At 36.4% G+C, this 60,948-nt stretch overlaps 3 protein-coding genes and 1 long non-coding RNA gene across 8 annotated transcripts in view; all 4 read right to left on the minus strand.

The window, feature by feature from the left end:
• Nucleotides 1–3,222, minus strand: part of LOC125271849 — a 5,500-nt gene extending 2,278 nt beyond the window's left edge. The window contains exon 1 of the long non-coding RNA XR_007185728.1: nt 2,680–3,222. This is a non-coding gene — a long non-coding RNA (uncharacterized LOC125271849). The remainder of the gene's footprint in view (nt 1–2,679) is intronic.
• A 3,141-nt stretch (nt 3,223–6,363) lies between these two features.
• Nucleotides 6,364–8,908, minus strand: LOC125273129. Its single transcript, XM_048198395.1, has 2 exons — nt 8,452–8,908; nt 6,364–6,795 (listed from the first exon to the last, which is right to left on the minus strand). The coding sequence occupies exons 1-2, from the start codon at nt 8,906–8,908 to the stop codon at nt 6,638–6,640; spliced, it is 615 nt and encodes a 204-aa protein (XP_048054352.1). The 3' UTR covers nt 6,364–6,637.
• A 20,802-nt stretch (nt 8,909–29,710) lies between these two features.
• Nucleotides 29,711–33,037, minus strand: LOC125271850. The gene is made up of 2 exons (XM_048196121.1): nt 32,555–33,037; nt 29,711–31,197 (listed from the first exon to the last, which is right to left on the minus strand). The coding sequence occupies exon 2, from the start codon at nt 31,186–31,188 to the stop codon at nt 30,583–30,585; it is 606 nt and encodes a 201-aa protein (XP_048052078.1). The 5' UTR covers nt 31,189–31,197; nt 32,555–33,037; the 3' UTR covers nt 29,711–30,582.
• A 1,855-nt stretch (nt 33,038–34,892) lies between these two features.
• Nucleotides 34,893–59,353, minus strand: LOC125271851 (oxysterol binding protein). Of its 5 annotated transcripts, none has more exons than XM_048196123.1 (21): nt 59,197–59,353; nt 58,074–58,244; nt 53,094–53,302; nt 52,803–52,959; nt 52,463–52,574; nt 52,126–52,324; nt 50,382–50,496; nt 50,145–50,208; nt 48,697–48,864; nt 48,369–48,614; nt 48,153–48,273; nt 46,537–46,640; nt 46,115–46,210; nt 45,745–45,932; nt 43,207–43,436; nt 43,038–43,076; nt 42,241–42,288; nt 42,110–42,148; nt 40,235–40,273; nt 39,790–39,819; nt 34,893–37,200 (listed from the first exon to the last, which is right to left on the minus strand). In XM_048196123.1, the coding sequence occupies exons 2-21, from the start codon at nt 58,205–58,207 to the stop codon at nt 37,058–37,060; spliced, it is 2,481 nt and encodes an 826-aa protein (XP_048052080.1). In that variant the 5' UTR covers nt 58,208–58,244; nt 59,197–59,353; the 3' UTR covers nt 34,893–37,057. The 5 variants fall into 5 exon arrangements, with proteins under 5 accessions (XP_048052080.1, XP_048052079.1, XP_048052081.1 ...); XM_048196122.1 differs by having other exon boundaries at nt 43,186–43,436; XM_048196124.1 differs by lacking the exon at nt 43,038–43,076 and having other exon boundaries at nt 43,186–43,436; nt 50,145–50,205.
• Between the last annotated feature and the right edge of the window lie 1,595 nt (nt 59,354–60,948).

Consider the following 60,948-nt stretch of genomic DNA (forward strand, 5'->3'; position numbering starts at 1 on the left):
GGCTGGTCCCACCCCAGACAGCAACATGTGTGGCCCAGATCCGGCCCACATCTGGTACATGTGGATTACACGCAGACCAGATGTGGGCCGGGTCTGAGCCAACACTATGTTGCTGTCTGGAACTTTATGGAACATCCTTCCAAACCACACTAGGGTTACTTCTGCCTTATCTGCATTCAAATCTAGTCTTAAAGGTGCCCTAGAATCAGAATTTGAATTTACCGTGGCATAGTTGAATAACAAGAGTTCAGTACATGGAAAAGACATACATTGAGTTTCAAACCCCATTGTTTCCTCCTTCTTATGTAAATCTCATTTGTTTAAAAGACTTCCGGAAAACACTCGGATCTCAACATAACACCGACTGTTACATAACAGTCGGGATCATTAATATGTATGACCCCAATGTTTGCATATGCCAGCCCATTCGACACATTAGACAAGGAAAGGCAGTATTAACGGCTGGATCTGTGCACAGACAAGGTAAGCAAGAACAACAGCGAAAAATGGCAGATGGAGCAATAATAACTGACATGATCCATGATAACATGATATTTTTAGTGATATTTGTAAATTGTCTTTCTAAATGTTTCGTTAGCATGTTGCTAATATACTGTTAAATGTGGTTAAAGTTACCATCGTTTCTTACTGTATTCACGGAGACGAGAGTCGTTGCTATTTTCATTTTTAAACACTTGCAGTCTGAATAATGCATAAACACAACTTCATTCTTTATAAATCTCTCCAACAGTGTGTAATGTTAGCTTTAGCCACAGAGCATAGCCTCAAACTCACACAGAATCAAACGTAACCATCTAAATAAATACTTTACTCACATAATTCAAAGCATGCATACAGCATGCATGACAAACATCTTGTAAAGATCCATTTGAGGGTTATATTAGCTGTGTGAACTTTGTTTATGCGATGTATATATAGTCGAGAGCTCGTGGGGCAGAGGGAGGGCATCTCTTAAAGGGGCCGTGCTGAAAAAATCAGTGCATAGTTAATGATGCCCCAAAATAGGCAGCTAAAAAAAATTAATTAAAAATAATCTATAGGGTATTTTGAGCTGAAACTTCACAGACACATTCAGGGGACACCTAGGACTTATATTACATCTTGTAAAAAAACAATCTAGGGCACCTTTAAAACAAATCTCTTTTCATTTGCTTTTAATACATTGTAATGTCTTGTTTTGTTCTTCTCTGCGTCCTTTTATCTGTTATATGGTTATATGCCTTTTTTTAAATGTGCTTTAGAAATAAACTAAACTGAACTGAAACTGAATCTGCCTTCCTTCCTCCTCATACAAATCAAGCTGTTTAGTTCAAATTTTCTGAAGAGATTCGATTACTTTATACGACAAACAGATTTAATTTAGACTTTTACTCGCATGTAAACACTGATCAACGAACATAAACAGAGGCTCAACCTAACATGAATGATGCACAAAAACCTTCCAGAAGCTCAAACGGTAACCAATGAGGTTCATTTTCGTATATGATATGCAGCTTCATGTTCGGTTGAGCTTCTACTTTTGTTCGCTGAAGATGAACGAAAGTCTATTGCTGCGTCCCAATTCGCCTACTTATACTACGCCCTAAAAGTATGTACTCTTTCTGTGAAGAAAAAGTACTTACTTTTGAGTGTGTAGCAAAAGAGTAGACAAGCTTTGGGACATACTATCACGTCATACAATTGCGTCTTTGCTCTCTGTCGCATCCTGTCGCCGTAAACATGTCCTGTCAATCATCTTACATCCTCCACATTTCATTTAGTTAATTTCCTGCCATATCGGAGAGAAATGCAGCATGTTGATCTGCAGTCGCGGGTCTTTTATGTGGAGAACTCTCCTCATATTAATGCATAATGATGCATTTAAACGTTAATGGCCAATCGGATCTTTATAGAAATCCACATTGGTATTTGTAGATGAAAAATCACACAGATAACATTAAATAAATATTTTCTATTAGGCTGAATTGATTATTAGTCAGTCAAACCTCTCAGCGTCGTTCACGCTTATCCGCCATGTTTTGTAGTTTTTAACACTTTTTACCCGTGTTTGTGGTTCTGAACTGAATCCTCGTCCAACGCGCAATGGGTTGTGGGCAATATTAGCCTTTATAGTGTACACGGATCCACACTTCGCAAATCTGTCGGAAATAGTAGACCATCCGGGAACTTTTGGCATACTCTTTTTTAACATGCTATGCTTTGGGACACACTTATTTTAATCTCACATACTATTTAGGATGGATAGTATGGACATTGGGACGCAGGGTTTGAGTTTCTCACGGTGAGGCGTTTCCCTTAGTGTCTTGTCAGATGCAGTGCAAATTCCCCTTCTCAGGGAACCATGGTTACATTTGTAACCTGAGACATTTTTTAATATAAAGTGTACAGTTACTCATCATTAGTTAAGTCTGCAGAACTGAAACACCTGTTCTTCATAAAGTTCTGTAAATTACCTGATATTTACATGTTCATTTATTAAATATTTAGGCTAATGGTGATGGTGTTTTCAGCTACCAGTAACAGTATAGTTATCTCAGCTCTATATATTTAACAAATTTCAATCTATTCAGCTGATTTTCTCTCAAAAGCAGCACATCAAAACCAAACAGCAGCCCCAAGAGAGACTGGCTACAACATTTACAGATACTGATTACTTACAAAACACTGAGAAAAACTGATCCTCCAAAATTATTGCAGTGAGATGAAGGGTTAATCTGTAGTGCACCGATCTATATCTGTAAAAACATAAACAATTCAAAATCAATAAAAAATATGTACAGTATTTAAAGTATATAAAAACACATTTAAAAAATGATACGTCTTACCTTGTAGTGAAATACCTTACTTAGATCTTTGGCACTGACTGCCTCATTTATATGACATGAAAACACTGCATATTTGCTGATGTCACTGAATAGTGACAGGAACTACTCTATAGTAAGTAACAAACATTAGTTGTCCCACAGGTTTTACATGCGTTTCTGTTTTGATGAACAGAAACTCATCATGGGGAAAGCGAAACTTATGTAGAAACACATTAGGAACTGTTCATGAGGGGATTTACTTACTTTAGATTCAACTACTCATTTTCAGATTTCATATCATATATTCATTTTATTATACATTATTCATAACTTTTATCAATTTTTATTTTATATTTTTATTTATCATGCACTGTTAGCCCGGATAAGTTGAATTTACTTAAAAAATTTGAGGAAACTGGTTGCCCTAAAAAAATTAAGTAATGATTAAGTAATGTGAACTTAATAATTCGAGTTCATTTAACTTAAAATGTTTTGTAATATTAATTACTTTGTAGTTATTACAACTAGTATATTTAAGTTCAATGTACTAAGCAAGTTAACTTGCCACCAATCAAAATTCATCCATGCCTCCCATCATGCATTGCTGCATGAATAAATTATGAGCTGAATTGTCTTAGTAATTTTCTTTATTCTCACTATTTAAATTTTGCTGTTTTTCTGTGACTTTTTAGTAGCTTGTTTTCTAATGTTCAGAGTTGATCTGTTTATCAGAACATGCTGCTTGTCACCGTCGTTGAGATTCACAGGCTGATTCTTGATGTCTGTGTGTGCCTAAAATATATATATATATTTTTTTTTGTGATAAGGACAACTTAAAAAAAAAAAAATTGTATTGTAGAAGTTGATCCTCCGCTGTAGAATCACAGTGCTGCTGTAATCAATAATGTAAATCTAACTCAGAGATTGGGCTCTAAATGAGTTTAGTGATTCAGATGAAATAATGATTATGTGAAAACATAACCAACATCACCTGATCATCTTTTAACTTTGCTTGTCTGGTTGGTTTTAATACAGTTAAAACTGCCCAAACAAAATCTAATATTAAAAAGTCAAGGGTCAAGAGCTCAACTAAAACAAACACTGACCCTCGATGATGGTAACTTAAAAATTGTGATTTTCTCCTTTGGTGAAAAACTATAAGGTAAATGTTAGGAAAAAATGTCTGTAGAACAGCCAAAACAAATGTTCCAACTGCTCATCAACAGCTCCTTGAATTCATACACACCGCGACAAAATGGCGTCATTACCTGCCGCAAACCAGTGTGAAGGAGGCGTGGCCAGGAGAAAAACTTAATAATTTAAGTGCATTTAACTTACATTTATTAACACATTCAAATACACCCACAAATTAGTAGAATATACTTATATTTTATAAGTAATGCAACCAAACTTAAATATTTTAAGTATATTGTAATTATATTTTTTAAGTAAATATAAAATCCGGGCTAAGAGTGTGATATATTAAACAGCCTAAGCACTTTTTTTTTCTTTTTTTTAATGATAGAGTGTTGAAATTTTACCTTGTCTCCCTCAAGCTGAAAGAATTACATCATTATAATTATAAACTACAGTACATCATTATAATAAATCATTAAAAGAATCAAGTGATAAACATGGAAAACTCAACATCATATCTTACATTTATAGAATTGATGAGCATGTAATTATATTTAAACATACTTATCATAGATTATATTCATTTGGCATCCAAATAAGCCATTTGTCCAAATAGAGACAAGCTGCAATACAACTGAAAACAAACAAAACAAACAGCGTGACAGCTATATTTGAATTATTAAAAGCGGCAAAATATGAACAAAGTAAAAACAAAGAAGTCCTGATCGGCTGTGCTATTAGAGCTAAGTTGATTCAGATTCATTATTTATGTTTTTTAAATAAATAAAGTCTCTCAACAGGGAATGTTCTCACCGTGTCTCTGATAATAATCCAGCTGTTCCTTACATCTAGCAGTTTCAGTGGCTCGTGTGACGCTAATTAGACGCTCCTGTTTTGTAACTGTAAAGCAATAATAATCAGCTACATGAACACATAAAATGAATCTACCTTATAACCTGCAGAAGTGACGGGAGTGTTCATACTCTGATAATGGCTGTTTAAGGTGGAGCAAAGATCTGCAAACAGAAACTGATGCTGCTCCATGCCACATATTTGCATGAGCAGAAGAACAGGCAAATGTGAGTTAACTGGAATTAGTTTGGTATACAATTTGCATTTTAATATTTTCTGTTTGTTGCTTCCCTTTTAAAACTAAAATCATATTGTTTGATAAATCAGAAATAGTCAATAAAGAATGAAAATTCTGTCAATCAGCCCCAGTCTCCCTCAAATGTAGGTATAGCACCTGTTTTCAAGGGCATCTGATATTACTGAAAAAGATGCATTTACACAAAAACAAAAAAAGAACAGTACAAAGTACACTCAAAAAAATAACTCTTTGAACGAACATAAACAAATCATGGAAAGGATTTCCACATGATTAAGTTGCTTTATTTCAGCATTATGCAATTCTGTTATTCCAATTTAATGAACTTAATTTATTAAGGTTGATTCAACTTATTTACTATGGTTGGGCACAGCTTAATTTAATAGTGTCAGCCCAACTAATTTGCAATGTTTTGGAAAATAAATAAAAAGCAACAAATAAATAAATAAATAAATATAAACTGTTTTCATATACATTGATTTTTACAATGAATTCTTCTTGTTTAATTTCGTGATTTATATAACTTGTGATGTTCTGTGTTAGAAATCTAGATGTGATACTGGATTCATCATAAATTGCCTTAACCAATAGCATTGTAAAGCCTAAATTGATCATAAGTCCATTGGTGGCAATGGTTTTACAATCAACATAGGCTTACAATGCTTTTGGGAAATGCAACCCAGAGCACTACCACAGTGATTACTTTCTTATTAAAGTAATTTGAAAGTTTTTTAGCAGGTCCTCAACCCAAGCACAAGTGCAACAATTCACCACAATGGTAACCCTAAAACTATTAATTAACAGAAACTTTTAAATACCAACATAATAGAACAGTAAACATGAAAAAGTTTTTCCATTTTCTCATCTTCCTAAAAACTGCTTAAAATAACACTTTATTTCAACATTTACACTCCTAGTTCAGCCCCTTTGCAAAGCATGATGGGAAGTGAAAATCCTGTTTGATTGAGTCCTGGTTGGGTTTACTTGATTGAAACATGTTATTCCAATATGAAAACATCAAGTTAAGTCAAAGAGTAATCGTTTCAAGTCAATTTAACATAAATCAATCACATTTAAACTAGAAACCTGATACAATGGTGTTGAATCAAAATAAATTGTTTAAATAAACTGAACAGCATCAAAAAATCTTTTTTTTTGGTGTATGAGCTTCCAAAGTCATTTTATTTCAAACCTAGCCAGAGAAATTACACAATGAATAGAAATGAAATGAAATCAGCAAATGAATAAAAATTTGTGATTATAACAGAAGACATAACATGAATAATAGTGACAGGAGAAGTGAGGCTTTTTGAAACTTCAATTCAACTGAACCAACTGCTTCACAAAACGAATCTTTGAGCGTTCGAAACTCTGCACGCTAACAACATCTGTCATGTAAATGCACTTAATTTATAAAAATGACTCGAGATCACTTACAATCACAGGTTTAATACATTTAATACCACCCCATCCTCACACCACTGACATTTTAAAACAGTAACAAAGCCTCGTTTTCTGAAATCACGTGGCTTGGGCACGTCGATTCACTCACTCGAAAGAATCAGGTTCAAGGTATAATATTATAAAAATATTTATATAGGCTAATAATCATGAATAATGACACACTCCTGGCACACCAGGAGTTGTTGTTAGACGGCGTCTCATAATGACTCTGTAGTCTGACATGTTGTTCTTGAGTGTTGGAGACCACAGAGAGAGACTCGTGTTCGTTTCGGGTCGCTGTGTTCAGTCAAATACACCCTGTTGAACCTGCCATCTGCATCCAGACGCACAATAATGCGATCCTCGTTACTGTCGGGAATATTGTGGCTGTAATTTGCCCTCACATAATTTGGGAGCTTGTCTGATATGAAATATTTTATTTATCCTATAGAAAACAATTGTAGAATTAGTTTAAATGCCATTAAAGCCAAAGGTGTTGGCCTACGTGACTGTGAATGTCAAATGTATCTGAAAAGTCAGCTTGGCCACTGAGCACATTTTTTGCTTAGTCAGGGGTTTTTCTAGTTAACCACAGGTGGCTGTGTCACGTGGAGGCTTCTTGCCTCTGAGAAAGAGTTGAGTGTCCTTGGAGAATGATGTATTTTGCCTTTGATAAGTTTACATTGTTAAATAAAAAAACCTAAATCACACAAACACAAGTCAATGGTTTTTGGAGTTTTGTATATGAATAAGCACAACAAATATGAAACGAAATTAAATCAAGGCATAACCACTGATGTTTGTTGATTGAGACATTGATTGGAGTGTGGCACCCAATATTCAGATTAATATCAATATTAAAGGTCCCGTTTTTCATGTTTTTTTGAAGCTTTGATTGTGTTTATAGTGTGCAATATAACATGTGTTCATGTTTCGCGTGTAAAAAAACACAGTATTTTTCACATAATTTACTTATCTGTATACCGCTGTTTCCACTGTCATAAAAACGGGCTGATGACTTCCTTGTTCTATGAAGTCCCTCCTTCAGAAATACGTAACGAGTTCTGATTGTGCCAGCGGTTCCTGTGTTGTGATTCGACAGCAGCTTAGCGCATCTTGCCCGGAAAGGTCACGCCTCTTACCATAACGTTTAGATGCACGCGCTCAGTGTTATTGTAAACATGTCTTTAATTTTACCCTATCAATTTGAGCCGGAATCAGACCCGGTGATTGGACTGCGGGATGAAAATAACAGCGTTTCGACGACATGGCGACAAACACACTCTACAAACGCAACTCTTGTGTATTCCTGTGGGCGGAGGTTAGTCAAAGAACTGTTTTAGTGACGTCATTAAAGAAGGAAGTAGAGGGATGTAGTCCAAACTGGCCGTTCGATGTAGGCGACTTCTGTTAAATAAAATATCTCGCTTGGCATTGAACTTTGAGCTTTAAAATTTTACAGATTTTATTTATACTCTAACAACAACATTACACACTAACTAAAGTTTGAAACATGGGATCACGAAGAACGGGACCTTTAATATTGATTCTGATAGTTTGGCCCTTCTAAATATGAAACATTAAAAAGAATGCAGTGATAAACATGCAATGCTCAACGCTGTATTTTATTCTATATATTAATAAACACGTAAATGTATTGAATTCCTTTCATTCCAGTAAGACCAAAAGGAAGCAAACTGCAACACGCAGCTTCAAAATGAGCTAGAATAGCAAACGGCATGGCTAGAATAGCTAACAGCGTGGATCAAAACTGTTTCATTTTTCGAAATGAAAAGTAAACAATAGCAGCAATAATGAGCAACAGTACAATGACACAAATCAGCACACAGCAGCATTTCTTATTCAGGCAGCTGGATTCACTCTGCGCTGGCATGTATATACATACAGAAGAATTCATGGGTTCTCTGAGGAAATCCTCACGCCCCAAATTTTTTATGTTTTTCATGAGATCATAGCTAATGCAGTAAGTGTGATTCTTGTCAAATCTCACAAGATCTGAGTGCTGTGTCACATACATTTTGTCAAATATTTTTAACTCTGAGTTAAAGGAAACAATGATGCGATCTTTGTTGCTGTTGTCTGAATGTCTTGTATATTTCTCAGTGACATAAGGTGGCAGTGAGTCAGTGATGTGCAGGTTGCCCACTTCATAGTATAGGAGGTTAGAGTGAGGAAGAATTCTCTCCTTATTATAGAATCGGTGGAAGCCAAAAGCTCCATTTTCAGGGTCACACTGAGCAATCATACGACCATTGGAGTCGATCTGAACACATTCATGAGCAAACCACCACAGCAAGATCAGACCGTGTCTGGGAGGTGGCCGGCCAAACCCAGTCTCTCTCAGATCAGACAAATCATACAGGGTTCTTGTCATGTTCATGATAATTCTGTTGGAAATATTATGTTTTTTTTAATATAAAATATCAATAAATTAAATAAAAATAAAAAAACATAAATCAGTTTGACTTCATTTAAATCAGTTATTTTCATCATTGAGTCTGCAGAACTGGAACGCCTGTTCTTCATAAAGTTCTGTAAATCCCCTGCTGTTTACATGTTCATTTATTAAATATTTGGGCTTATGGTGATGGTGTTTTCAGCTACCAATAACAGTGTAGTTCTCTCAGCTCTATATATTTAAAACATTTGAATCTATTCAGCAGATTTTCTCAAAAAAGCAGCACATCAAAGTCTGTTTTGACCAAAACCAAACAGCAGCCCCAAGAGAGACTAACTACAACACATTTACAGATACTGATTACTTACAAAACACTGAGAAAAACTGATCCTCCAAAATGAGTGCAGTGAGATGAAGGGTTAATCTGTAGTGCACTGATCTATATCTGTAAAAACATAAACACTGTTCAAAATCAATAAAAAGCATGTGTGTGTGTGTGTACTGTATATATATATATATACAGTACAGTCCAAAAGTTTGAACCACTAAGATTTTTAATGTTTTTAAAAGAAGTTTCGTCTGCTCACCAAGGCTACATTTATTTAATTAAAAATACAGTAAAAAACAGTAATATTGTGAAATATTATTACAATTTAAAATAACTGTGTACTATTTAAATATATTTGACAAAGTAATTTATTCCTGTGATGCAAAGCTGAATTTTCAGCATCGTTACTCCAGTCTTCAGTGTCACATGATCCTTCAGAAATCATTCTAATATGCTGATTTGCTGCTCAATAAACATTTATGATTATTTTCAATGTTGAAAACAGTTGTGTACTTTTTTTTCAGGATTCCTTGATGAATAGAAAGTTCAAAAGAACAGCATTTATCTGAAATACAAAGCTTCTGTAGCATTATACACTACCGGTCAGTAAGAATTTTTATTTTTATTTTTTTGAAAAGAAATTAAAGAAATGAATACTTTTATTCAGCAAGGATGCATTAAATCAATCAAAAGTGGCAGTAAAGACATTTATAATGTTACAAAAGATTAGATTTCAGATAAACACTGTTCTTTTGAACTTTCTATTCATCAAATAATCCTGAAAAAAAATATTGTACACAAATATTTTGTACAATTGTACACATTAAATGTTTCTTGAGCAGCAGATCAGCATATTAGAATGATTTCTGAAGGATCATGTGACACTGAAGACTGGAGTAATGATGCTGAAAATTCAGCTTTGCCATCACAGGAATAAATTACTTTGTGAAATATATTCAAATAGAAAACAGTTATTTTAAATTGTAATAATATTTCTCAATATTACTGTTTTTACTGTATTTTTAATTAAATAAATGTAGCCTTGGTGAGCAGAAGAAACTTCTTTTAAAAACATTAAAAATCTTAGTGGTTCCAAACTTTTGGACTGTACTATATATATATATATATATATATATATATATATATATATATATATATATATATATATATATATATACTAATGATACATCTAAAATGATAAAAATGATACGTCTTACCTTCTAGTGAAACACCTTATTTAGATCTTTGGCACTGACTGCCTCATTTATATGACATGAAAACACTGCATATTTGCTGATGTCACTGAATAGTGACAGGAACTACTCTATAGCAAGTAACAAACATTAGTTGTCCCACAGGTTTTACATGCGTTTCTGTTTTGATGAACAGAAACTCATAATTCGGAAAGCAAAATTTATGCAGAAACACATTAGGAACTGTTCATGACTGTTTATTACTGTGTCTCCCTCAAGCTGAAATATTTATCTACATCATTGTAATAAATCAAGTGATAAACATGCAAAGCTCAATAACACCATATCTTAATGTTGGGGAAAGAACAGTTTTAGGACCCTTGACCAGATATGTTGAATGAAAGACCAGAAGTCAGAGATGCAATCAATTGAAGAAATTTTACTGAAGAACAGTTTGCAGTTTCATCAGCAAAAGCCAGCTTCAGGTCTCACAAGGAGTTCGTAGGCCGCTCTGCGTACATTCACATTTCCACACCAATTATACTCTAACAGAGTCAACTAACTATGTCATTACTAAGGTAAAAAGGATTCTGATTGGTTAAGAGAATATAGACAAGATTAGAAGTTTTCCACACATGGTCAGATAGTAAGAAGCGTATCTCCAGGCGTCAGGAATCTGACGAGGGACCCCTAGATTTAGGGACTGGATGTTCCTTTAGGGTCGTGAGGTGGCGTATCTCTGTCTCCAGCTTGAACTGCCAATTGTCCGGACCTGCACAGATTATTAGCACACATACACAGATACACAGCTTCACAGATTCTCCAAGGTTGAAGTCAACCCAGGCTCCAACTGTAAACAGGAAAGTTTCTCAAAACATAAGATAACATGTTCTAGTTCTGTGGAGAATTACGTATAATATTCATCTTTATTCTTTAGAGAAGTACATAGAGACAGGATAACACTGTGAAATGAGGAAAAAGTCACGTAGTACAGCTACTAGGGTGACCTTTGTGACCTAGCTGTCCAGCGTGTTAGAGAAACATGGATCTATGGCTGGACATATGGTGAGAGTGTATATGTATATATATGTATATATAGTGAAGAGGCAAGGGAATTTTGATTATCTCCCTTCATTAAATTTATAGAATTTGAGCATATATTTATAATTATATTTAAACATACTTATCATAGATCATTCATTTAGCATCCAAATAAGCCATTTGTCCAAATAGTGACAGGCTGCAATACAACTGAAAACAAACAAAACAAAGAGTGTGAACACTATATTTTAATTATTAAATGCAAAGAAGAAAACAGCAAAAAAGAGCAATAATGTACAAAACAGCACAGTGCAGAACTTTATCACAGTCGCAGTGGATGAATGTGAGCTTTGACTCTGATAGTGTTCACTCTCCACTGATTGAGCTGGAAATGGAAACTGAGCATCTGCAGTTCTGTTCTACAGTAATATGATAAGAATCATTCATACTTTCTCTGAGGAATTTTTCCTGGTTTCACTCTTTAAAGGTGATAGAGAGGATTTTTTCGTCGACTGAAAATCCAAAGACTGTTACTGAGTTTTTGAAATGAGCGCATGCGTAAGAACAACCCCCCTCCTTCACAGCTCATTTCAAAGGAACGCTTCCCAAAACTCGTGCACGAGTATTGTGTTTACCACCGGCATTCGCTGTGTCGTGTTTTTTGGATTCATTATGTCGGACTCACCGCAGGTAACTCATAATCTGCAGTTGTTACTCCTGTCTCCTGACAAAAACATTGCATGCGGCGCCTGTAGAGAGTGGAAAGTTACTGGAGCGCGCAGCCGCGCTCGTCTCTCACAAGGAACGTCATGGCAGTGATTGACAAGCCAGAGGGCCAATCGTTTACGCGATCATCGCTGATGTTTTTAAGGCCCTACCTCGTGCACAGATGATGTATATTAATATTATTCCTTTCAGTGCACCTAATAAATAGTCTTTTATCAGTTAGTAAAGACAGTTTCAAGTAATATTGCAAAAATGTATAAAACAAAACATCCTCTTTAATGTCTTTCATGAGATCAGAGCTAATGCAGTAAGTGTGATTCCAGGCAAAGTTCACTGGATCTGAGTGCTGTGTCACATAAATCCTGTCAAATCGTGGAGTGGACCAGCTTGATTTAAAGAAAACAATGATGGGATCAGTGTTGCCGTCGTCTAAATATCCTGTGTAATCCTCAGTGACATATTTAGTGAGTCAGTGGTGTTCAGGTTTACCACCTCATAGTATGGTAGTTTAGTGTCAAGAAGAGGTCCATTCATATTATGGAATCGATTAAAGTCAAAAGCTACACTTGCAGCAGGGTCGCATTGTGCGATCATATTGTCAGACTTTATTGATCAGAGGCACGAACACAGGAGACAACAGTAAATGAGGTGAGTAGAGATGTATGTAAGCACGTAGTAAAGTCACTTAGCTGGAGAGTAATAGAGTGCGTCCTTGATAGGTGATCGGTTGGAGAACATGGAGAACAGGAGACAGAGAGGAGACAGCGGGATGACACAGGTAAGTAGCAGGTAAGGAGTCCAGGTTTGTATCAACGAGACCAGTGATCAATACCAAAGACTATAGAATAACACAAGACATGTCACTCGTATTGTTTTGAATGGGAGAAAGTGTAACGCGCAGTATGGCGGAATAAGTCCCGCCTTCTAAATAAGAGCCAATCGCCGACTGGTAAAGTCATCGCGTCACTTCAGCGGCCGTTAGAATCACCGGTTTCTATAGAAACAGTCAGACGCGAGCCTCCGAAGAGACGCGCATTTAGGTCTGCGCATGCGCATTAGCTTGATCCAGCCTGAAAAATAGTTTTTTTTTTTTTTTTTTTTTTCATGATTCGAACGTTTAGAAACTACATTTATGAGACGGTTGTTGTTAGATTTCATTGGTGATTTCAAATATTAAATTTAATCATAAGGTTGGCGAACAGTTGGAGAATTTGATGTTTCCCCATTCAAAGAGATTGCATGATGCTCAGGATGCCCGAGAGGCGTTTCAAAGATGGCCGCCGAGTGAAATGACTTGTCTTAAAGGGACATTAGGTGCGTTCCATTCGACCGTAAGTGGACTGCGAAGTGGACTTCACAGGGTATTTCGCCATCGAGATTCCATTCCGAAGGGAGCGAACATGTTCAGTTTGAAGGGCATAGGGAATAAGGGAACATCGATACATCACTTCACAGGAAGTAGAGAGGTAAAATTACCCAACTGTCATTGCGCACCACCTCACCAGTCAGAACTACGATGAAGCAGAGCCGTTGAAAGAGTTTAACGGCTCTCTGGTTTTGAGTATTCATACATTTTATACGAACGAAAGTATGAATGGTTATGGCGATGAGTGTTATATTTGTATATTTTATTGTATGAATAGGCATGACAAAGTAAAAGTGTTGAAAAGCAGCTAAGGCTCTATAATTTATTTTATTTTATTTTATTTAACGTTACCTCAGGGGTGTTTATGCGGCTGCGCGTGGAAAAGAAAGCGCACGAGACCATGGATTAAGAATACATTTATACCAAATGAGAATTTATTTTCATATGGCATGACAGTTACAGCTTCAAATCTGTTGAGAGTCAATTTTAAATTCGAAAGTAAATTAAAATATCTATCTATTTATTTATTTATTTATTTATGTTATCAATCTGCACGACACTGTCGTTGACTTTCTTTGATGAAGTTTGCAGGGTGTTACAAATGAACGATTATTGTCAGCGAAGTCCACTTCAACTGATATACCGTGCTCAGGGAGTAGGGAGCAGTGAACACTGCGTAGGGACCCTGTCGAATGGAACGCAGCTTTTGTCAATACTCAGGAGCAAGGGAACAAGTGGGCGGAGCGTGGGGATCTGGTGACGACACGTTGGTGTTGGTGGGCGTTGGCTGTGTCTCCGTGACACATATGTCCATTAAAGTCAGTCAGAACACATTCATGAGCAAACCACCACATCAAGATCAGACCATGTCTGGGAGATGGCTGACCAAACCTGGATTCTCTCAGATCAGACAATTCATTTAGGGTTCTCATCATATTCCTGGTAATTCTCTTGTAAAAATGTAAAGAACACGACAGGTTTTACTCTAACAATGGTGTACTTGTAATGAAAAGAAGTATATTTTTTATTATCAAACTTACAGAAAAACTGCAAAAAGCAATCAAATTTTAAGTAAAAACAAAGAATTCCAGATTGTCTATTACAGCTCATTTGATTCAAATTCATAATTTATGTTTTTAAATAAATAAAAACTGTCCCTGTCAAAAGGGGCTATTTAATACTCTCACCATGTCTCTGACAATTCTGCATTTGAAAAAGGTTGTTGTATCCAGAAGTTCCTGAATGCAGTTCCTGAAGCAGTTCCAGTAACATAATGTCGGCCCAGATCTGGCCCACATCTGGCCCACGTGTAATCCACATATACCAGAAGTGGGCCGGATCTGGCCCACACTATGTTGCTGTCTGGGGTGCTTCGATTCACTCAATCGATTCATAAAGGCTCGATTTCCCGCACATCACTAATGAATATTTTAATCAGTTATGAATGAAGATGTCTGAATGTAGCAGCTTCAGTGTCTCGTGTGATGTCAAAGACACTATATAGACACTCTTAATCTGGTTTTATAACTGTAAATAATAACAATATTATACAGGTGCTGGTCATATAATTAGAATATCATCAAAAAGTTGATTTATTTCACTAATTCCATTCAAAAAGTGAAACTTGTATATTATATTCATTCATTACACACAGACTGATATATTTCAAATGTTTATTTCTTTTAATTTTGATGATTATAATTGATGATTATATGGCCAACTGAAAGTATGAACATGAAAAGTATGAGCATGTACAGCACTCAATACTTAGTTGGGGCTCTTTTTGCCTGAATTACTGCAGCAATGCGGCGTGGCATGGAGTCGATCAGTCTGTGGCACTGCTCAGGTGTTATGAGAGCCCAGGTTGCTCTGATAGTGGCCTTCAGCTCTTCTGCATTGTTGGGTCTGGCATATCGCATCTTCCTCTTCACAATACCCCATAGATTTTCTAAGGGGTTAAGGTCAGGCGAGTTTGCTGGCCAATTAAGAACAGGGATACCATGGTCCTTAAACCAGGTACTGGTAGCTTTGGCACTGTAAATGAAATCTGCATCTCCATAAAGTTGGTCAGTAGCAGGAAGCATGAAGTGCTCTAAAACTTCCTGGTATACGGCTGCGTTGACCTTGGACCTCAGAAAACACAGTGGACCAACACCAGCATATGACATGGCACCCCAAACCATCACTGACTGTGGAAACTTTACACTGGACCTCAAGCAACGTGGATTGTGTCCCTCTCCTCTCTTCCTCCAGACTCTGGGACCCTGATTTCCAAAGGAAATGCAAAATTTACTTTCATCAGAGAACATAACTTTGGACCACTCAGCAGCAGATGCTTCTGATGCTGTCTGTTGTTCAAGAGTGGCTTGACACAAGGAATGCGGCAGCTGAAACCCATGTCTTGCATACGTCTGTGCGTAGTGGTTCTTGAAGCACTGACTCCAGCTGCAGTCCACTCTTTGTGAATCTCCCCCACATATTTAAATGGGTTTTGTTTCACAATCCTCTCCAGGGTGCGGTTATCCCTATTGCTTGTACACTTTTTTTCTACCAAATCTTTTCCTTCCCTTCACCTCTCTATTAATGTGTTTGGACACAGAGCTCTGTGAACAGCCAGCCTCTTTTGCAATGACCTTTTGTGTCTTGCCCTCCTTGTGCACGGTGTCAATGGTCGTCTTTTGGACAACTGTCAAGTCAGCAGTCTTCCCCATGATTGTGTAGCCTACAGAACTAAACTGAGAGACCATTTAAAGGCCTTTGCAGGTGTTTTGAGTTAATTAGCTGATCAGAGTGTGGCACCAGGTGTCTTCAATATTGAACCTTTTCACAATATTCTAATTTTCCGAGATACTGAATTTGGGATTTTCTTTAGTTGTCAGTTATAATCATCAAAATTAAAAGAAATAAACATTTGAAATATATCAGTCTGTGTGTAATGAATGAATATAATATACAAGTTTCACTTTTTGAATGGAATTAGTGAAATAAATCAACTTTTTGATGATATTCTAATTATATGACCAGCACCTGTATGACAGGAAAATGTGAGTTGCGGAATTAGTTTAGTATAACATTTCATTTAAATCTTTTCTGATTGTTGCTTCCCTTTTAACACTAAAATCATATTGTTTGATAAATCAGAAATACTCAATAAAGAATGAAAATTCTGTCAATCAGCCCCAGTCTCCCTCAAATGTAGGCATAGCACCTGTTTTCAAGAGCATCTGATATTACTGAATGAGATGCATTTACACAAACAAAAAAGAACAGTTTGAAGTATGAGTTTCCAAAGTCATTTTATTTTAAACCAAGCCAGAGAAATCACATATTGAATAGAAATGAAAGGAAATCAGCAGATGAATAAAAATGTGTGATTATAACAGGAGACATAACATGGAATAGTACAATAGTGGCGAGAGAAATGAGGCTTCGATTCAACTGAACCAACTGAACTGAACCAAATGAATCTTCGAGCGCTCGAATCTCTGCGCACTGATGACATCTGCAGGTTAAAGTCATGTAAATCCATCCTAATCAACTTTTAAAAACTTAAATGATAAAAATGACTTGAGATTCACTTACAATCACACATTTAATACATTTAATACCACCCATCCTACCAGCCACATTTCAAAACAGTAGGATATAACAAAGACTCGTTTGCCAAAATCACGTGACTTGGACAGGCGTCCCTGACAGCAACATCAGATCTGGCCCACGTGTAATCCACATATACCAGAGGTGGGCCGGATCTGGCCCACACTATGTTGCTATCTGCAGTGCTTCGATTCACTCAATCGATTCATAAAGGCACGATTTCCCGCACATCACTAATGAATATTTGAATCAGTTCAATGTAAAATTATATATATATAAAAAATATTTATATAATAATCATGAATAAAATGAGAGTAGATTAATGGCAGGCTCTTTATATTTAAAGAATGGCACACCAGGAGTCATTGTTAGACGCCGGTGTCACATGACTCTGTAGTCTGACATATTGTTCTTGAGTGTTGGAGACCTCGGTGAGATACTTCTCTCGACTCATGTTCTTGATGATCAGGAGGAGGCCATAACTCACACGGAAGGTTTTGTTCCTGTCGAATCGTTTCGGGTCACTGTGTTCAGTCACATACACCCTGTTGAGTCTGCCATTGGCATCAAGTCGCACTATAATGCGATCCTTGTTACCGTCAGGAATATTGCGGTCACTTCCCCTAACATAATTTGGGAGATCGCCTGCTCCTTCAAAATTCAGGTTGCCAACCTCATAGTATGGGAAATTCTGAGTGGGTGTGGGCACGATGTTGTGTTCATCTTCTTCAATTCTGTTATGGTACTTGTGAAAGCCAAACTCTCCATTCTGAGGCTTGAACCTGAGGAAAATTTCACCATTGCTGAAGTCTATATAGTCATGAGCGAACCAGTACAACAGGTTCAGGCCATGTCTCGGCGGCCGTGGCTGACCGAAGCCTGACTCTCTCAGCTTGGGCAGTTCATTTAGGGTGCTCACCATGATGGACAACTGTGTAAGAGAGAGAGAGCCAATGATGAAATATTTAAAGAATTAAAATGATAGTAAAACACAAGGAGCCAGTAATTTAAAACAAACAAAACAATCAGTCCTTAAACAGAAAAAGACTTGGAAATTATTTTTTCCGTCAAGTTAAAATAAAATCTGAAGTGCATTTCAGATGCTGTGACTGATCACAATTTTTATTTTCCAGAATTTCCACCATTTAATTAATTTCACTTTTTTATATCAGTGGTTTTGTTATGACCACTGTTGGGTGTAATGCATAAGTAATTTTGTAATTAGCCTACTTTTACCTTAAAAGAAAAACAAGGGATTTTTTTTTTTCTGCAATTTAATCAGTTATCTGATGTTATCTAATTGTTTTAAATACTGTAGAGAACAAGTCTATATTAAAATATTAAAATGTAGGCCTATATGTTTTAAAATGTAACCCTCTTCCTTGAAATACTTTTTTTCAAGAATAATTTGTGTAATTGCAAATAATTGAAAGAATTAAAAGAGCCATTTAATGTTGTATTGTTTAACTAGTCAAGGTTGGTATGGGATTGAGAAAATAATTAGTAATACGTAATGCAATACTTTTTAGAGAGAGAAATTAGTAATCTAATTACACAGTGGAATTAAGTTTAATCATTTCATAGCATTAAAGCTAAAGGTTATCATTGAACTTTAAGTCCTTGTTTTTTATACATACAGTAAATTTAAAATTGTTGAAAACTAAACATCACACACCATAGGAAGAATTTAAAAAAATTCTAGAACTTTAAAGAAAATTTCAAGTAATTATTCATTCAATAAATCATACAAGAGTCATCTCAAGAATAAAAACAAAATGCCAGATGATTAACATTTGCCTTCTACAGAATTCCATATTTTTTCTGAGACATGTTGAGAATGTTGAAAATACTCATTCTCTATCATGAAATTCTTGATTTAATTTATATTTTTTTCAACAAAGGACAGTGAAAGCATGATGTCAACTACCCGTCCCATATGTTAACCGCAACAGAAAATGTGAAAAGAGAAAAGGTGTTTTTGCGGTTGCAGAGCTACTTCTCAAAGTATCTCCTTAAAGCAGTGGAAGAGAAGCATGTTGGCTTTAAGCATCACAAGCATTTAAAATACTGTCTTTATGGACAACACAAATATCTTAACATGTATACCTTGTGTGGTGAAGACTGATCCTCCAAGTTTCTTGCACTTATCCAGATATTGATCTCTAGTGAGTGAAGTTCACCGTCTCACTGAACAGCAGATGAAGGTGCTGCAGCTCATTTTAAAATGATTCCTTCAGGACACGCCCCCTTTGAAAAGCTCAGAGCTGGGAAATAGAAACTTACCCTGTGCACTAGTTTTCAGATTGCTGAATAATGCACAGTATGTGGAGCAATACTAATGTGCTATAATGTTGTCACATGACAAGACCCCCTCTGTATTGTATGTGTAATGCAATGAGTGGGATCTTAAAAATTAAAAGTTATTTAGCTTTTTTTACATGTATATTTTCACTACAGACATATTAAGAGTATGCCATTGCAAACATATGTCCTTTTTGTTAACTAAACCAAACTATTAAAACACATTTACATTAATTGACAAAATATGGTAACTGAAATAATTAGTCTATATAAAAACATTCTAAATATATATTATAAATATATAAGTTAATTGCCAATGCAACATTTCTAAAGTGATTTGATTACAAATACTACAAATTACTAAAACTAAACATATTTAAAAGAAAAAAAATAAAAACAACAAAAATAACAAATTTACTAACATGAAAATGGAAAAACTAATGGAAAAACAAATATGTGATTTACGTTTAAGCTTGTTCCAAAAAAGATTTTTTTAAAAAAGTTCAAATCTAATTCAAAATATATTATTGGAACTAAAGTAATAATAACTTGTGTGCATTGAGTTATATGTTACAAACTTTTTGTCAGTTAGTAGGTATTATGACTTAAAACATTTACACAAAGAAATGAGTCAAATTTAACAGGGTAAATGTGCGATACATGATTAAAAGAAGAGAATCATATCCATCAATTTAAGCATTTTACCATGACACATTTCACTGACTGTGATGGGCAAGTGTATTTACTCATTTTCTGCTCTCAACAGATTAAAAATGTATTTTACACTAATGAGGAGTTTCAGAGTTAAATTCAAAAACATTTAACACACGTTGACCAATGAATTTCAAAGACTTTTCCAGACTTTCACAATGAATTAAAATTCATTTTATAGAGAATATGGGTGGTTTGTATGGCCTAGCAGTTTTACATATGGTACTAATCCTTGAAATTAACTGATTTAAATGATACTTCTTAGTGAACACATTTCTCAAGAAAGAAAAAAACCAAGCAATATTTTGCCAATGAAACACTTGAGCAAAAAAAAAAAAAAAAAAATTCCAGGAATACAAGTCACATGAGAAGCCTGCTTCTTGAGAAGGAAAAAAAAAGTGTTTTTCTGTAAAAAGGGCAGCGGTCCTCCAGAGCAGAAAGCAGGAAACCGAAACTTACCCACCAACTGCAATCCCATTCATGATCTCTAAGAAAAATATGTAAAGTGTGACACTTCTAATCTCAGAAAAACATAACCAACACCACATGATCATTCTTTTTTTCTTTGCTTGTCTAGCTGTGTTGACTCAGTTAAAGCAGCCAATCAAAATCTAATATTAAAAAGTCAAGAGTCAATAGTTCATCTAAATCAAACCCTCATCTCCATGATGGTGGCTTAAAAATTGTGATTTTCTCCTTTGGTGATTTTGCTTGTTATCATCAGGTGTCTTCAATAATGGTCAATCATCACAAAATTTATCACTTCATTATCTCATTAACCCCTTAACTGTCACGATCCCGTTGGCGGGACACCTCCCAGCCAGCACACCCTTATAGGACCCACATGGTTTATCCCAGATGAAATGAACATTGTTCAGAGTGCACACTACAGGCTGTTAAATGTAACACTGAATCAGTGTTGGAGTTAATGAGATAATTAAGTAATTAATTAAGTGATGATTGAGAATTATTGAAGCTGCTGTTAACAAGCAGAATGAACGAAGGAAAAAGAAACACAAGAACAGAAAAACAAAAACATTAGAGCTAATACTGACTTCAGCAACAGCCTTAGATAAAAGAAGACATTAAATCTCTCCAGATCTCAGTAGAGGAGGATTAAACAACTCCATATACAGAAGAGAGAGTTTTTTTGTTGTTGATGTTTTATTGAAATTTGTTTGAGGGTTTTTATGTTACCATCATAGTGATCAGTGTTTTCTTTAGTTGTGTAGTTTGACTTGTCTTTGTAATGTTAGAGTTTCTCTGGCTGCTGTAACTGAATTAGTTATAGCAAGAAAAGCAAGAGAAAACACAATCTGATGCTGTGACCGCTTCATGATAAGAATGTAATCATTGTGTAGTGGCTTAATTCACTGATCTTATGATTGAATTTAATATGAGCAATATCTTATGAACTTTGTTTTATTGTTATTTACTTTTAATCAGAAAAGCTGCAGTTTTAAAACACATTGTACACTAAACACTTTAAAACACCAGCAGAACTTCCTCACACACAGACATCAAGAATCAGCGTATGAATCTCAACAACGGTAACATGCTTCATGCCACAGTGCTGCTTTTTTTTTCATGATGCACCCAGAATGCATTGTGGCATGAAGCATGTCACCGTTGTTGAGATTCATACGCTGATTCTTGATGTCTGTGTGTGTCAGAGATTTTTTATCCTAAACATTTAAAAAAGTAAAATATGGACAAACTAATATGGACAGTGAAAAACAAAAGAATATTAAGTAAGCACTTATGATCAGAAATGTATTTTTTGAAACTTCTTTTAAGATGGTAATTATATCACCTGGTCACTTTTTGGTTACTGCTTCTTTTCCAACCAGTTATATGTTTAGACAAACACATGGTTAAAAAGGCCACAAGTGTATAAATCCCCAGAGTCAGGAGCCCAACTAAAGCAAACACTACAATGGTGAGTAAAAACCAAACTATTATTAATACAATCCTATGTAGACGTGTGGCAGAAATAAAGTCAGTCTGGGGTGCGTTTCCCGAAAACATTGTTAGCCAACTATGGTTGTAAGTCCCATTGAACTCTATTGGTAACAATGGAACTTGCAACCATAGTTCGCTTTGGGAAACGCACCCTGGTTAGTAATAAGTGAAGCTGGTAATGCTGTTTGTGGAGATGTTTAATAAGATCTTCAGAGATTTAATGTCTTTTATCTTCAGTTGATTTCATCGAAGGCTGTGGCTGAAGAAAGTTGTAGTTCTTGTGTTTCTCTTTCCTTCAGTATTTCTGCTCATTATCATCAAGTGTCTTCAATAATGCTCAATCATCACTTAATTAATCACTTAATTACCTCATTAACTTCAACACTGCTCCAGTGTTACTTATAACACCCTGTAGTGTGGACATAAACTCTGAGCAGTGTTAATTTAACACTGGGAAATTTGTTGTGCATAACACAATGATCAGAGGCCAAGGACAACACGAACAGGACAAACGATAATGAAAACCAGCGGTAGTGAGGAAAAACTTGAGATATGACAGTCAAAGAAAATAAATCAATTGATAACAGTTGTACAAATAAAAAGAGACTGCAAACAAAGAAAACTGTAATATTATAAACAGCAGTATAACTGAATTCATGGATGTTTTAACGGAATACGACAATGATGGGATAGATGTACACTGTTAGACCTTGCTGTAGAAAAACTGCCAAATTCTGACAGTAACAAACCATTTTCCATTAAAACAGTAATATACTGTAGAAACAATGCATTCTGGGTAATATTTGTTATTTTCGAGAAAGTAGCCTACAGGGATATACTGTGAGTTAACATCGCTCAAAGTCGACACTCTGAGAGTGAATTCAGACACTTTATGAACACTTGATAAGCAGAATCACTGAAGGACAGAGAAACAAGAACAGAAAAAAAGAGGAGACGAGCAGAAACACAAGAACTACAGCTGACTTCAGCCACACTGAGTGTGAAACCAGTTTACAAACCAGTTTGACATTATTTCTTTCATACATGTACAGAAGTTCTTGTTGAGAATTAACAGATATGGATGTTGATGTTTTATTGAAAATAAAAATTTATTGAAGTTTACAGTCACCATCGTAGTGACCAGTGTTTATAAAACACATTTGATATGGCAAGAAAAAGCCAACATAAAAGTTTTTTGGCTGTTGTGATCATTTTGGACTTGTTTAATTCACTGTTCTCTTTCTGTGTTTAGTCTTTGATTTAATGGGTATTTTATTTTTATTAATTTTGTATTATATCTGTGCTTCAACAGCATAAGAACTAGCAATGCTACAGTAATCAACAATAATAATATGAATCTCAACAATGGTGACATCCAAAAGTTTAATGTTGCAATGCATGTTGGATGCCAGCATAGTACAAAACTCCCAGCATGTCCCAGCAATCTGGTCAGTAATAAGTGTAATAATGTGTAATGGCTGGAAGACACTTATAGTTTCTGCTCGTATTTATTCTGTTCTTGTTCCTCTTTTCAGTGGTTCTGCTTGTTAACAGCAGGCGTTCATCATTAATGGTCAATCATCACTTAAATATTAACTTGATTATCTCACTGCAACAGCATCAATGTAACTTTTACTCTGTAGTGTGGACACTAGAGGATGTTCCTGTGGGGTTGAAAGGGTTAAAGGTGTAAGATAAAAAGACACACCCACAAAATGTATTTTAACAGTTACAAACTGTAAGTTAAAAAACAGTTATATACTGGCAACACTTATGCGTGTAGTTTACTGTAAAATTGAGTTTTGCGGGTCACCATTGTGCTGAAGAGTAGAGCCTGTGCTTAAGTTCAGGAGAAGCTCAAGAGGTGTTGGTGATATGCTGCATGTTGTTTTATTTAACAGATGTTGACTGTGTAGTTGCTGATGCAATGAAAATCTTTTTATTTAAAATGTTTTTATTGAATTCTAAACCAACTACAGTCTGCCATTAATGTTAATCAAAGAACAAAAGAAAAAGGAAATCAATCACTGCTCTTAACTGAATAACTTTTGTAGCTTTAATAAAATTAAATACAAATCTTAAATCAATAATCTAAACAGTTAAAAGAATCATATGAATATATTAACACAAAATGTAGATCTTGTGTTGTGTTGTTAAAAAAAAATAAGACTTAAATCTAATGGTCATGAAGAAATATTTGTAGAGTTAAGAAGAACTAAAGTAAAGAATTAAATCATGAAGTTTTTTGTGCCAATTTTACCCTCCTGATATCTACTATCAGTGTGTGACTCAAATAATTCATTTTTTTTTTTTTTATTAGAAAAACTTTTAAATCCTTTGGATTGTATTGAAAAAGCTGATCTTCTGCTGTAGAATCACAGTGCTGCCCCTGGACTTTACACCTCTGCCTTTTGGTTCTTGGACCTGGGAATTATGCATTTCCATGGCACCACTATCAACGCCTAAATTAATCTACAGTGGTCAGGTGGTACAGCAGCCACGTGATACATCTAGGAGCTTTCAGAAAACTCCCAGCTTACAAGCTGTAACTACGATCTCTACGAGGATGTGAAGGCTTTTTACAAGCTATAATCTCATAACTACAGGAATTACGAGGCCGCGTGAACACACCTTCTGTTTGTTATTTTATACAAATCTTCATAAATGAGGTGTTGATGTTTTTTAAAAAATTATAAATGTCACCATTACACAGGTAAGCGCTTGCTTTAGTTGGGCTCCTGACCCTTGACAATTTGACTTTTCTCACTCTCCAATTGTTGTAAATGTTTCTAAAGCATTTGTTACAACAAAACATATTGTGAGGAAGAAAAAAATTGAATTAAATAGATTTGGTTGCTCATTGTTGATGTTTTTTTCATCATACAGTGGATTTGTTCACTGATATCTGAATACTATTTTCTTTCTGTCCTATGATAACACAAAAAAATCTTATCCTACTTTGACATTTTTAATGTTTTTATCGTTATCCAAAAATTATTCACACAGACATCAAGATTCTGCGTATGATCCTCAACAATGATGACAAAGTTCATGGTCAGATGAACAGATTAACTCTGAACATCACAAAACAAGCTACTAAAGTCAAAAAAAGATTTTTGTTTAGTGTCACCATCATTGAGGATCATACGCTGATTCATGATGTCTGTGTGAGTCTACAAGACACTGCTCAAAATTCTGTATAACGAATTAAAAAACAAAAAAACATAAACAAAACTAACCATTAATTAATGCAAAACTAACATTTAATACACCCATAGTTTGAGACTTCGGTGATGGTCAGTGAATCACCAGCACTTAACAACTGAGTTCTTATGATCAGAATTTCTCTTGCGCTTTTTGCTATAACTTACAAGTCTTGAAAACATAAAGCAACCAGAAAAAAATCTAATGTTAAATGTCAAGAATCAAGAGGCCATCTAAAGCAAACGCTCACCTCTATAACGGTGACTTCAAACTTTATTATTTTCTGTAAAACACCCACGCAGAAGGCAATGTTCTCGTAACTTTGTGCAACTTTGCCTAAAAGTTCTCTAAAAGTGATGAAAATTCTGAAATTTTACAGAACATTTGGGACATAAAACGTCCTCTTTTGGTAATGAAAGTGCTGCAGTTCAAGGTTCCTTATATGATTTTAGGGGGACATTCCAATTTGGTTCATTTTATGGTCACATAAGAAAGTTACAATGCGGATATTTGGGACATTAACTGAACGTTCCCACATGGTCCTCTGTTGTTCATTTAATAACGTTCCTGATATGAGTTGAGGGGGACGTTCTATTTTGGTTATTTTATAGTCGCGCGAGAACGTTACAGAAAAGGACATTTGGGAAGTTAACAGAACGTCCTAAACTGTTAGACCTTGCCAGGCTTTTTTACAGTATAATACTGGCAACACTGTTGCCAGTTATTTACTGTAATTTACAGTATGTTACTGTAAAGATACCATTCACTAAATTAAAACTTGTGTTACCTCATTTCATTTGCAAAAACCAACTGCCTCAGACTGCCATTTAAATTTACTAACTAACTTTGATTATAAGCTAATAACATATGCATATTATTACTATAAACTTATTTCTCTAGAGTTCAAAAAAAAAACCCACTTCAAATAAAAAGATTTTCACTGCATCAGGAACTACACAGTCACCATCTGTTAAATAAAACAACATGCAGCATATCACCAATTCCACTTGATCTTCTCCTGAACTTAAGCACAGGCTCTACTCTTCAGCACAATGGTGACCCGCAAAACTCAATTTTACAGTAAACTACTGGAAACAGTGTTTCCAGTATATATCAGTTTTTTTAACTTACAGTTTGTAACTGTTAAAATACATTTTGTGGGTGTGTCTTTTTATCTTACACCTTTAACCTTTAACATCCACACTAGTGTCCACACTACAGAGAAAAAGTAACATTGATGCTGTTGCAGTAAGATAATCAAGTTAATATTTAAGCGATGATTGAGCATTAATGATAAACGCCTGCTGTTAACAAGCAGAACCACTGAAAAGAGGAACAAGAACGAAATAAATACGAGCAGAAACTATAACTGTCTTCCAGCCATTACACATTATTACACTTATTACTGACCAGATTAACTTTATTTCTACAGAATATCTTATTACGTATTAACAGAAATTTAGATGTTGATGTTTTGTTGAAAATGTTTGGTTTGATGTCACCATTGAGGAGATCAGCATTTGCTTTAGTTGAGCTCTTTACCCATGACTTTTTATACAACAGTTTTTGTTTTTTTCCTCTGGTTGCATAAACTCTTTTTGCAAGTCACATTTGTTATGACAGAAACAAATGTGGAGAAAAAAATTGTTGAGGGCTAATAGTTATGTGGTGAAGACTTAACCATCACATAGTCTCTTGATTCACTGAATTCATACCATGTTTCATCTATTGTTACAGACTAACATTTTTCATTATCACCACTGTGTAACTACAGCAAGTGTTCCAACAACAATCAGCTAAAAAGAGCTTATTTTTAAACACCATGCACAAAAAAACAGCTGCAAAACTATTTAGACACACACAGATATCAAAAATCAGCACATCAATCTCAACAATGGTGGCAATAAAGCTGCATAATGTATTCATGTTGCAGTGCATGCTGAGAGTTTTGTACAACGCTGGCATCCAGCATGCATTGCAACATTAAACTTTTGGATGTCACCATTGTTGAGATTTATATTCTGATTGTTGATGTCTCTGCTGTGCAACTTATGCAGAAGCTCAAAATATTTTATGCATTTTATAAGACTTATATATTCTCCTAAATAACTGATCACTGTAGCATTGCTGGTTCTTATGCTGTTGAATCACAGATATAGTATAATCAAAGATAAACCTATTAAAAGACTAAACACAGAAAGAGATCAGTGAATTAAACAAGTCCAAGATGATTACAGCATCATCACAACAGACAAAATACCTGACCAACTTTATGTTGGCTTTTTCTTGCCATAACAAATGTGTTTTACTCAGTTACAGCAGCCAGGGAAAGCTAATGTTAAAGAGTCAAGAGCCCAACTAAAGCAGACACTGGTCACCACGATGGTGACTGCAAACTTCAATACATTTTTATTTTCAATAAAACATCAACATCCATATCTGTTAATTCTCAACAAGAACTTTTGTACATGTATGAAAGAAATAATGTCAAACAGGTTTGTAAACTGGTTTCACACTCAGTGTGGCTGAAGTCAGTTGTAGTTCTTGTGTTTCTGCTCGTTTTTCTGGTCTTGTTTCTCTGTCCTTCAGTGATTCTGCTTATCAGGTGTCTAAATTCACTCTCTTCTTTTCATTCACTCTGTCAAGTGGACTATATTAGTGAACTAATGTAGGGAATAGTGAATCAGGATATAGGGTGTGATTTAGAACGCAGTGTCGACTTTGAGCGATGTTAACTCACAGTATATTCCTGTAGGCTACTTTCTCGAAAATGACAAATATTTCCCAGAATGCACTGTTTTCTACAGTATATTACTGTTTTAATGGAAAATGGTTTGTTACTGTCAGAATTTGTTTTTCTACAGCAAGGTCTAACAGTGTATAGTAATAGTCCCCTAAACATTCCCAGAACATCCTGGATGTTTCCTGAAGGTCCACCAAACAACGTTACCCAAACCTTAAAAGAACTCCACATCGTGGAGCCCACCAAAATAGAACGTCCCCCTAAACTCATATTGGGAACGTTATTAAATGACCAACAGAGGACCGTGTGGGAACGTTCTGTTAATGTCCCAAATGTCCTCTTTGTAACATTCTTATGTGACCATAAAATAACCAAAATGGAACGTCCCCCTAAAGTCATATAAGGAACCTTGAACTTCAGTAATTTCATTACCAAAAGAGGACGTTTTAGGAATGTCCCGAATGTTCTGTAAAGGTTCGACATTTTCCTCACCTTTTGAGAACTTTTAGGGAACATTGCGCAAGGTCCTGCGCAATCAGCTATGAACGTATAAAATGAATCACCCTACCCTGCAGAAGTTATGGGAGGTTTCATATTCTGATAATGGCTTTTGAGGGTGGAGCAAAGATAGAAACTGAAACAGAAACTGATGCTGCAACATGCCAAATAATTGAATGAGCAGAAGAACAGGTAAATGAGTTACGTGGAATTAGTTTGGTTTAAAATTTGCATTATATTATTTTCTGTTTGTTGCTTCCCTTTTAACACGAAAATCATATAGTTTGTTAAACAAGAAAAAATCAAATTCGGTCAACCAGCCCCAGTCCCCCTCACGCATAGGGGAGCATGGGGCACAAAGTAACGCAGGGCTAGTTGTAACACACATGGTTTAAAACTTTCCACACATGCCAGCATGACGAAAATTAGTGTATTTATATTTGCCATATCAACACTATATCGAAAAAAATATTGTGCCAAAATTAAAAAATCTTTGGAAGATATAACTGAACATTTATTTAACCATAGCAAAAGTACATTTCTTACTTAAGTTAATTTTCCATCTCTATTTTTTGTGTTTATTTAAAATTAGACAAATCTGATATTATTTTAATCTTATATCTGTTATTTAACAGCTGAGATAGTTATTTAATGCTGATCTAACCAGCAGAAGAGACAAACTGGGTTGAAATCCCAGTTGAGCAGGTGGAGCACATTGTAACACTGCTTGAAAAAGTTAACAATTGTATATTATTGACAAAATGTTTTATTTTGTCTTGTATATTTTTTTGATTAGATCAGATAACATTTTAAGCTGTTGTATGGTCATGTTACAATGTGCCCCACCTATGGGGCATGCTGTCACATTTAACTTTCATTATTTTGGGGTAAATCAAGAAAAAAGTATACACTGAACCACATAATTGTACTGGACATGTGTGAAATTAATGTGGGGGAAAAAAAAAATACTCTGAACCCCAAGTGAATTTACACAAACTGAGAAAGTCAAAAAGTGTTACTTTGCGCCCCGCTCTCCCCTACCTGTTTTCAGTGGCATCTGATATTACGGTAAGAGACACATTAACATAATAAAGAACAGTTTGAAGTATTCAAAGTTTCCAAAGTTTTTTATTTCCAAGTTCCAGAGGGTTTTTTTTTTTTTTTAAGTATTTCAGAGTAGAGTTTCCAAAGTCATTTTATTTCCAACCAAGCCAGAGAAATCACAAATTTAATATAAATAAAAGAAAATCAGCAAATGAACCAAATGTTGTGATTAAGACATAACATGACATAACATAATAGTGACGGGAGAAGTGAGGCTTTTTGAAAACGCTTCAACTGAACCAATAGACCTTATTCAGAGCAGGGCCATGACAGGTATGAAAGGGAAATGCTATAATAAGCACAGATCACTTATAGTCTATAATTTTCCACAGCTCATAGAAATAACAAATAGAAATTTCTTGGAAAGATGTTTGCTGTTTCGTCAGCAGAACAATCCAAAAACACATTAAATTAAACAGAAGAGAAGAGACTGAAAGAGATCTATCCCTCACAGCCTCGCTTTCATTCATTCCTGTCAAAATCAAAGATGACGCTGAATAAGGTCGATTGCTTCGCCACTTCGAAGCGCTCGAAACTTAAAGCCATGTAAAAGCATTCTAATGAATACAAGCATATAAAAATGACTCGAGATCACTTACAACCACAGGATTAATACATGTAATAACACCCCAATACCATCCTCACAGATACATCACTGACATTTCAAAACAGTAGGATGCAACGAAGTCTCAATTGTGGAAATCATGTGACTTGGGCAGGTACGTGCTCCGATTCATTGACTCGAGAGATGCATAAAGGCGCGATTCCCGCGCTTCACTAATGAATGTTTATCAGTTCAATGTAAAAGATTATAAAATATTTATATAACAATCATGACTAAAAGAGAGTAGATTAATGGCAAGCAGCGCTTCATATTTAAAGAATGGCACACCACCAGGAGTCGTTCTCAGGCGCCCTCTCGTTAGGCCTATGTCCCGACGATTTATATCCGCCATGTATATCTCGCGTGTCGGTGTTGGAGACCTCGGTGAGATACTTCTCTTTACGCATGTTCTTGATGATCTTGAGGAGGCCCTCACTCACACGGAAAGTTCTGCTTCGGCCGAATCGTTTCGGGTCAGTGTGTTCAGTAACATACACCCTGTTGAGTCTGCCATTGGCATCAAGTCGCACTATAATGCGATCCTTGTTACCGTCAGGAATATTGCGGTCATTTCCCCTGACATAATTTGGGAGCTTGTCTGCTCCTTCAAAATTCAGGTTGCCAACCTCATAGTATGGGAAATTCTGAGTGGGTGTGGGCACGATGTTGTTGTCTTCATCGTCTTCAATTCTGTTCTGGTACTTGTGAAAGCCAAACTCTCCCTTCTCAGGCCTGAAATTGAGGACAATTTCACCATTGCTGAAGTCTATATAGTCATGAGCGAACCAGTACAACAGGTTCAGGCCATGTCTCGGCGGCCGCGGCTGACCGAAACTGGATTTTTTCAGCTGGTGCAGTTCATTTAGGGTGCTCACCATGATTGACGACTGTGTAAGAGAGAGAGAGTCAATATTTAAAAATGTAAAATAATAGTAAAACAAACAAGGAGTCAGTAATTTAAAAATAATAATAATAATTCAAAATTGGAATGAGTTGGATTTTTTCCCCCCATCAAGTTAGATAAAATATATATTTTTGAAGTGAATGTGCATTTCAGGTGCTGTGATTGACTTTTTTTTCACCACTTCTAATTTCACTTTCTTTTCTTTTAAGTGGTCTTATGACCATTGATGGGTGTAATGCATTAGCCTAAGTAATTAATTACTGTAATTTAATTACTTTTCCCTTAAAAATTAAGGTATTACTGTTAATTTTCATGTAATTTAATCTGATTTAAGTCCATGTAAAACAATCATGGATTTAACGTTTATCATAATTTAATGTCTGATGTTAAAATTTATGTTTTTATTGTAACCCTCTCCCTTGAAGTACACTTTTTTTTCAAGATTAATTTATGCAATTTTATATTATTAATTTGAAAGAATTAATAAACACTTTCATGTTCATCCTTGTATTGTTCAACTGGTCGAGGTTGGTATAGGATTGAGAAAGTAGTCCTAATTAGTAATAAATAATGCAATACTTTTTAGCGAGAGTGATTAGTAATATATTACACAGTTGAAGATGAAATTAGTTGGCATAATTACTTTTTAGAGTAGCTTGCCATTGACAAGTGAATTTTAAAAGTATATAAAGTGTTAAAAGCAAACATTTCATGTACTCTCTCTCTCTATATATATATAATACAATTTAGTGATTTTTTTTACAATTCAATACAATATAAAATACAAAAAAAATGTAATATCAAATAGTTGAATGAAGTTGAATCATTTTAAAGCATTAAACAGTTAGCAATGAGCTTTAAGTCCTTGTTTTTGCTGCACACAAAATTGTTGAAAACAGCTGAAATGAAAACATCAGACCATAGGAAGAAATAAAAAACGTTTCTAGAACTTTGAAGGAAATTTTAAATTAATTATTAATTTAATAAATCATAGTGTCATCTTAAGAATAAAAACAAATGAATGACAGATGCTTAACATTTTAACAAAATGACATATGAAATCATTGTTTTCAACAGTACAAACAGAGAATGCCATATTTTCTTTAAATTGCATCATTAAAATTGAGACATTAAGAATGTTGAAAATACTCATTCTCTATCATGAAATTCTTTATTTAAATTATATTTTTAAATATTTTAGTAAAGTCAATATGTGGAAAGGTTTTTTTTCCAGTTGCATCTCCCTAAAGCCAAGTGGAAGAGAAGCACGTTGGTTTTAAGCATCACAAGCATTTAAAATACTGTCTTTATGGACAACACAAATATCTTAACATGTGTACCTTGTGTGGTGAAGACTGATCCTCCAAGTTTCTTGCAGTGATCTGGTTATTGATCTGTAGTGAGTGAAGTTCACCGTCTCACCTAACAGCAGATGAAGGTGCTGCAGCTCATTTTAAAATGATTCCTTCAGGACACGCCCCCTTTGAAAAGCTCAGAGCTGGGAAATAAACTTAACCTGTGCATTAGTTTTCCGATCTCTGAATAATGCACATTATGTACAGTATGTGGAACAATACTAATATGTTGTCACATGACATGACCCCCTCTGCGTTGTGTTTAATGCAATGAGTGGGATCTTAAAAATTAAAAGTTATTTAGCTTTTTTAATTGTACATTTGCACTACAGACATAATAAGAGTATGCCATTGCAAACATATCTCATGTCAGTCTTATTAACTGACAAAATATGGTACCTGAAATACACTATATTGCCAAAAGTTTCGGGATGCCTGCCTTTATGTGCACATGAACTTTATTGACATCCCATTCTTAATCCGTAGGGTTTAATATGGAGTTGGCCCACCCTTTGCAGCTATAACAGCCTCAACTCTTCTGGGAAGGCTTTCCACAAGGTTTAGGAGTGTGTTTACGGGAATTTTTGACCATTCTTCTAGAAGCGCATTTGTGAGGTCAGGCAGTGATGTTGGTGAGAAGGCCTGGCTCGCAGTCTCCGCTCTAATTCATCCCAAAGGTGTTTTATCGGGTTGAGGTCGGGACTCTGTGCAGGCCAGTCAAGTTACTCCACACCAAACTCACTCATCCATGTCTTTATGGACCTTGCTTTGAGCACTGCTGTGCAGTCATGTTGGAACAGGAAGGGGCCATCTCCAAACTGTTCCCACAAAGTTGGGAGCATGAAATTGTCCAAAATGTCCTGAAGCATTAGAAGTTCCTTTTACTGGAACTAAGGGGTCAAGCCCAACCCCTGAAAAATGACCCCACACCATAATCCCTCCTCCACCAAACTTTACTCTTGACACAATGCAGTCAGGCAAGTTCCGTTTACCTGGAAACTGCCAAACCCAGACTCGCCCATCGGATTTCCAGACAGAGAAGTGTGATTCATCAATCCAGAGAACACGTCTCCACTGCTCTAGAGTCCAGTGACTGTGTGCTTTACACCACTGCATCCGACTCTTTGCACTTGGTGATGTAAGGGTTGGATGCAGCTGCTCGGCCACGGTAACCCATTCCATGAAGCTCTACACACTGTTCTTGAGCTAATCTGAAGTTTGGAGGTCTGTAGCTATTGACTCTGCAGAAAGTTGACGACTTCTCCACACTGTGCGCCTCAACATGCTCTGACCCCGCTCTGTGATTTAACGTGGCCTACCATTTCGTGGCTGAGTTGCTGTTGTTCCCAATTGCTTCCACTTTGTTATAACACAACTAACAGTTGACTGTGGAATATTTAGTAGTGAGGAAATTTCACGAATGGACTTATTGTACAGGTGGCAACCTATAACGGTACCACGCTTGAATTCGCTGAGCTCCTGAGAGCGACCCATTCTTTCACAAATGTTTGTAGAAGCAGTCAGCAAGCCTAGGTGCTTAATTTTATACACCTGTGGTTTATATAAACATATATATGAGTTAATTGCCAAGGCAACATTTTTTACAGTAATTTGATTAAAAATACTAAAATTACTAAAACTAAACACAACTAAACACAAATAAAAAACAAAAAACAAAACAGAATTTACTAAAATGAAAAAAAAAAATGAATGTAAAACATGATGTATATTTAAGATTGTTCCTAAAAAAAAAAAAAAAAAAAAAAAAGTATTAGATTTTTATTAGAATTAAAATAATAATAACTTGTGTGCATTGAGTTAAATGTTGTAAACTTTTTGTCAGTAGTAGGTATTACAACTTAAACACAAAGAAACGAGTCAAATTTAACAGGGTAAATGTGCGATACATGATTAAAAGAAGAGAATCATATCCATCAATTTAAGCATTTTACCATGACACATTTCACTGACTGTGATGGGCAAGTGTATTTACTCATTTTCTGCTCTCAACAGATTAAAAATGTATTTTACACTAATGAGGAGTTTCAGAGTTAAATTCAGAAGTTGTTAAACATACTTTGACCAATGAATTTCAAATAACTTTCCAGAATTTCACAATTAATTAAAATTCATTTTTATACAGAATATGGGCAGATCTTAAAGAGGGAAGAAAGTGTGAAAAAAAAGGGTGGCACTCCTCCAGAGAAGAATGCAGGGAAGCGAAACTTACTATCCACCAACTGCATTTCCATTCATGATCTCTAAGAAAACTATGCAAAATATGTAAAGTGTGACATTTGATAATGACAGGCGTGACAGAACGTTGTGTGTTTGACAGTTTCCTTTTCAAACCAGCTTTTATTATCATCATCATCATCATCTGCACCATGACGACGGTCAAGAGCAATTCTGTGCCGTAACACAATGATCAGAGGCCAAGAGAGGGACAACACGAACAGGACAAACGAGAATGAAAACCAGCGGTAGTGAGGAAAAACTTGAGAAATGACAGTCAAAGAAAATAAATCAAAGTTGTACAAATAAAAAGAGACTGCAAACAAAGAAAACTGTAATGATTACAAACAGCAGTATAACTGAATTCACGGCTGTTTTAACGGAATAGGACAATGATGGGATAGATGTACATATATATATAAAATTTCCATTAGTCTGGATCCATTAAAGGACAATAATCAAACACATCATCTTTGCTATGGGAGAAAACAGATGTGTCGTCGCTTCCCATATCAAAAAGACAAAAAAAACAAACAAAAAACAGATAAAAAGTCCAAATAATTGTGTTGAACCCTCAAACTACATCAAAATTACCATCATAATTATAACTCTAGCTGTCAGTTTCAGCATTAGAAGAATTGGTATTATTAGTATGAATATTTCACTTCATTATTTGATATATATACACAAATATCGCAATGTTTTTGCATTGCTGTATTCTTGCTTTTTCCCCACGCATGTGTTTTAAGTACACTTGAAAATAAAATGCGATTTTTCTTTTTTGTTTCACTGGATATACAACAAACCCCAAATACGTTACTCATGATCACACACACACACACACACAGACACACACATACATAGTAGTTTGAGAGTTCTCCCTTGACCTCACATGCCCATTTGAATACACTCACTCTCACACACACTTGAGCGCCTCAGTTTGTGGACACCGCAGAACCATAAAGCATCTGTAACCAGGCTGAAGGGGAACATCAACAAACAGGTTGTGCCTTTGGTGTCTCGTGCTCTACACATCAGTTTCAAACACTGAAACTAAAACCGAGCAGTGCAACGTGTTCCTCTGGCTACACTGACGCTTTCCTGAAAAGACCAGCACAATCCCTCATGAGGATCAGCAGATATGCTGTTCTGTAGGTTATGGACAATTCTTTAGTCAGTTTAAGTGATTTTAGCGGACGTTAGAGTATCAGAATGAGGCTGACACGGTCCTCTCAGCTTCTAATGAGGACATTCCAAGTGTGATTGGTTTCAAAGCAATAGTTCATGCAAAAATGATGAAAATTTTGTCATTATCTACTCGCCCTCGGGTTGTTCAAATACACATATTTTGACTTTTCTGCAGAACAACTGTCAAAAGGACCAAAATAATGACTCAAAAGCACCATAAAAGTGATGCATACGACTTATATTTCATTATTTCAAGTAATACGATAGCTTATTGTGAGGAAAGACTGAAATTTACGTTGCTATCCAATGATAATCTTCACACGTGCCAAAGCTCATTTAAAAAAAAATGGTGCGATTTGATGGTCATTGACTCCAAAAGCCACTGGCTCTTGCGTCGTAATTAGTGTGTCAGTCGAAATTCCTCGCATCGTATCGATTCAGAAGACTTGGAATATATAGCGACTCCATTCATGATACTTCTATCATGTGTTTTTTGGTGCTTGACAAAAGAGCTGCAATAACAATGAGGCTGTGAGCAAGCAATGACAGAGCTTTCATATTAATGCGAACTACTTCTTTAAAATCCACAAACCAAGGCGAGCTCTTAAACTACGTCTCTCACACAACCAAAGAGCACTACAGCGCTTCTCTAAACTCACTCACACTCACACACACACGAGCAAACAGGCCTCCATATCCCCGGGATGTTTAAGAAGGTGACGTCCACAGCCTGAGGAAGACGTGTGGAGCAGGAAAGGGATTCAGAAGGATGTTTTTCTAACGCTAGCGTCTACTGAACCATGAACCCTATGCTTTAATAACCCCGTGAACACGAGGAATAGAGAGCGACACACAGTGGACGGTGGTGGGAGAGCATTCCCGAACCATTTCGATGTCCCTTTAATGTCCACTGATTACAGCACGGCTGGCAAGAGAGAGAACGTGTATCTCGATATACTACAATAGGGAAAAGAGAATGGGGCAGCTGACTGAGCTTTCGTTTGATTCGTTTTTTTCGGGGTAAAGGGAAAGTGAGGGTGTTGTGGGGCATGTGCGTGATTCGGATCAGAAGATGTCCGGGCAGGAGTCCCAGTTGCCCTGCTCCTTGGCCTCCCAATATCCCCCTCTGTAGATGTGCGTGGGCTCTCCTGTCGCCGGGTCGGCGCGCCGCTCGAACCACATCGCCCTGTAGTTGTCCGGATGACCGCCTGATCGAACACGGACATACAAAAGCAAACAAACAGTCACTTAATTAAAGAATAGTAGGTACAATTAACTCAACAGAGCCTTTGCAGTCTTTTCTACAGAACAGACGACTAATATGGCTCGTTTCCACCAAGTGGAACGGTTCAGTATAGTACGGTATGTAATTTTTGCCGCTTCCATTGTCAGAAGTTGTGAATGGCACCCTAATTCCAAACCGTACCGTACTACTTTTTTGGGACCCTTTTGTTGGGGTACCTAGCACAATAGTACCAGTACCAAATGACATTGATCGCTACTTTCTGGCACACCTTATCAAGTGTTGGCAGTGGAAACTCAAGCCAGATAAGGGTTTACCATCCCGAATCATACTGTACTGAACTGAACCGTGCCGCTTAATGTAAAACGAGCCAATAGGCACCATTTCATATGTAGCCAGGAACTTATAAGACAAACGTTGACTAAACTATTAAATCTAAACTACCTACAATCTCTGATTCAACACATTTCGCACTCTACGTTAACATAACAGGCTGATAAACAGGAGCTAAGAAAAGCACATGGTCAACATAAGAGAAAAAATAAAAAAGCGAAGAGGGAAACAAATATTGGTAGTTTAGAGGTGGGCGGTATGACCTACGTTTCATATCACGGTCCAAGTTATATAGTACAATTTTATATTATAGCAAGTGTAGGATATATAACAATGAAGTTTTTTTTTGATAGATGTTGCACTAGGGCTGCACGATATATCGCATGAGATTGTCACGAGCATTTCGTCAGTAAAGCCGGTTCCCTGATTACCGCTAAATCGCCATCACCTGCTTTCAAATGGAGCGGCATTTAATAGACAGAGCCGTAGTTCACTGACAAGCTGCGCAATATCGCATTCATTATCGAAGGCGATTCATCTGCGATATGAACGCGATATTGCGTGGCTTGTCAGTGAACTATGGCTCTGTCTATTAAATGGCGCTCCATTTGAAAGCAGGTGATGGCGATTTAGCGGTGATCAGGGAACCGGCTTTACTGACGAAATGCGCGTGACAATCTCATGCGATATATCGTGCAGCCCTATGTTGCACGCAAAAATGTTCTATATATTACAAGATGTAGTAATGCTCATTTCTGCACAATCCCATAAATAAACTGTATTTCATTCTGGAGTAAAAAATTAAATAAATATAAAAAAAAAATGCATAGTGTATATAAATATACACACTATGTGTATGTGTTTATATTAGTGCTGTCAATATTAACGCATTAGCGCATGCAATTAATTTTTTCAATTTAACGGGTTAAAAATATTTAACGCAATTAATTTTTTTCTATCATCCTTTAGTTTGCATTACATTATATGATCATGCTATCATTCATTCAAGTGCTATTACACCATTCAAGCGCAAAAAAAAAAAAAAAAAAAAATTAAATCTGTACTGGTGCCCTTCTGTGAATCTCCTGTCTGCGTGACAGTCACACACAAATCGAGCGCACAGAAAGCCACTTCACTGTTCGCTGGTCGCACTGACCTCTCTTTCGCATGTGAATGGACAAAACCACAACATTGTGTCAAAATGAGAATACTCTGCAAAATGCGCATTAAGCACAGTCTTAAAATGAGTTAAATAATGTCTTAAATGAACACAAAGGATTGTGAAAAAACAGGATTCAGATCCGCGCCATGTGTGACAGGTCTTAAAGTGACAGCAGCCTAATAAACCAGCTACAGTCTGCCATTAATGTTAATCAAAGAACAAAAGAAAAAGGGAATCAATCACTGCTCTTAACTGAATAACTTTTGTAGCTTTAATAAAAATAAATACAAATCTTAAATCAATAATCTAAATTATGCAGTTAAGACTATGAAGTGTTTGATAACATTACGGATATTTTCTACCTGTTAGATCAAATATTTAAAATATATCGTCTTTATTACAATATAAAAATAAATTCAAAACTTCAGTGTTAGGTGTGATTAATTGCGATTAATTACAGAAAAATGTGCAATTAATTAGTTATTTTTTTAATTGATTGACAGCACTGGTTTTATACATATATATCTTTATTTAACTTTATATACATATATCTTTTTATTTAACTTTTTATAATAAATTTTACAAATAATATTTGTCTATATAATCACAATAAATATAAATTAAAAATTCTGTTGTTACAGGTGTGCATATATTGGAAACAATTTACATAAAGCAAAAAACAAACTGCACACTGATATAACTGCTGCATTAAAAAAAAAAACTGGCTTATTGCAATGTTTCGACCATCAGGTCTTCATCAGGCACACCTGGTCGAAACGTTGCAATAATCTATTTTTATAGAGCAGTTATATCAGTGTGCGGACATTACGTTTGTTTTTTGCTTCGGTTTGTCTTCTTTGTCCCGCACCTGAGCCCTGTTTGGGTTTGAGGAATGTGCGCACCTCTTTTGTATTTTAATCTACATGCTCACACTTGAGAGTGGCACGAAGTGTCAAAATTAAGTGGTTAAACTACAGTTTTCTGCTTGATCACACTGCCCAGCTCTATTAGAGGTGTGAGATGGAGGGGCTGGAAGGGTTTTGGGTGGATGTTACTTGCTTTTGACCGGAGCTCCAAAAGGACCCTCCACTAGAGCGAGACAGAGCAGAAAGTGAGACAGTGCTCACAAATTCACAAGTCAAAGTCTGACCACACGACTGCCATTTTATAATGTTGTGTGACAATATGGGTGGCTGTGTAATGTGTGCAGTTTCATGAGATTAACAGTTAAAATAATCATATGAATATATTAACACAAAATGTAGATCTTGTGTTGTGAAAAAAATAAGACTTAAATCTAATGGTCATGAAGAAATACTTGTAGAGTTAAGAAGAACTAAAGTAAAGAATGAAATCATGAATGTTTTTGGTGCCAATTTTACCCTCCTGATATCTGCTTAAAAATTTTAAATAAATGTATGATCTGACCCCTTTAAACATGCAGCGCTAACAACCGTAAACGGTCTGGCTTTGTAACGATCTATGTGAACTGTGTGGTACTTGCTTGAGTACTCCGGTGGATGTGAGCCGTGCAGTGTTTCAGCTGAAGATGCACAGAGTTGAAGATGGAGGGATGCAGGCAAAGAGAAGAGGAGTGAGAGACAGGTTAGCATGCACCGGAGGACTGAACTGAAGAAATGAAAGACTAATGGGGAATGGACTTCAACAATGACACTCTAAAAAATATTGGGTTATTTTTTCTACCCAAATCCTGGGTTGAGTTTTCTGGGTCATTTTTTTAGGGGGGTTATTTTTCCAGTGTTTGAGTAGTTTTTGTGTAACCCAGATCCTGGGTCAGGGGTTGAGTTATTTATCGCAGGCTTTTTACGACCTCTTCAGGAGAGAGCAGTGAAGCTCCGTCAAATTGGTGAATGCCTTTGGTAAAATACAGGTTTAAGTACATTTTATTTTATCTAAAAATTCCATTATTGTTCTGTAGATCCTTTCATTTTATGCAAAGCAACATGCAGGGGCGCGATGTGAGTCACAGTGATTGGAACGCCTGATGCCTTGCATAAAATGTTATGATTTTATTCAAAAAGATACAAAATATAAATACTTAGGATGTTAAAATATTTTCTCAGAGTTGTACATTGATTATTTATGGACAGGTTATGGAGTCGGTCACAGCTTTTTTCGGCTATGAGTGAAACACAGTCTGAAGTTAGCAGTTCCCCCGCCGAACATGAGCCATCTCCGTGCCGTTACGGTGGAAACTGGTCAATTACACTTGAATTTCTTCTACATGTTTAATTTTTACTTCTAATATTTGTTAGACAAGCTTAAATGTAGGCAACATGTATTAAAATGATATAAAATATGCTATACTATAAAATATAATTGAAAATAAAGGAATTATCATGCAAACCATAGGTTGTGTGGAGTTTATATTCCATATATATATATATATATATATATATATATATATATATATATATATATATAAAGTTTATAATCCATAAACATTCATTCATATATGAAGGGGAAAAAAGGTAGTATTACAATAAAAATGAATCAACCCATTATGCTGGGTTAAATAAACAACCCGATTTGCTAGGTAAAATGAACCCAACATGTGTTCTGTCCTATATTTACTGGGCTGTTTTTAACCCAGTGTTTTTTAGAGTGTAATTTCTGTCTATATAGTGCTGCAATTTATGCATTCACACTGCCCACTAGTGGAAGTTAAATGTATGCATCATGGAACTGATTTGAAATGCTCGTTTAAAGACCTATTATGCCCTTTTACAAAGTCTTGATTTTGTTGTTGGGCTCTACTAGAATACGTTCAAGCTTGAATGTTCAAAAAATATTATTTTTTCACATTGTTGCAGCTCATCTCATCCAGTAACGCTCTGTTTAGTTCCTGTCTATATAAACCCCCTCCTTCTGAAAAGCTCAATGTGCTCTGATTGGTGGGCTGGACCAGTGTGTTGTGATTGGTCAACCACTTTGAGTGTGATTGGGAAATGTCACGCCCCTTACCATAACCGCAAGTTTCAACACACTACTAACTAACTCAACCAGGCCTCACTCCATTTTTTTTGTGTATGCCATGGGCCGGAATTATTTAAGTGAGTAATATTGTGACAAATTCGTTGCAGGAAGAAAACTTAAGACTACAATGGAGGCGTTTCAGAGAGTTTAGACACAGTGTTACTGATATAGAGAATAACTCCCTTTGGAGTGATTTTGTGCTTTGTAACTTTTCAGACCTTTTTCATGAGCCTCACACTAAAGAAAGATGAACATGCCAAAAAGCATAATAGGTCATCTTTAAATATGCATGATGCAAGGAGAATTCAAATAAAAGTAATCAAACTATGTGTGAAAACAGCCTAAAACAGACTAAATGGTTTGTGTTGATTCTGCTACTTGCTTGAGAGTGAAAGATCGGAGGAAGTTTCATCCGTGTCAGCTGATGGAGGGATAGACAGATGGAAAAATGAAGATGATTGGATGATAAACGTGAGAAACAGTGATTAGGGAGAGGGGTGGGATGGTACTTGCTTTTGTAAGTGGTCTCAGAGGGCTCACTGGCAATCTCGACTTCTTCAGCTGATCAGAGTTGAGAGACGAGCAGCCAAAAATTAAAAGTGGGGATGCAAATTAAGACAAAAACAAAAAAGAAAGAATACAATGAGTGAATGGCATAATGGAGGCGTGGAAAGTGCTCCTATTAAAGGGATAGTTCACCAAAAATAAAAATCCTGTCATCATTTACTCACCCTTGTAGCTCCATACCTCATATGACTTTTTCTTTTATACGTGGTACATAAAGAGTGAAGTTTTAAAGAAAAAAAGTGTTACAAAACTAGTTTACTGGTCATTTTTTTAATGAAATAAGAAATGGTTAATTACAATAAAATAATCGTTAACTGAAATTTTATTTTAACTAAATTTCATTTAGTTTAATTCGAAGTACAAAAATTACAAAAATTTACTAAAATTAACCAATTTAACTTACTAAAATGGAAAATAAAGATAAAAATTCATTTTAAATAATATATATAATAGTATATTACTGCAATAATAGTATATTACTGCTACTAAAATAACACAGTTTGGAGCTCAACAGCCCGAGTCCCTTTCTTTGATTATATGGAAAATCTCTACGGAAGAAAAAACAAAGTCATACGAATTTGGAACAAGATGACAAAATGCTCATTTTCAGGTGAACTACTACTTTAATAATATGCAAATAAGCACTACTACAGTGTGTGTGTGTGAGATGCGAGAAAATTCAGAAGACGACAATTAAATAGAGAAAAGATAAAGGGAAAACGAAGTAGAACAGGAGTACTTGCTTTTTAGAGGCGAGTCAGTTATGGAGTCCTCAATGAGAGCTTGAGGGAAAGACAGAGACAGTGAACACACGGGAGTGAACGAGAGACGCCGAGAAGGCGGAAGAAAGGAGGAGAGACGTGTAGAAGGACAAATAAAAGGTCACTTTACCCCCGTCTGCTGGCTCCTTACCCTCTTCTGTAGGGCTGGAGGTGCGGTTGGCCTCTCGCTCTCTTTCTCGGCGGGCGGTACGCTGCTTCTCCTCCAGTCTCTGTTTCTCAGCGTTGGCCTCCTCCCAGCGGCCCTGCTCCATCAGACGCTGGTCCGGCCGCCTTCTGCTGTCCGTGGGAGCAATGCCCTCCTCTGGCTCGTTCAATGTCAACGCCAGTGTTGAGAAGTAGTACATGTTTTCAGCGCCATCCCTGTATATGCACAGTACAGAGAGAGGGCAGAAAAATGATGGAAGAGCATCACAACTTGATGTGTCAAAAAGCATCCACTAAATACTAAGCCAAGGCTACAACTACTCAAATATTAATAAGGGAATGGTGACATTACTTCGTAACCTTCATTAGAAGTCCAGTCATGTATTCTAATTAATATTCATTAATTAAAGAAATATTCCATGATCAAAACAATTTAAGCAGCTGACAGCAAGTGATAGCATTTGTGGCATAATTCTGATGTTTTGTCTTATGCCTTGTTTTCTTAAAAAAAAGAAAAGCAAAATCGAGGTTAGAGTAAGACATTTACAATGAAAAAGTGAATGAGGGCCAATTTTTTGAAGCAGAAATGTGAAGCGTATAATTTTATAAAATCACTTAAATAATCAGGCATGTGATCAAACAAGAAATTTTTCCCCCAGAATTCGACTATACAATAATAATAATAAAATTAATTCAATAATCTATTCACAATATTTTTCACTAAAAATTCACTAGTGATATTTTACTACTGCAGTAGTATTGTAAAATAAAAACAGTATTTAATATCATTATTTTTCACAATTTCAATAGTATTATAGTATTTCAATAATAATAATAATAATAATAATAATAATAATAATAACAACAATAATTGTTTTTTTAATCAGTTTGAATGAATGATTCAATGACACTTATAAAGACTTGTTTCACAAACAATCAGTGTTTTGAATGAATCTCCTGAATGCTTCAATGACAAATACATATTTGTAACAGTCACTTGTCTCCACCTACTGGTGTAACGACTGAAGAATTCTTCTGTTAAAGGGTTAGTTCACCCAAAAATGAAAATTATGTCATTAATGACTCACCCTCATGTCGTTCCAAACCCGTAAGACCTCCGTTCATCTTCAGAACACAGTTTAAGATATTTTAGATTTAGTCCAAGAGCTTTCTGTCCCTCCATTGAAAATGTATGTACGGTACAAAATGTATATACTGTCCATGTCCAGAAAGGTAATAAAAACATCATCAAAGTAGTCCATGTGACATCAGAGGGTCAGTTAGACGTTTTTGAAGCATCGAAAATACATTTTGGTCCAAAAATAACAAAAACTACGACTTTATTCAGCATTGTCTTCTCTTCCGGAATCCTTTCCATTGAATTGATCCCATTGAATTGATTCCATTGAATCCTTTCATCTGTCTGCGTTGGTAATGCACTTTTACGTCGCCGTGGCTGTTTTTGGCGATTTTGAAGCATCGAAAATACATTTTGGTCCAAAAATAACAAAAACTACGACTTTATTCTTCCGGGTCTGTTGTCAATCAGCGTTCACAACTCCGCAGTGATGCTGCTGACGTAAGACGCTGCTGACGTGTTATCTGGTGCGCCCGAGCTTCGTTTACAAGAAGGGGGTGGTAATGCACCAAAACACTGGATGCCAACCGCCGTAAAACAAGAAGAAGAAGAAGAAGCAGCTTCGTTTACAGTCTGAGGGAGACGCACACTGTATTCAAGCTATTCTACATTGTTTGTATTTTGGTATTGCTATATTTTTTTAAAATGGTGCGTAAGTGTGCATGTCGCGGATGTCCTAATCACCAAAAACAATGACGTAAAAGTGCATTACCAACGCTGACAGATGAAAGGATTCAATGGAATCAGTTCAATGGAATCAATTCAATGGAAAGGATTCCGTAAGAGAAGACAATGCTGAATAAAGTCATAGTTTTTGTTATTTTTAGACCAAAATGTATTTTAAATGCTTCTAACTAACCCACTGATGTCACATGGACTACTTTGATGATGTTTTTATTACCTTTCTGGACATGGACAGTCTACCATACATACATTTTCAATGGAGGGACAGAAAGCTCTCGGACTAAATCTAAAATATCTTAAACTGTGTTCTGAAGATGAACGGAGGTCTTACGGGTTTGGAACGACATGAGGGTGAGTCATTAATGACATAATTTTCATTTTTGGGTGAACTAACCCTTTAAAATGGGTGCATTAATTAAAAACTTCAATCAGAAAATATTAATAAGTGATTTCACAGTAAAATCATGTTTAAAAATCAACTTTTTTTATTTATTTATTTATTTATTTATTTATTTTTTTACATCTTGTGGCTACACTTTTGAAACAATTTAACGTTTATCAATCAGCCCCATTAACTTCCATTATTAGTGCCTAACTGTAACCTAGAATGTATTTATTTTTTTAAAGAAAATAAGGAACAAATGCTGTTAATTGTGCACCACAGAATATTCTTTTAATTGTACGTGTTTGGGAATATCTTACGGCAGCGGAGTCTTCCTCCACAGCTCTTTGGCTTTGAGCGTCTGATAGACAGTTTTCTGTCGTCCGTCGGCGCCGTTCTCCCCCCCTCTGGTGCTCTGCATCACACGAGAGTATTCCATCTTCTCGTCCCACGTCCCAGAGAGAACATAGTGCGCTTTCCCATCTTTATCCGTCACAACCCCCGTAACCTACAGAGTGAGGCATTGCACAAGAAGGAAGTGAAAGCAGACATCAAATAGAGAAGGATGGAACAGGCCAAAAAAAAAAAAAAAAAACATGAAAATGTTTAGAGGGTGACGAATGAAAGGGGACAAAACTGACACGTCTGCATTCTGGGAAAAAGAAGTCAGTGGAACAGTTGCTGACTCACCTTTCTGGCCACATCTCTGGAGAAGTAGCTGTACGGGGCGAATTTGAGATGACAGCGGTCGCCTGTTCTGTGGTTCACAACGTCTATTTCTCCTGACTGAATCGAGAGAAAGACACAACTGAGCTGTTGTATGAAATGAAATGCCACACTATAGAGATTGCAATTTAACGGCAACATTTGTATAATAAAACATTTAAATGCACAAAAAAAAAAAAAAAAAACAGGGTGGCCAGTGGCTGAAAATGATGATTTTATATACATAATATAAAATGACAGTACCGAAATTGCTGAAATGAACACATTTTTAAAAAAACAACAAGACCATCAAGTTGATTTTGTAACAGACACAAATCAGCCCGGCAGTCATTAATGCTGAGAATATGAAAATATATATGCCTAATTAAGTAGACTGTGTTCTCAACCTGATCTATCCAGAGTTTCCCGACAATGATATTGTGCACTGTGGTTGTGACTTTCTTCCAGGTGTAGTGATTGTTACTCTTCTCAAAGATACAATGAATAGAACCTGGAGAAACACACAAGCAATTCAAAATGAGCTCACAAACTCTTGCTTGAAGACAAGAATAAGACATTCAAATATCCATCTTTTCATATGAGCAAAGAATCATCGACTCATAAACCACAGTATTGTAACGTAGTATTGTGTAACACTATTGTGACACTTTGCATTTGTCAAATGTTAGTGGAACAAATTCATAGTTAATGTGATTAATCTTGAGTCCCAAATGGCCACTATACACTATGCACTTATACACTATGTATGTACTCAACCATGTAGTGTATACATTTTACAAGGGTATTTTGTCATTCATCATCAAAGTCTGCAAGCCCCTCCCCATCCGCTTCATAATTAAAACTGTGATAGTTGAGTGCATGAAGTGGCCAACATTCCACACTTCAGTTTTTCGGGTTAATTAAGTGGGTCATTTAAAATGTGCTTTTTGTCTTTTGAATTTAGTGTGAACATAGGGGTGGGCAATATGATCTTATATCACGATATGAGTAATTTTATTTTACGATATAGTAATTTTTGATTTAAATAAGGTAATTATGATATGAACATTTTGATGGCATTGAAATGTCATAATTTTTGTCCAATTTCAATATCACAAAAAACTAATACTAGCCTGTGATTTTTAAACTCTCAAGCTTACTGAAGACAAGTAAACAGTCTGAAAAAATAAGTAAAAAACTTCTAGCACTAGAAATAAAAAATACTATAAGTTGTATAAATTAAATGTACAAAAAACAATGCACATTGTTCACTGTGCAAATTAGATTAAAAATGTATTCTTAGTAAGTCACAAATATGATTCAGTCAGGAGCAGGGAGTGATTTTCTCTTTGTCTTCTGTTGTTTGATTAACACTAATGACAGACAGCAGCTTATTAGGCTGCTGTCACTTTAAGACCGAATGCATTGATACATATGTGCTTTCTTTCTTAACTATTTAGGTCCACTTAAGACATAAATGACTGTTTATGAGGATACTCGCAAAGATGGGCTTTTTTTTTTTAACACATAAGTGTGTGTATTTAACCGTTCAAGCCCAATAAGGAGGCAAAAAGAACTATGTTCAGTACTAGCATGCTCCATGACTCTCAGACAGCACTCAGAAACTGAACCGAGTTCTCTTTCGCTGCTTTCTGTGCTTCAACGGATTAAAATCAAATGATGCTTAAAAACGCATGCAGATGCTAAGCTTTCGTGACCGCGATAGAGACATAGTCAAAAATCTCAAATGGTTGCCAAATTTCTACCGGTTAATCGGGTCTACCGGTATATCATACACCCCTACGTGAACACACTACTCGCACTATTTATGCTACAAAAAGTCATTGAATAGTGCATAATTACGTGAACACGGATGCACCTTAAGTGTCCAAAATGCGTCTTTTACTCCACTCTACATTACATTTGTAATGTGAGAAAAAATCTTCTCTGTTAAATGAAAGCTGCACATGCTACTTTAAAACTTTAACATGGTGATAAGGTCCAAAATAGAATAAATAGTTACCCAGGGGCATAATGGAGAGATATTTGCCCCTGAATTTGCTGGCCAGGGCAATCTCCTGTCTCAGGGTCCAGCCTCGTTCGGAGATTGCATGATGAGCCGCAGCCGGAGGGTGATGGCTAACCTGAGGAGAGAGACGGGACGAAGAACGGGTTAAGTTTCAAACACAATTCGCTTTATTTCAATAAGCTGGATAAACAAAGGCTGATGTCCCCTCACCTGCTCACAGAGGGACCTGTAGCCGCTCTCCTGGAGACGGTCCAGCTCAAACGTCTCCCCCAGCAGAGGGTTGAAGGGTTTGCCCGTGCGGTGAACCGTAGTGGAGTATGAGGAAACGGTGAAAGCTGCCACGTAGCACATCTGCTCCAGAGAGTTCTGGCACTTGGCCGCCCGGTCCAGCAGTTCGTAATACTCGAGATCCTCTGAGAGACGCTGCAGCATGGACAGGGGCTCGTTGAAGTTAACCTGGGAAAAGAACGGATGCGTTGAAAGCAAAGCCATGAATCTGGGCTGTTTGGGATTCTCATAAAAACACAGATGAGCGTACAGGCATTGGGATTTTGGAGAGTTCTTTTCCGATACAGTTCTTCATGATGCTCCACAAATTGAGAGAGTAATTCGGTTTATCTGGGATTCGGGTCCGTCTTTTCCTCACAGGCACCACCTCCTGGGACTGCGGAGACTCGGGATTGGATGCCAGAGACTGCTCGTCTAGCTGTGAGAGATGAAAAAAAAAATGTGTTCAAACATGAACTTTAGACATCAAAGGCTGTTTTCGTCCACCTATTTTTATGCAAATTTTAGGATATTGCATAAAAATGCTGGATGGAAACACCAAGATGCAAATAAATTCTAAAAATATGCATAAAAAAAAAAAAAAAACAGGCACTCAATTGAGGTGGATCTTTTTTTTATCTGTTAAGACATGGATAAACTACGATGGAGACACATTTACAGAATAAATCCCTTGACATGCAACAAAAAAACTCACGTGACTTTGCCTCAACAGAGGATGTGATTGGATTAGGGCTGTCACTAACAAATATTTTGGTAATTGGTCAATTATTTTGATAACTGATCAAGTAATCAGATTTTTTTTTTTTGTGGTAATAAAAATAAACCTAAGGCAAACAAGAGCCTGCAGAGGGCGCCAACAACCTGGTGATTGTTGTTACACTGACAGCATGATCAAATCCTTGTTTAATACTTCCACGCATGTAAATGATAACAATTCATGTGGAGTTGCATTCACTGTGAACGGAGGCACGTAACCTACACGCATATAATACTAAACCTGCCAGGCATATATTTATTCAAATGAATCGCAGCCTTTGTGAATTCACAATAGCACTATGCTCTAGTATGATTTTTAAATGGTTTTAATGTATCGTGCAGCCTTAGAAAGTGATCTAATCGTGCAGTTCATGGATTCTCGTCTGTGGTATGCGCCACTTCCCTTATTTTGCCGGTTACTCAACATGAGTAAATTGCAAATGAGGATTTTTAAAAATAGACAGCCCTAGATTGGATAACTGGACTAACCAGCGGACCAATTTCATTGCACAGCATCTCAAATGTTGCCAAAGTCTGTCATCAAGATGATTTAGTATAATTACCTGCCAGAACTGTCGCACATGATTGAGTTCCTAAACATCAGGCATCGCCCCCGAACGAAAGATAACATGTTGTGTTTCGTTCATTTATGACATACAAAAAAGGAGCCACAGTGGCTTCCCCAATTGCAGCAACTTTTTTTAATACAGATATTTTTCGCCAATTTCCCAGGAAGTGAAGATTTTGTTCTGTTGAGCACATGGGACGGAAATGGTTGTTTATTCGCAAATGTTTTATGCGATATTCCAATTTTGCGCACAAGTTAAAATCACAACTTTGGATGGAAACATAGCAACTATGGGTTTTTTTAATTTTTATCTAGACCGCACATGAAGTCGAATTTGGTTCACATACATAAACGCTATAAACATAGCGCCTTACCGATGTCGTCCCGTCGTCCATTCCCAGCTCGCTACTGATTCCGCTGACATTGCTGCCAGATCTCCTGAGAGAAATGGAAATTAGAGTATGAGAGAGCCAGAGAGTGTGAGAGAGAGGAGGAAGGGGAAGGGAAGGCAGAGGACACACACTTAGGTCCAGTAACACTTATATGAGAAGTGAGTTAAGGGTCAGAGAGGGATGGGAGTAAACGACAGGAGCGAGAGAGTAAACAAAGACCTGTGATATTTGGGGTCTGCTGGAACAGTGATAAACTCTTGAACGTCCTCGCAAGCATCAAAGAATTCGTTCTCCTCGTCCTCGTCACTGGCGTCGCCCTTTGATGCAGCTGAGCCTACGGGACGAAGGAAGTATAAGATATACAGGTAATCTGTATGTCATATTCAAATGTATAGCTAGAGTTCTTAGATATAGAAATGGGTGTTAGAGTTCCCAGGATTTCATCTTTCTGGGTGATATATAAAATATTTAATACTGCAATACTTCAAGCATCGCAAAGATTTTTAATCATCCAATACGTTTCTTAAAGACTAGAAAAAGGCATTTGAATCAGTTCCAATTGTAAATAATTAAATGTAAAAAAAAAAAAAAAAAAAACATTTGATTCAATGACTCATTTGTATCACCCAAAATGTTTCAGTTATTAAAATGTTTTAGTAAAATACACTACCATATCTTACCAAAAGTTTGGAGTCCATAAGATTATTTTTTAAAGGAATTAATATTTTTATTCAGCAAGGATGCACTAAATAAAAAAAAAATAAAAAAAAGTAATTGCGACTTTTTATTGCAATTCTGACTTATAAAGTGATATCTGACTTTTATATCACACAATTTCGAGTTATAGTCAGAATCGAGTGATGCAAAGTCAGAATTGTGATAAAGTCAGAATCGCGAGATATAAAGTCAGAATTGTGATATAAAGTCAGAACTGTGAGATATAAATTAAAAAGGTAATTGCTAGTTTTTAATCTCACAATTCTGACTTATAAAGTGATATCTGACTTTTATCACACAATTTCAAGTTATAGTCAGAATTGCATGAGGCAAAGTCAGAATTGTGAGATATAAAGTCAGAATAGCGTAATATATAGTCAGAAATGGGAGATATAAAGTCAGAATTGCGACTTTTATTTCACAATTCTGACTTTATAACATGCAATTGCAAGTTTCAATTCAGTTCCTTCAATTTGATCAAATGTGACAATACAGAATTTATAATGTTACAAAAGATTTCTATTTCAAATAAATGCTGTTGTTTTGAACGTTCTATTCATCAAATATTATTGAAAAAAAAAAATCTGTTTCCACAAAAATAAGAAGTAGCACAGCTATTTTCAACATTGATAATAATAAGAAATGTTTCTTGAGCATCAAATCATCATATTAGAATGATTTCTGAAGGATCATGTGACACTAAAGACTGGAGTAATAATGCTGAAAATTCAGCTTTGATCACAGGAATAAATTACTTTTTACATTTTTACAATATATTTGAAATTGTACCATTATGTTGCAATATTGCTGTTTTACAGTATTTTTGAATGAATGAATGAATGAATGGAGGAGGCATTAATGTAGAGAAGGCCAAAAAAAAGCAGCCTTGGTGAGCAGAAGAGATTTCTTTCAGAAAACATCTGACCCCAAACTTCTGAGCAATAGTGTATATTTAGGTAAATATCGCTGTCATATAGTTCTATATTTGTGCAAATAAAGGAAAAAGGTGTGTTAATTTACTGAAAACAGTGTGTGTTGTGAGGCAGACTCAAACTGACTTGTGAATCAATCTGACTGATTCATTCAAAAGGATTTGCTCATAAGGGTCATTCGTTTTGGAGTCGGACATCACTAGGTGTCTTCTCATTGTTGTGTGCAACTAGTGAAGACAATGCATTAGAAAGCTGTGTTTATATATTAGTCTATATATTATTTTGTGGAGCCCAGTGTTTCTGTGATTCTGTACCTTTGCTGTCTATGGCAGGGTTGCTCTGGGAAGGAGGCAGTACAGTCGCTCCTCTGAAGGCTCTCTCCAGATGGTTGTGTTGTTTGGCGAGCTGCTCCAGTGTTTCCTCCAGTCGGACTCTCTGCTCTCTCTCTGCCTGCAGGGCTTTCTGCCAGCGCTTACTGTGAGCTTGAGCCAACGCCAGGAAGTCCCGGCAGGCCTGAGTATCAGATTGTCAGAGAATCGTTAAGAATACGTTTAACAGAGTGGTTTCCGTGTGCGAAACAGACAACCACAAGTGAATGATGAAGTGAACGGCTTTTTTCCCTAAAGCAAATATATTGCCCGGCTGTCTTACGTTGATCATGGCATTGGAGGTGATACGGAAGAGCGTGGCGCGCTCTGTCACCTGCCGAATCTTTTCACTTGTCTGTCCTTCCAGCCGAACTCCCTCCAGCTCAGACAAAGACCTGAAAGAAGACATATGAATCAACAAATTGCACAGCAAATAGACACTTTATGTGAGCACAAAGGCCAAATCTGAGTTGGGGGAAAAAAAATCATTTTCGTTATTTGAAAAATTAATTAAAGCTGAAATAAAATCACATATATACGTATGTATGTGTGTTGATGTATTTGTGAATTATTTCTATATTGGTAGAGAAACTGGTATAACTGGTAGAGACAGACAGACTGACCGCTGAAGTGCAGAGCCGTGTTTGGCGATGAGGTCGTTGCAGGTGCTCAGATCCTCCACTTTGCTGCCCAAGGTCCGGAGAGTGGACTGCACCTCTGAGTTACGTGAGCCTCCGCCCTGTCCTGAGGCAGGAGGAGAGGACTCATCCCCAGAATCATCTGCAGAGAAAGAAAAAGAGGAACAAAAACTGTGAAACGCTTTCCACCCCAAAAAGTATGAGTGTGCAATGTCGTGCCATTCTCAAATGCGGTTTCCTTTTCCATTCCCAATGTTAGTAGGGGGCGTGACTTACCCGATTCAGCCTGCATGCGGAAAGCTTTGGCTTTGGCCAGCTCCAGTGCTGTGATCCACCGCTGCCGCTCCACTTCTGAGCTGGCCTTCAGGTGATACGTCTGCGTGCCGCCATTAGAGATGACGAAATTGCATGAGTCCTCCACCGCGATATTGGCTGTGGCCAGGTTTATGGTGCCCCGACACGTGTGGCCCATCTCCGCCTGGGTCCTGGAAGAGCAAAAGGGATGGAGATAAGATGAGGCGTTCAAGATGAAACACTTCAGTTGGTCATAGTCATATCCAATTTTAGTTTTAAACATGGTTTACATGACATTCAGATGGCCCCAGGGATGCCAGAATAACACGCAATGTGTTTATACTTGATAATGATAGTCAAAGTCTGGTTCTGCGAGGCTAGAGGAGAATTCATCAGGCTCTCTTTAAACTCTGCAAGCACAAACTTGAACAAAAGCTTCCTGACAGCTGTTTTTCAGCATCTGATGCAATATTCATGAATCAGCACTGAAAGGCAAGCATTCGAGAAATGGCTTCAGCTAGAGTTTCTTTCACTCTTGTGCATTTATGTGACAGAAGATACGTTACTGCTGCTATCGCAGTATCTGATATCAGACTGAAAAAGAGCCCCATGTTTACGATCTTAGCAAATATTCTGAAAAATTTCTTCTTAAATAATTCTGAGACATGAATTAATCCCACCAGCTTCAAGATGAATAAATCAAAAGAGAAACAACAGTACAATATAAAACTATGTTCTCTAAGTCATCGATTACAAATTCAAACATTTTATTGTTTGAATTTCCATACAGTTTGAAAGCTGGGACTTTGTTTAATATCATAAGTAACCTGCTTTGTCTTGTCTGTCGACGTGTCGTCAGTTTCCTCTTTGTTCTGCGATGTATTTTTCACTGCGTGTGGCGTGACAGCGCCACAGCTTGTCGGACAAAGCAACAGTAACTAAGGGGGGCGGGTCTTTGCGAAGGGTCAATTCATATTCATAATGAGACAAGTTGTTTGAGACTGAAAATATACAAATAAAAGCTAATTCAAAACTGTAATAAATACAATAATCTTATACAAGCAGTGCTTGTCATTAACACCCGCCAATCCGCCAAATGCGCAATTTCAGCAGTGGCGTGTAACGCAGTCACTCCTACTAGCCACTTTGACAGGTTTAAATTTATATATAATATACATTGTTCAACTGTAGTCTTTTAGAAAGGCATCTGAAATTATAAACTGTGTGCAATAAAGTGTTGTCAAAAATATTGATTTTTCTATACATATCGATACTGAAATATGTGAAACACTTACAATACTCATTTTCCACAGAAAAGATCCACGATACCAGCTGCGCTTTCTCTCTCGCTCATCTCTCCGACAGTAAGTCAACACACAAACTCCCCTCACTCATTTCATTTGCTCCGAATGAAAACTGTTGAGAGTAGGGCTGGGCGATATATCGCATGCGATTCTCACGCGCATTTCGTCAGTAAAGCCGGTTCCCTGATTACCGCTAAATCGCCATCACCTGCTTTCAAATGGTGCGGCATTTAATAGACAGAGCCGTAGTTCACTGATAAGCCACGCAAATATCGCGTTCATTATCGAAGGCGATTCATCTGCGATATGAACGTGGCTTATCAGTGAACTACGGCTCTGGCTATTAAATGGCGCTCCATTTGAAAGCAGGTGATGGCGATTTAGCGGTAATCAGGGAACCGGCTTTACTGACGAAATGCGCGTGAGAATCGCATGCGATATATCACCCAGCCCTAGTTGAGAGTGCTTGAATATCGGTGTGTGGTTGCATAATTTTACTCATTCCCAATTTTGTCCTTACACCCAAAGTGTGCGCACATAAAGCCGCCTCTCAGTACTAAATTGAGTTATTTTTCACTGCTTATTGCGCTTAAACAGTCAAATACACACAGAATGTCAAAATGCCAGTAAACACGGTCAGTTGTTTTAAGTGAATGTAAACAGTTGAGAAAGAAAATGCATATGTAAGAGTATAATGGATCTGTGCATCAGGTCTTAAAGTGACAGCAGCCTAATATACCTGCTGCCAAATTATGAGATAATATTATCATTTAATAAAATATCTATATGGCAAATTTTCCCCATGGTATTGATCGATGTTAGAATTGTGACCAGTGAAAATGTGGCTTGTAACTTTGGAAAACCACTAGCCACAGTGGCTGGTGAGCAAAAAAGTTAATGTCAACCCCTGTATACAAGTAATCTTAAAATAACACTGTTGTGCTGTATATAAAAGAAGAGGTAATCCTGGTAAGCAGCTCATATGTAAACAGCACCAAATATATCACATATAAATAATGTTTCCATCTTCACTGTAATTTGCCAACACTGATGAATCACCAATTCTCAGGATTTTCCATACTCAGCAGAAAGAAAAGAGACCAGTTTGGACGATCTATGACATGGCACAAGACCGATGCCAGGCGATTTAACAGCCCAGAGCCTGTAACCTGAAATCTCTAACTCGCCCTCTACATTTCCTGATGAATCTCACACACACACAATAAGAGTGATGAGAAACTGTTGATGACCGCCTGCAGGACCAAAGGAAGTGCTGAAATCAAGCCTTAAGTAGAGCGTGTGATCCTCCTGAACAGAGATGACCTGTTAAGACAGTCACGTGACCCAAACTCACTCAGCCAATCAAAATGGTCATGTGGAGATGGAAAAGACAATGTGCACTTGTGCCTTTTATTTACACTGTAATGCTACAGTCAGACTTCCCACACCGTTTGACTCATGGATTTCCATGATTTTAACAGTTACTGAAGAATTATTTAGTGTGATCACAAAAAAACTATTTCTAGCTGATGAGACATTTCAGTGTGGTGAACAGCCATAAAAATGTCTGTTTACTATAGAAATCAGAACCTGACATTGGAGACAATGCTTAATACTAAATAAATACTCAGGAAGTTTCCACTGTATTTTGTTATTTTGTGCAAATATTTTATATTTTATGACATCACACAATATATGTAATGCGCTTCTGGGTTTATCAGACAAGCATCTGTTATATTAGTCAAGGAAAATATGTAGGTTCTTTTTGAACAACGGACAAAATCAGTTTCAATTCAGCATTTAATTTGATACACATGTAACAGATTGTATGATGAACATCTAAATGCAACATTTAGAAAGTGTGCAATGTGCTTTTTAACTGCTTAAATACTCATTTATTTTACACCGTAAGCATTTGAGATTTATTAATAATTACTACATTAAAAATAAATCAAATTTTATAAGAATTGCATGGTTTTTATTTACATTACTGTTCAAAAAGACTTGATTGTATGCTGATTTGCTGCTAATGAAACATTTCTATTATTATTAATACTGAAAACAGTTGTGCTGCTTCAATTTTTTGTGCAAACTGTGCTATTTTTTTCAGGATTCTTTGATGGATAGAAAATTAAGAAGAACAGCATTTATTTGAAATAGAAATCTTTTGTGACATTATAAATGTCTTTGTCACTTTTAATCAATTTAATGCATTCTTGATGAATAAAAGTATTCATTTCTTTCTTAAAAAAAAAAAAAAAAGTCTGGCCACAAACTGTTGAACAATACTGCATCCATTCACAAAGAGCCAAAAAAGCATCATAGTTGTGAAATCGGATGATTCAGTGCCACACACAGCACTTTTAGTAATTTTCAGCTCGATCTGAATGAAGCACTATTGTAAAACAGACCTGTTTTATTTGCTTTGGCGTGGCTTTAACACAGTATTCATTTAATGATATTTACATTTCGTAATCATGCACAAATACAACATAATAAGGAGAGCAAAAATGGCCAAAGGACTGTTGAGACCTTGTAGAGTTATTGAATATTTACAGAGTTAGACATCAGCCGATGAGGGGTGGATTTTAAAGAATGTGTTATCCTCTCATCTCAAACTGTTGAACAAACAGTGAGGATCGCACGAGCAAACAGACACACATGCGGTCGCTCCATGCGGTATTAATAATTGACAGAGCCCAATGAGATGAATGCAGCTTCATCAGCACATCAACTCAAATCTAATTACGTAAAATGGTATCATCTTACAGACAGACAAAAGGTCCTGAGTTTTTTTTTGCTTGCTTAGTATGCACAAGTCGCTTCAAAGTCGTATGACTTGAGACATCAGTAGTTCAGCACAAACAATACGGGACGGGTTATGTGCATGAGCTTAAAGACCTATTATGCTTTCTTACATTTTCAACTTTCTTTAGTTTGAGCATGAAAAAGGTCTGCAAAGTTACAAAGTCACTCCAGCGGGAGTTATTCTCTATATCAGTGCGCAATCGTTTCTGACCTCCCTGAAACGCCTCCATTGAAGTCTCGACTTTTCTTCCGTCACAATATTCCTCATTTAAATAATTCCCGCCCAAGACATACACACACAAAAAAGGAGGCGAGGCCTGGTTGAGTTAGTAAGTAGTGTGTTCAAACTCGCAGTTACGTTAAGGGGCGTGACATTTCCGAAACACACTCGAAGTGGTCGACCAATCAGAGCACATTGTGCTTTTTAGAAGGAGGGGCTTCATAGAGACGGGAACTAAACGGACCGTTTACTGACAGACTGGGAAGAAAGGAGGTGCAACAATGTCAAAATACGAGAAAAATGATGCATTTTTTGAACATTCGACCCTCCCAAAAACAATCAAAGCCTCCTCTTTAATACTCTTTAATAGTTAGAGGTTTCTATGAGCAATGGCAATGCTTACCATACCAAGAATATCAAGTAATTTCACTATCTAAATCTTTGCGCCTTATCAGATATTGGTGAAAGGCCAAAGAACACTTGACAGCGTCACAAAGGGTTCATCAGGCCATCAAAAGTTCCTATCAGCCATTGCGAGACATGCTGTCTGACGGAAACGATACCTGATAACTTTTTTTTTTTTGTCTATAGAGCTCGATAATAAACAACAATAACACATCACAAACTCACCTGTAGTAAGACAGCAAGCCATTGCTCAGGACGAACCATCGCCTTTGGTATCCCTTGATGTAATTAGTCCATTTAAAGAGCCAGCCTTTATAGGTGTCTCCAGGGGCCGGGATGGGCGCTTTGGGCTCCGACATCACGACAGCCCGTGGCTTCACAGTGTCTGACGGGGGTCTGGGTGAACACAAAGGGTTAAACGGGTTAGTTGAAAACATACTTGTGTGACTCACACCATGGTGGACAAACTCACTGACTTCTTTCTTGCCAGGGCAACTGAAATGTTTACATACACACCCAATTTGTTTTGTTCCCCACCTAGACATCATTTTTGTGCTGCCTAAAGGGTTCACAGCATACTAAGTTTTGAAACACATCCCAAATCTTGCAAAAATAAAGGCTGAAATGTGTGTTATACTAGCCTAGTAGATATCATGTCAGTTTCGCCTACGTGTCACTCAGTGACCCTACTTAATTTCATTTATAGACACGAATTAAAACAAAACCCCTTAAACAACAGCGTTTATGACCGTCAAAAATAAAAACAAACAAATCTCGGGCTAGTTTTAACTTTGTTTAGATAAATGAGGCCTGTATGAAGGAGTCATTCACACACAACTACGAGTTCAAACGACCTTTAAATGACAAGTCTATTAACACCGCTTTGAAAAATAATACACACACTCTTGAGGTTTTAATAAAAACCCAGTTTGCTAATACGCATGTGCATAAATGTAAACGTAAAATGACTTTGACGGCTAATTCAGCTAACGGCTAATAAAACTGACGCGCTATCGCGAGACATGAACGCGTACAGTCAAAAAACACGAACATATTCATAAATTAAACACTTACGTGATGATAAATCAACTATGAACCACTCAAATGCGCGTTTATCCTCTAAAAGAGCTGTAATAATGTTAGCGTGCGGGGGAATGTGTGTTAAACTGAAGCTAACTAGCCTGTGCTAACCTTCAAGCTCTGTATAATGACAGATATCCCGTCAATTAAAGCATAACATCAGATGAAACCTCTGGAAAATAGCCGAAAACAACATGACAAGACGGGGAGATGTGAAATGCCCAGTGTTGATGTGATTTAAAGTGTGTTAGTGCAGGCCAGCTCTTACCTGATCTCTCAATGATCCCCTCTGAAGAAGGAAGTCAGTGACATGAGATCACAGGAGTGAGTTACTCACACAACTCGCATAAAAGTCACATTATCGCATCTTTCCCAGTGCGCAGAATACAGATACCGACCTGATTTTGGTCAATACATGTGTAAAAATGATTTGACTTACTCGCTAATGACATTTTAGTTGAAACTGATTTGTTTTTAATGAGTAAATGTGATAAATAGTAGCCTAATAAAGCTGCCAGCGTTACAGTTATTTTACAAGAAGTTGATTGTGGTAAATTAACAATATTCATGCACGAACCTCGAGTGTTTCATTGTTTTTAGCCTATAAAACGGTGGCAACAGTGATATGAAAATACAAATGTTCAATAATAAACACCTAATTACATGTATTATTCATAATAACCGGAATAAACAGCTCTTCCAAGTAATTTAGTTCATTACCAAGCAAGATAACACCTTTTTCCCTCTTCAAATAACAGACATTGAGTCATTGCACGAAACCAGTACGATTTAGACTTACACATTTTTAGATTTTTTACCAACATGTATTACTTTTCTGAACACCCCACAACATTAATGACATATTTAACTTCCAGAAAAACATATTTTCCCATCTCAGGCATCAAATCCCTCTTATTATTGGTCATTATTTTAAGTTATGGACACTATGGGGAGCTCTCTGAATATTATTATAAAATGTATTTGTGATCAAATCAACATTTTCCTATTAATCAGATGTCCCTCACACTAATTCAGTAATTGCAAATATAAAAGTTACATAAAATCTCACACTTTTGCTATAATAAAACCTGAAATGGGCACTTTTTGTGACAGCAACCTCATTATTTTTGATCAAAGGCTTCAGAATTTGAACTAAAATCAGTATTCTAAAACTTTAACTTTAAATTACTTTTTCATAAACTTAAAAACAAATAATAATAATAATACAAATGTAGGAGTGACGGGGTTTACTGTGACGGGGTTGATTTTTTCCCCCCAAATTGGACACTGCTCTAAATCTAGTGAATAAATGGAGAGCACATGGCATGCATGATATAAAGAGATCATTAATAATGTTGAAATAACAAAGATAATTTTCACAAGTAATAGTTTTCTATCTGTAATTGATGTAACGGGGTTGAGTCGTTAAGCTTGACAAACACAATTTCACAACATAATTTAGTTATAATTATTAAAGAAGGTGGTAACTTGCCTGTGTCTGCTCACAATGAAGACATCTGTGATGTCACTTCCTATTAATGATGTCACATAAGTATCAGTTCATTATTTTTATAGGGGGAGAATGGTTTGAGTAACGGGGTTGAGGGGTTACTGAGGTACGGAAATAAATATAATATTCAATTTTAATGAATAATCATGAATTTACTTAGAAAAAAATCATTACCAGCAAAAAAGCACAGATGGATATTTATGGGAATGGCAAAATGTATGGCCTTTTTCTCATTTTATTATTCATATCCCAAGTACACTTTCATAGAAGGCCTTGAGGGACATGACAAAATAGGTGGTGTCAACTGAAAAAAACAAAATAATTTCTAATATGAAGAAGTCATGTTTTTAAACATTATTAAAGGAGACATTTCAATTAATACAAAAAACTTTTACAAATATATTTTAGTGACCCAATAGGTAAAATACACTGAAAAAGGTCAGAGGGACTCAAATCGTATACCGGTTTCATGGAATGACTCCATCATTGTTAAACACAAAAACACATTCA

The sequence above is a fragment of the Megalobrama amblycephala genome, linkage group LG7, assembly GCF_018812025.1.
Source record: "Megalobrama amblycephala isolate DHTTF-2021 linkage group LG7, ASM1881202v1, whole genome shotgun sequence".
Lineage (NCBI taxonomy): Eukaryota > Metazoa > Chordata > Actinopteri > Cypriniformes > Xenocyprididae > Megalobrama > Megalobrama amblycephala.

What these genes read in the sequence shown, in the direction of transcription:
- LOC125273129 (XM_048198395.1), bottom strand. Translation starts at nt 8,908, where the DNA reads ATGACAAGAACCCTGTATGATTTGTCTGATCTGAGAGAGACTGGGTTT. An exon ending in CATAAAAAATTTGGGGCGTG is followed by an intron (nt 6,796 to 8,451) that starts AGGATTTCCTCA and finishes CCCGAAACGAAC; the next exon opens with ACGAGTCTCTCTCTGTGGTC.
- LOC125271850 (XM_048196121.1), bottom strand. Translation starts at nt 31,188, where the DNA reads ATGGTGAGCACCCTAAATGAACTGCACCAGCTGAAAAAATCCAGTTTC.
- LOC125271851 (XM_048196122.1), bottom strand. Translation starts at nt 58,207, where the DNA reads ATGTCGGAGCCCAAAGCGCCCATCCCGGCCCCTGGAGACACCTATAAA. An exon ending in GGCTTGCTGTCTTACTACAG is followed by an intron (nt 53,303 to 58,073) that starts GTGAGTTTGTGA and finishes TTGCTCTTCCAG; the next exon opens with GACCCAGGCGGAGATGGGCC. An exon ending in TGGACGACGGGACGACATCG is followed by an intron (nt 48,865 to 50,144) that starts GTAAGGCGCTAT and finishes CATCTCTCACAG; the next exon opens with CTAGACGAGCAGTCTCTGGC.